The following is a 66896-nucleotide window of genomic DNA, read 5'->3' on the forward strand; positions in this document are numbered from 1 at the left end:
GGGGCGCCCCTCCCCGCCGGCTCGTAGCGCCGGGGCCGGCCGCGGCGCCCCGGGTGGGGCCGGGGGCGAGTTTTGTCTCTGCGGGCGAACCGGAGGGAGGCCGCGGGCCGTGCGGGTGCATTCTCGTTCCCCGGCGTGAGAGTCGTTCACTCGTTCGGGATTGTGCTTCTCCAAATCGACCCCAGCATGGCCACCGCTGGGCACCTGCGGTAGAGGCCGTGTGCGCTGGGCCGCGAGGAGCAGGCGGCCGCGGCGGGGGGCGGCCGCCCCCGGGCCGGGGGGCGCGGGCCTCGGGGCTTCCGAGAGTCTCCTTACGGGTGGGGGTAGTCGAACGGGGGCCAGGCCCTTGGCTGTAAGCCGGTTAGCAGCAAAGAAGCTGGAGAGAGAGGATGACCCAGTTTTCAAGCCTCTCCCAGGTGAGAGAGGCCTAACGTTTAATGCGACAATAGTATCGGTACTGAAGAGGAGGCCGGTGACGTTTAGAGGACAAATTTGCCTCGGTGCGGATTCCGATCGACCCACCCCCCTGCTAGTCTCCTTTGTGTTCTGTGCTCCCAGGTTTTCTGTGACTTCCTCACCAGGATTAAGATGTTGAGAAGAGGTAAGGATGTTAGGATTGTCTGCAGATCCATTGCTTAGTTGTGTGAAAAGGCATCTTAAGATAAATTAAATGTGAACAGACACCTGACCCTAAGGAATCCTCACCTCAACAGGCTGCTATCACTGGACCCGAGGGTCTTAAGTTGAACACAAATACTGCTGAAAGGCCAAAGGGACAAAGTGCTCCGTGAGTGCGTAAATGTGTATTTAAATAGATGCATTGACACAACCCAACTGTCTTAATTTGGATTTTTCTTAAGTGTAAAAGAAGCCATGTTAGTTATTTTCTTCTCAGTGATTTTGCGTAGGCATTAACCATAGAAGTAGGCTGTTGGTTTTTGCATGCCTATGTTCATACTGAAGAAAATCTGTCAGTCCCAGCCATAAGGGAGCATTATAATAATTTTGCAGTGCTGCTGCTGATGACTGTTAAGTAGGCCTAGTTCCCATTTTTGCTCAGTGCAAGTGCTGTTTAATAGTAAGCTGACTTAAATTTTCCTGTGCTAAATACTCTTTTCAAAGGCTCAGACACCTTGAGAAGGCACTGTCTGACCTTAAAGCTGAAGGTTTTGTTTCTTTGCCATTTACTAGATAACATAATTGCTGCTTTGTTGGGTAAATACCTACTTCCCATTTTTTTCCTGTCATTCTCTATGCTCTTCACAAACCAGAGAGTAGCAATTCATGTTGCAGCTATTTGCTGAGAACTTGGGAGTCCCCAGCTCTTTTGCATCCTGTCACTACATGGTTTTTGCAGTTCTGTTGGGGGCTGAGGAATACCAGACTTTCTCACCCCAGAAAGTCTTTTGTTATCTTAATTGAAACTAACCTCTCTTGGTCCAACAGTTGTAAAAGTAGTCTTGTATACATCTAGCTGTAACTGGATTGTTTAAATCATAGGTGTAAGGGGCATGTCTTACAGAAGGAGGGCTCCTACTGTTTCTGCAAAATCCTCTGGATTTTGTATTAATTGTAAACAGTGTTTTCAGAGAATTTAAATTTTCAAACCTTGCCTGCAAAGGCATTTTTTTATCACCAAATTATACATATGACAATTACAGTTCATGCCTTGTGTAGAATCCATGACAAGCACGCAAATGCTGTCAGCTTATTATTGCAGTTGACTTGGACAAAGCTTTTGCTGTTATCACAGATTGGTTGAGGGTGGAAGGAACCTCTGAAGGTCATCTGGTCCAACCCCCCTGCTCAAGGAGGGCCACCTAGCAGATTCCCTTCATCTTCCACGGAGGCTTTACTGCAGTTGAAATAAAATTAAGGTGTTTGCAATACAGAGTATCAGATTCCAGGAACATTCATGAAAACTGCAAAATTGAAAGCAAGATTTTTCTAAGAAAATTAGATTTCTTATTTGTATCCTGTGAATTCTGGTTCAAGCAAAGTGTGAATGAAAAATCTAATTTCTTGGGAGCTACAATCATATTTCTTAAAATGAATTTGCATAAACAGAAAAAAATATAACTTGCATCTCAGTAGTATTTTCAGGTCTCAGTTAATTTGACCCTGGTAACTCATGAGAATGCAGCAAGCTGACAGGAGATTACTATTTCAGACACTTTTTTGCCAGAGATGGGAACATTTCTTTTCTAATATTCTAGATCATTCATGTTTTGTATATGTCAGAGTTTTGATTTTTAGCTTGATTAAATTGTTTTAAGTACGTTGATTCAGCTTAATGCCCTTTCTGAATGTAATATTTAATTTAAAAATGGAAGTTAGTAGAATTTTATAAAAATGAGCAGTAATGAGTTTACAAAAGAGTACGTAGTATTAACTAGGAATCTGATAGTTTGCCACATATTGACAATTTCTTGTCTGTCATTATATGCTTTGCATTTCAATCTGAGTAAACTTTGGTAATCAGGCTAAAAACTCATCGTGTTTGTCAGAAAAGATGTTTCCAGACTGACTTATTTCTCTCGCATGCTTTGAATGGAGTTGGAATTAATTAACCTGTTTAATAGATGATAGTAGCACAAACAGGTGCTGCCATGGTTGTAACTGATGCAATACAGTGTAGGATTAGAGCTGCATAGTGAATGTATCAGTAGGCTGAAATTACCATTTAGACTTTGCTCCTGTACATGGGAATAAGGTTACATGTGACAAGCATGGCAAACTAAATTATTTTGTCTTTATGATTCCTGCTGCAAAAGAAGAATAATATTACCATTTCATAGTCTTTTCTCCCTCTATGTTAGAAAGGGCTTATTCTATGTAAAGAGATGGTGGTAAGGACATTGGTGCCGAAACATGCCAGGTCATTATCACCTTTCCCACAGAGATGTTGACAATTCAGTTACAGGGTACTAGAAGAGTGGCAATTGAACGTTTATTTATCATCCTCAAAGAGTACATGTTTGGTTCGAGTATCTGTTTCTAAATATTAATTATTTGATGTTTCTGCTAAAAATTAATTTCTACCCTTTTATGCAAAACTTTAAGGCTCTAAGTGTTCTGGCATTTGGCATTGTTTCAGGTTGTACCTTTGATTGCTTGAGGGCCATAATCAATGTAGGTCATTTTTTGTACACAGCACATGGGTCTTGGGGGGGGGGGGCAGAGAGAATTCTTGAGATGAGAAAGGGTGGAGAGTGGGCCATAGATGTCTTGAGCGCTAGTGCCTAACCTCTGTGAGGTACAGGTTAGTAACTGCTACTTTTCATAAGAGATTGCATGAGTGAATGGAGATGCTGCTATGGATGGTGGCAAGAACATTAAATATTCGAGCTTCATCTTTAATGAGGGATGAGGAAGAGCAAGAACTGAATTTTCAGGAGAAAACGTAAGGAAATAAGTTACTTTCTGCTTTATTTCAGCATCACAGTACCTCGTGAGTAAAGTCTGCTGTTCAGTACCTGGTTGACAGTTTGTAGGTATCACCCCGCTGCTAACTCAAGTGCGTAACATCAAACCTGCTGTGCTCAGAAGAAGAATGGCACACTCTTAGCACCTGGGTCCATACACACAGAGGCCATTAAAGGACATTACAAGAGTCTTAGGGCCATCTTGCCAAGATAGGACACTTCTTATTTTCTTTTTAATACTTTTAATCTGTTAACTATGGAGTGCTATGTAAACTTAACATATGCTTCTCTTAGGACTGTTCCTTTTTCTGTCATCTACTTTCCCTTGTTTGCACACTGAACAGTATAGGAGACTATAAAAATTTATTAAAAAAAAGCCCTGCCCTATGGATTTTTCCTAACGGGTTATGTAGTTGTCTCTGGATGCTGTTAACAGTCAACCCCTAAAATGAACTCTTCACAATAGTTCCCTGCTTGACTCTGGGCTTAACTATGGAATGGCATCTCATGCTGCTCCATAAAAAGTAATGAAGTTAAACTCTTGGGAAGGTAGATAAACAGTTTTAAGGTCTAACTGGCACCTATCAGCACCTATCAGCACCATGAGGCTTTTCCCAAGAAGAAATACTGATGTTTAAAGTAACACACAAGAGAATTTTACAAAGTCAGAGAATGTGTAGCAGATGTATGCAACTTCCCTCCTGCACAATCAAAACTGAAACTTTATGTTAATATCAATAAAAGCAGGAGTATGTTAGTAGGTGTGTCATTGGTTTTTGCTATCTTCTGATTTTGCTGAAAGCAAAAATAAACATAAAGACAGACAAATAAAAGAACTACACCAACAGCTGGGTATACAGTGGCTCTGAGGGTTATCAGCAGGTTAATTCTCTGTGGGCACAATGGCAATCTTTGAGTATAGTTGACAGTTCAAACTGGGCACAGCAAGTCAGTCTTCATCTTCCTGGCTCTAGGGGTTGTTTGGGTCTGTTACTTGCCAAAATAAAACAAATCTCTGCCTGGATAATGGAAAAAGCATGAATGCTGCTCTCCTGATATGAACCCCTGGATAAATCTGTTCCACTTAATACTCCACTTTAAAAGTGAAAATTGTTTTTTCATAAAGACACATTTGCAATCACTGAACAACTAAAAGAGAGCTATAGTGAAGTAACCCAGTTTACAAGGCTGGGAAGGGGTGTAAAAAGACAAAGCTTTTGGTAGTGATTTAACACGTTAGTGGCATGTATTACCTGAAAATTATATTTAATGGGGTTTTGAACCTTTAGTGCATCTGCACAGAGCTGCAAATTCTTAGCTCTGAAATATTTTGGGTTTTGTATAGTTACATATTGTTAAGAATCCTTTTACTATCATTTAATTTATTTATATACTTAGATTTCGATTCCCTCCCCGGCTGCATTTGCAAAGACATGCAGAATGGTAGTGCTGTTCCTCAGTTAAGGAAGCATGGAGAATTTTGTCAGCCCTGTTCATGCCTTCAGTGTAGTCTTGCTGTCCTGTCTACAGTACTCCTGCATCAGCAGAGGTCACATTTACTTGAGCAGGGACAATTTAATCGAACTGTGATTTGATTACTCCTGTTGTAGGTGAGGGGCAAAGCTGCAACTCTGTCACTGGATTCTCTAAACTCTTCTACTTTGTTTTGGAATCACTTAAACCAGGTGGAAACTAGGTCTCCTTCTCAGTGATTGGTTTTGTACAATCATAGCTTGCCACAGAGTCATCAGGCCTAATGAAACAATAGCAGCGGGGGGGGGCAGAGAGCAGAGAGGATGGGAATCTCAGTGGAAAAAAAAAAAAATCTGTTAGTTTACATTTATTTCTTTGTTCCTGGGTCTGCACTTCTCACCTGTGCATGTTCAGCACATAGGGTGGGGGCTCAGCTCACTTTCCCACTCATAAGGGACCAGCTGACCTGTGTGGGGAAAAAGAGTTTTTTCTGAGTTTCACTTTAAGTTTGATGGTATTACACTTCCCTTCTGCAGAACGGAGTAGCAAGATTTGAAGCTCCATTGATTCTTCAGTACTCATGGAGATAGAAGTTTTTCAAATAATGTGCTTCAATAAAAAAGAGAGACTTACTCCACTAGTGCAGAGACATGAAAAGTATGCCTAATGAACACAGGTCTGGACAACAGCGGTGATGACATAGATCTATCATGTAGATCTGCAAACTGTATGTGCTTAGTCCCCGTTAACTACACTGAAGCTAGAGCCCTCAAAAAACGTAACATTACATATATGGAAAAATACTATTGCTAATATGAAGGCTGTAAGTATATGTCAAAATCTAAATCTAATTAAAATGTTCAATATTAAGAGTATGCATTGCCTTTTTTTAACTCTGAAATATATCAAATGTTTTGTCTCTGAGTATCTTTTCACAAAACACCTCAGATTTATGAGAAAAGGCTTATACATACACAGTCATTTCTCCTTCTTCCCCAAAGTAAATTACAGGTGGGTTCAAAATACCAACCTGCGGTCCTATGATTCTGCTTTGTGCATGTCACAGAATATCCAGTTAATTGAAGTAACTAGTAATATATCTTTAGAATAAAACTTTGTGCACACCAACTTGCAAACCTGTTATGAAATGCACTTTTATTTATGTTTAGTTGTGAGCAGAGAGGTACATTTTGACCACATTCTGTTGGAAGCTTACATGTTACAAAGCTTCTGTGGTTTAGTGCAATAGTTTGTCCTAACCTTCTCGTGAACACAGTCACTATAATCAGTGTTACATTTACCACACTTGCAGCTCACAGCCACAGGGTAGGAATAGTAAGGGATGGTGTGATGAGGACAGCCCGGAATCAGTGCTGTTTGATACAACATCTCTTTGTATGTGCAGACATTCTGGGACAGAGCACTTTTGAGTAGCAGCTTCTTGCCATTGCTGTCCTACAAAGAAAAAAGAAATGCATTGTTTCACTGAAGCATACATGAGTGTCAGAAGACCTCCTTTGATGTTTTCTCAAATGTGCAGAAGGCAAAACTCTTTACACTTAGACTAGCTCTGATATTTTCAGTGTACTTCTGTTCAGATCTGTAATTTTGAATCTGCATCTGACTGGGGCTCTCTACAGCCGTAGAGATGTTCACCTTGCTTATATGGTTTTAACTGATCTGCTTGGCTCACAGCCCTAACAGTGCTTTGTAATGCATATTGGCTGCCTGCTGACCAAGGTGGAACTTAAAATGCTGTGTTCAACAGCGAAGCTCAAGCATAATGTTTGGCATGCCTACTTGTGAGATATTCTCCACAGCTAGCTGTCTTAACAGTAGTGGGAGTAGATGTTACCCAAGTTGTTTACATTAAGTAAGAGTGACTAAATATAATCTGCTTCTCACCTGTTCCATCCTGACCCCACAAACTTACTACAGAGGCTCTGCAGTGACAGCAGCAGCCAATTCTGTGCTATGCCACTGATGTTATTATAAACTCTGAAGTTCTGAAGGCTTGGCATTTCTCATCCATACCTTTGCAAAAAGCTAACTTGAAAACATGATGATAGTGTGATTTTTCTGTATGTGACAAACACTATTACAATTGGATCATTTACACACAATTTTCCAGTGAGAACAGGCACTTGTTTTGCAGTGATGGCCATTATAGAAACAACTGCCTAAAAGAGAGTAACGTCTTGTACCCGAGTCATGCAAAATCCAGCGCAGATGGTGGTGTTGATGGCCAGGCAGTAGGCACATTCCCTTTTCTCCACGTGGATTGTATACTCAGAAGGAGCACAAAGTGATGCTGTTTGACCGAAAGCCAGGCCAAAGAGGAGAGACATCACAAAGAAGAGACTCATGCTAGATGGGGGAAAAACAAAGAAAGCAAACCCTAAGTAAAATTAGATATACCTTCCAGCCCTTTTCTCAGAATTTGACAAGAACAGTTATGATAGTCACAGACTAGACGTAATCTTAACTTTTTTAGCTACAGCCTGACAACTTCTTTCCAATCTTAGACCTTTAATTGAAATAGTACTAACCACTAAACAGAAAAGAAGGGTAAACAGGCCATTAACAACATAAAACAAATTCATTTTTTCCCCACTAAAGCATATTACATGGAACTTTTCACTAATGAGTGATGAAATGCCGACACAGAAGAATAACAGGAGCTAAAGGATTTGAAAATGTGACATATGTGAGAGAACATGAGCTCTAGAATTAACCAGAGATGCTAGAATAATCTCACTGGTTTAAAAATAATTTTCTCAAGAAAGCATCTTATAAAATGTTTAAGAGAGAAAAAGAAACAGCTGTGCATATCAGGCATAACACTGTATTTTTTACTTTCCAGTTGGCTTAGAGGCATGATGAAATGGGAATACTGCCAAGAATTAAATAATAGATGCAAGCAAATTACAATAAAGAACATCAGCAAAGAGTTCAAATCAATGAATTCCCACTTTATCTGTCTGTTGTGCTGACCTCATTTCTCAGACCTGCTAGGGGATCCTGAGAACAAAGGTTTGATTAGTTTCGAGACAATTCCAGGGTCTACTCTGTAGCCTCTAAACTACAAACTTCAAATGACAGTGTCTACAAACATATGGACATCACCCTCTAGTCTCTTCCAGCTGTCAGTTTCCCATAGCAAAAGTCATTCATTACACAGTCTGGTTTACCCTGTAGCTGCAACAATGCAAGTCTGGAAAGACCAACCTCTTGTCAGCTGAATTCTTCCCTATTACAGGAACCTGATTCTGCCTTGAGCTGGGAGAAGCAGTGACCCAGCACAAGCTCTGTGTGTGCTTTATACTCTCCAGCCTAATCTTACTGCTTATATAATTGCATCTGAATTGCTGCTTTCTTATCGCAAAGTCATCTATTGAAAATTCATACTGAACCACAAAGCAAATGTGATAGGAACAAATGTGTCCATAATATCCTAACCTGGAAACTGGAGCTGGAAATCTAATTATTTTAACAGTCATTCTCTCCTCAGGCTTTTAAACTAACCACTGCGTTAAAAAAGTTATTATTGATGAATTTAATCACTACATAGGACAGGAACATCATGATAGGAAGGCTAGCATGGTGTCGTGGTTTAACCCCACCCCTGCCGGTGAGGGAGGGGGAAATGTTGGAGAGACAGCCTTGATGCTGTGTGAGCACTGTGCAGCAGCAGCCAAAACACTGGTGTGTTATCAACACCTTTCTGGCTACCAATACAGAGCACAGCACTAGGAGGGCCTGCTGTGGGGAGAACTAACTCCATCTCAGCCAGACCCAATACACATGGAAATGGAATCATCCTGAATCACATATGATGAATTCCACACCTATGTTTTGCAAAAGTTTAATGAAGTCTGGTTCACTCTGTTTGCTTATTACCAGGCAGGCACAACTGAGAGATGCAGTGCTATACACATAAAGTGACATATCTCAAATCAAAGCAATTGCTCTACAGTATGGTTAGGTACAGCCTGACTTATCTACTCAAACAAAACACACTGAGAAATTATCTGGCCTTGAACCTACTGAGCAAATATTGAAGTAACAAGCAACGCACTCTGAAAGACTAATTGAAAAACTTTTAAGAAATTACTCCTTGTAGCACAATGAGAAGCAAAATATTGCACCACCACCAGTGAAACGGAGATGTCCACAGATGGGGGGAAAAAACACTTGCATTTAGGGCTTTGTGGAACACCTGGGAGGAACAAAAGTAAGAAAGGGTCAACAAAGCCACTGTCCTCTACTACTTCATCAGCGTCTGGCCAGCCTTCTCACTATGCTTATTCACCGCTGCTCTTTTCACACCTACCCTTTCAGTTAATCACCTAAATGCCATTTGGACTTTAATCTGATGTATGTCTTGTGCACGTCAACCACATTCTTGATTTACATAGCCATAAGAAATATAATAAAGTTGAGTTTGAGCTGGTAAACATGGTCACTTTGGGCTGTTGGAGGAGAGATCCAGTCAGTCCGGACTGGTGTTTAGCCAGTTCCTGAGTAACATTGTCTCCTTTTCCTGTGGTTTTGGACTGCTGCACACAGCTTTATGTCCTGGACTAATTCTCCAAGGTTTTTTTTGGATAATATGATAGAGTTCTTGTTCTATTAGGACTAGCGAAATGCTTTCTGTTTTCATGGAGTTTTTAATTCTGGGTTAATTTCTACCATATAACTTCTCAGGAATTAAATATAGCTCTTTCTGGCTTAAGGACATGAGCAGAGTATTAATTGTTCTCTCAGTAACATCTGTCCACCTACACTTAGCAACAGAAGTATAACACTTATTTTGCTACTACTCCAGTATGTTATTTAACTCTATATTTTTCTGACATATTTTAAATGCAGTTAAACATACAGGCTATATGAGTATACACATACACACACCTATATGTAGATACTGTGTATATATATACACACACATTATATATACGCATACACATTACATATAAATGGATGGATTTGGTGGTTTAAAACTTTAATCACAGAAAAGAATGTTCATTCTTGGAAAATCTTTAGAGTATTTCAAAGGAGACAATGATCTGAAAGGAAAAGGAAACGACTCATACAACTAAATCCTGGAGAGGACAAAAAGTGCTCAAAATAATAATAAAAAATAGCATTCCTAAAGCAAGAATATCACATGACCCTTGCATGCACAGCTGAAGTAGGTACAGCTGATTCTTTTCTCTAAAGATTTCACAGTGATTTACAAGCACAGCTTTAGGCAGTTGGAGCTATATGTGTATACACTGGTCCTGACAGGAAGACCCCCACATCCAGGTTTAAAGTGTCCTCAACATACACTGTAAGAACATAGGCAGAGGACAGATCAGAGTATGAAGGCATGTATCTTTTGCTGCTTCAAAGTGCTAATTTCTCTGATTTGAGAAAAATGGGCATAACAGGGCAGGGAGGGGGGCAGGGAGGAATTCAGATTAGGGTAAAAAAGGATTAAGAATTTGCTTTAACAAGATTTAGGGAAATGTCTGCAAACATCAATAGTGAAGAAAAAAGAATTATAACAATGCTTGAAACTGTCATAGTGAGGATGAGAAAGAGAATGCAACACTAAAAACTATAGCAATGAAAAAAAGGAAAACAAACAACAATCGCTGTTAGAAATAAGAAAATGTAGAAAACTCGCATGGGAAGCTGGAGACTAGGAAATAAACTTCTGTCAGGACAGAGGCCAGCAGTAATGTCAAGGGACATTAGTAGATGAAGACAAGCTGTTGATGTAGAGTAAGTGCAATGTCTTCACTAAGTACATGTGCATTTGAAAATGTAGTGGCTGAACAACCAACATAAACATTTGCAACAAAAATTATTAAATAAATTGTATAAGGAATAAATATTTTTAAATCAACATCATTAGCTAGCTAATGCTAATTTCAACAAGTCTTGGAATACTGAGGAAATTTCAAAACATTAAGAAAAGGGCTAATACTATGCCAATATTTAAAGAGAGAATGTTGACCCAGGTAACTCTCAACCAGCTAGCCTGACATCTATCGCTGATAAATCAGGTAATATAACAGAAAGTTGATACAGGATTTGAGCAATAAAGAATTAACGGATGAGAACACAATTAATGCCTGTCAAGATGGTGTTACATAAAATAGGTCATGCCACACAAACCTGATTTCATTCTTTGAGGTGATTACAAATTTCGTTGTTAAGGCAACTACGTAGATGTAATGTCCTTAGTTCCATCTGTCCAGAGCCCTACTGTTGTGAAGATTTAGAGCTATTAAGCAGAGTCCAATGTGGTGTATGCTGAATGTCAGGAATTACTAATCACTGGAGCAAGTAGTATAATTTCAGCAGTGCATTTATTCACTGCAACTTTTTTACCCAGCCTCTGCATTACAGAAATATTTGACCAAGTATGAAGAAAGAAAATTCATTTATCTGGAAGCACAGTTAATTAGTCTGAGCGGCCCTTGAGACTAAGGTGCTCATACTCAGGTTAGCTCCACACCGATATGGACACAGGACCTCTTGGCTACTACCTCTTCTTTGCTGGCATCATGTTAGCCTGCCCATCTGTCAGAGATGCACTAAACATCACCAGAGTGATATACACATTCACATCTCTTCAGTAACTTACACAAACTATTAAGCTGGTAGAAAAACTTTTCCTTGATTGTCCTTCTGTATATGATCCCAGAGTTCATTCACTATTGACTTCTCTGAACACTTGATGGGAGCAAGATCCCACTACCTACTGGGAGCAGCAAGACAAAAGGCTCTGGTAGGACAACAAAGTAAGTCCAGTGTGGCAATCTATGAGCGCCAAAGGCTTCTTTCATACAGTTTCCTAAAATCCGTAGTTAAAAGTCTGATGCTTATGATCAATTTCTTTGGTTGCCCCCTTGCTGACCTGCAGACTATTCAGTGACAGAAATTTTTAATGTTCTTTTACAGCCATCAGCTTTGTAGCCGTGTTCTGGAACAGCCAGTTACACTGTTAATTATTTATCTTTAACCTTTCTGTTGACTAAACCAATCCATTCACTGACATCAGTTGTTTTACACTTTCATTAAGTGAAAGGCAGTATGCTGATGTTGTACAAGAAGTGTTTTAAGTTATCTCTGTAAACAGAATTTAGTAATGATAAAATTATTGGGTTCATTACCCAGGAATCTCTATAATGGGCTGGAGAAATTCAGTGCATACCAGAAGCTTACGTATAGAAGTAATTTAATAGGATTCTCTGTCACTGACCAACACCTAAGATAAATGTAGGAACAATGAGAAGTTATCACACGTTATTCCTACTCACTCTTCCCCTGTTAGTAGTACAACACAATGAAAACTGTGATCTTACGAGCAGGTCAATTTACAGAGCAGAGTAACTCCTGTTTCCACTGCACATAGCACTGTGGATATTAAAATAAAAACATGTCCATGCTTGCAAACAATAGAGAATTAGAAGCTGTGCTGATGAAAAACAGACAAAGCCAGTCAGATTTCTAAGATCAGTATTCTGGTAGAGGAATTACTTCCAACCCCATCCTGTTGCAGACCTCCACTGATAAAGGAAATAAGATCCTAATATGCTGCCATAGAAACAAGTGTTTTGCCAGGTTTTGCATTTAAACAGACTGTGGCTGCTGAATTTTCAAAGCTTATCTGTCTGTTGCAAGTCTCTCTGTAATAGCTTGAAACATAGCTCTCATCTCTTAAATTTATAGATTCACAGACGCCTGCTCCTCTCTTCCTTTCCTAGGATTAGCTGCAGCATTTCCTATCAACCACAGATTAAAACAGCAATTCTCTTTGTTGCATATCGTATGCTAATGATCTCCACTTATGGTCTGAAAATACTTCATAATCCTATTTGCTGTTTGGCTCATATGATAGACCACTTTGTATTTGGTTTCATTTCTTTGGAAAGTGCTAGATATGTCTGTTATTCTAAGATATACAATTGCTACACTGAGGACAAAATCTAAAAAACAAACAAACAAACAAACAACAACAAGCCAGAAGCCTTCTGCAATATTATCAAGGATGAATGACTATACTCACCCAATATCATAACAATGCTAAGGGGTAAAAGTCACAGACACTTTTCAGTTTCTAAGGGTTGTAGTGTTCTCCTGATTTGACTGGCAATCTGATAAGTAGTCAGTAGGTAATCAGACAAGATCTTCACTGATGAAGATCTGGTATGGAGACTTGACACTATGTGTGTACAATTGACTTTTTTTCAGATCAGAATTTAAGCTAAATTATATATGCTCAGTAAGAACACTGGGGTATGTTTCTGTTTCTCCTTTTAGGCTTTGGGCATGCAGTCCTGTCAGACGCTGCTCTTACCCAATATGCATTCCTCTCTTAGGCAACCCCATATGCCCACCTGAAAAAGAAGAGTCTACCACAGCTATGGCAGACTGTGAAGCCTGCCAAAGTGAATGCCTCCCAATGAGGAAGCCACTCTCAGATTCCGACTAAAAATTAAAGTGGCTGTAAGGAAGGAAAAGGGAAGACTGTTTTTCCTCATGAACCCTTCCCCCATCAAGATACTCCTGGTAGAAGCAAGGCAAACTAAATACTTTGATATCTTGGGACAGGAAAGGTGGAAGGAATAACACTGTTATTCATAGTGGTTTTTTTCTTGTTAGAGACATTTAACTCCTGTAGCAGTTATTTTTTCTTAAATCCTTTTAGTTTAGAAATTTAAAGGAATATTATTGTTCTAGAAATAGTTGTGCTTTATAATAACTATCAATCACGCATACCTGAGGATTTTTTTAATGTATCTTTTAAATCAAGATTTTAATATCTTCCTTACATATGCTTGGGGAATACTGTTTAAAGCAATCCTCCCAGTACAGTGTCCGATTCTGAAAAAGCTACTTTTTAAAGCCACTGTGAAGAAAGATCAGCAACTGCCGACATGTAACATTCCCCTTCCTCTTGTATTACCCAGTTAGTTTCAGTGGGGTGAGGTCAGCACTAGTGTGGGTATACTGACTAATCTCTAACCCCAGTGCAACTTCACTGGTTTCCATAGAGACATTCCCGTGTTTCGCCCAGCCCTGCCGGGAGGTATTGGAGAGTCTGAACAAACACGCACATACTCAGACATCGGATCTGTTACTCAGTACCACCTGCGAGTCTATATGCTCCTGCATTTGTCAGCTTGGGTGAGTCCTGAAAGTGTGATTTTCTTAAGATTTGTTCTTATTTTCCGCATTCTATTTTGCACGCTCTGCTCTTGCAGCTTTTACCAAAACAGATTTTTTACAAACCATGTGGAAGTAACTATCAGTAGTGTCAAGTAACAATTACAATGTACCTGGAAGTGCTTGCATACTAACCCCCTACTGTAGTTTTAAATTCTGGCAGTGGTTACATTCTTCTTTTTTAAGTGAGATACAAAATGTGGGTTTTCTCAAGTTCTCAAAATAACCTTGTGGTCTGACTTGTAATACCTGTAATATTGTATCAAGTTTTCTCACAATTCTAGAGTATTCCTTTTCATGACATAAAAACCACTGTTGCCACAATATACTGTGCATTTAACAACAAAGAAAACAGACCAAAGAGCTATTTTTTTGGACCACTTGCTGGGGGAAGGCCTTTCTTTATACAGTGCTACCACAAGGTGTGACACTCTTGCTGAATCTCTCAGTATTATCCAGTATAGAAGTTAAATGTAAGTACTGTGTAGTAAGAGGGGTTGGAACATTCATTTAAAAAATTCAGCTTTTGAGTAAAGTCCCAACACTCCCTACTAATGAAATAACAAGCTAAGAGTTTTGAAATTTCCTGTGCTTAATAAAGCCATGATGGCCAAATGATAGTGACTTGACATTTGAATATTTTATGAGAGATCCAAGACAAGCATTAGAATAGGTAAATGCTCATTATTTGTCTTCTCAGACTTAGAACTGAATTTTCAATTCAAGTTTGTAGACCTTCCCCTCTTATGCCTTTGTTTTAGGCTGTTGTAACAAACAGGTGCAGCAAAAAATTACTTATCATACACAAAAATTAATTCTCAATTAAAAGCAAGTAGCTGGACCAGAAATTTGAGATCAGGCATTAAACATATGGCCAAGATAAGTATTTAAATGGAATCAGCGCTTTTTTTTTTTTTTTTTTAAAAACATACATTCTATAATCTACAGACCCAGGGCTATAGACTCAGTTATCCAGTAAGTAAATTCTAATATTCTTTCTAAAATATATCAAAACAGATAGGGTTTCTATTTAAATATCTCTTTAGTCAGAAGTCTACCTTAGGTATTCAAGCCTTCTCATCAAAACCCAGGATATATAGAGAAATTAAATAGAATGTTTACTTTAAAAGAAAACACAAAGACAAAAATGTTTTAATTCTAAATTCTAGTTTCAGTTGCTAACCCCACCAGACTTGCAGATCTTGAGGTTGTCAGGGAAGAGGCTAAAAGCTCAAGATGAGTAAGGTCTGATTTGACAACCACTGGAAATAGTGAAAAGAAACCTCATAATTCAATATCCTATTATTTGTTCCCAAGGCAATTCAGAAAAAAGAGGAAAAAGCAGATTAAACAAATAAACCTGCTGCTGAACAAGAAAAGTGAGACAATATAATGAATGGAATTCAACCTATGCATTTTCTAATCCTCTTCTCTTGTTGTTACCTTATGGCAAAGTACTTTGCTCAGGCCAAAGATTATGTATTTCTTGTAAAAGAGACCATACAAACAAAGACAGAGAGTGGATCTGGAAAAACAATAGCAACAAGTTTTATAGCATCCCGTATTTCAGCTAAAGTCAATCAAACCAAGGTGCAAAATGCAGCTACCAGCTGGAATATAGAAGGATCATAATGGATAGAGGCATGTCACATCTGGCACGTTGCATGTAACACCATTCACTACACTAAGAAGTCTTCAGATATCACAAGGCTCAAGTTGGTTGTCACTCTGCCACCTCAATTTTTATCATTTAAAAGAGTTGTGAGTCAAACAACATCAGAAACGCTGAAACCAAGCAATCAAGTTTTCACAACCATATCAGTAAACATCCTTGAAGCTCTGACTCCAAATCATACAACCCAGGCTTCAGGCAGGTGTCACTACACATGACAGCAGCATTTCCTTGAATTGCTGGGGCCAGACCTGTTTGTCTTAGTTGAAGCCAAAGAACAGATGGAGAGCTGTATCAAGAAATTGATGACGATATAAATGTTCGAAGGACTAGGACATACCGTTCTGTGAATGGGGTGGGTGAAGAAGTGAGAGCAGGAAAGTGACAGGATCTGCCATAGAAAAAAAGGAAAAATATTTGAAGTACTAGAGAAAAATACAAGTGCACACATGGTAAATAAGGATGACAGGAAAAAAGAAAGCAGATGTGGTAGGCCAGAGTATTGCTTACCCTCCTTGAAGAAGTATTTGACAGAAAAGGAACTGGAGACCTGTTAGCAATATTATGAAGCAAAGTAGTAATATATACCAACATTTCCAAATGCTTGCTTTAAGTTAGGGTAACCTGATATTGACAGACTTCCTGTTGGAAGCTGCAGGTCCTCAGCTGCACCATTGAAAGAACTAATAAATCAGTATCTGTCTGCACAGTCATTATCAATTATATTCTTGCTTGGAAGAGATATTATACCTCCGACACTGAAGGCCACATCTTCCTTAGGATTGATTAGTAAAGACCCAGAGTGAAAAGAAATGTGACAAATATATCATGTATATGTATTTCACTGGAAATAACAATGAAAAAAGGAAATATTCTGTTTGATAACTTGTTAGCTACATTTATTGGCACAGGTTAATATAAATTTTAAAACCTTGTGAAAAAGGCATTTAGAAGTAAGCTTACCTTGCTGATACTTTTAAATAACGCATGTTTATATAAATATATATGTGTGTGATGTGTGTATATATGTAACTTTACTTGTAGTAAATGGGACTAGCCAGTAACAAATACAATGGCTAATGTCAGAATATAGCCTTTAAAACTTAATAAAATTCCACAGATAAAAATGTCAATATTCACTACTATGAATAGCTGCTAACTGGTAGCTTTCAATTTTTACTTTTTTGAATTGTGTGCTACCTGAAGGATTCACAAGCCAAAGCACATGCATTTATTAATTTTTATTTGCTCTTCTGATGCAAACTGGATTAATGCCTAACATAAAGTTGTTTATGTTTTTAGTTTTATATACAGTCCATTCACAGAAACAGGCACAGTATGAGGCAAATATGATTTTACATCCTTCCTAGTTGATTACCTCTCCTGTAAGCTTTCTATAGTGGTACTAACAGTATTTTTGTAATTTTGCAGATGATTTATACAATACACCTCATGGCACACTCATGATACCAAGAGGACTATACGATGTACCATGGATTCACAACCCTGCCACAACAGTACTGGAAAATAATGAGGTCCCAACTGATTACTTACCATTTGATTCTAGATGTGGGCAGTACAGACTTGAATTTTTACCTGTTCAAGTGGAAAGACTTTTCTCCACCTTCAAGACATTTTAATTACTATAAGACTCACTGTGACATGCAGAAACTCTTACAATAGTTAATTAGCATTTCTAATTCTTACCGCTTAAGTTTCTTGTAATTTCTTCTATAATGTCAGATACTGTACCTATACCACTATACTGGAAATCATGTTTGGTAGACACCAAGAAAAAACATTTATTTTTTCATGTAAAGTCTCAATGAACAATCATTTAAATCCTATTTTTTATAGTAAGGCATTCAAATATCACATGTTCTGGAATTAGCAAAGCTATGAACGTGGGTAGGCTAGGCTTGATGTGGATTTTGAATCTTAACTTCAAGATTGCAAAATTATAGTTCATGGATCTGTATGTAAGCCATAGCTGAGAAGACTAGATAGTAGAAGTCTCATTATGCTCAGAAACAACTGGAATTTTCATTCCTGATTGCTCAGTAACTGGCTTGGGAGTCGAGTCTACGTATCTGCTGAAGATATCAACAGCAGCAACAGTCAAAATTAGAAATATGGCAACTTGAACTGAAGTAACAAACCTTGGCAAGTATTTAGATCTTGTATAAAACACCACCCCCTATTAAAATAAATGACAAACTGCAGATATATGTTACGCTTCTGGTGACTGCATTTTCTTCTCCCTGCAAAGTAGCTGAGGAGGTATTAGTAAGTAACATCCCGAACTGAAATGAAGAATAACTGACTTAGCACGATTATTTCACACTACTTACAGTAAAATAATCTGTCTTGGAAGAACAGACATCTGGAATTTGTGTGTTATAAGAAGCTTCTCTGTTCTACATTTGGTCTAATTTACGCTATTTAAGTGGATACATTACAAAACCTCAATATTCTGCAAACATATGAAATAGCTTTCCAGCAAGAAAAGTCATTCAAACTTCTCAGAAAATTTGCTTGCATAACAGATTCCATTTCCAGATATGGATGAAAAAACCATATATTCTTTCAGTTCTTTGGAGAATATTTGTCAGTTACATACAATAACAAAATCATTATTATCACTGCTCAACCAATAAGGCATAAGGAACCTAAACTACTAGCCTATACATAAAATTACTACACAAAAAGATGAAATACATATGTTTTGCTGCCCACTTCAGATGAATTCAGGATTTTGATTTTTCATAGTATTTTAAGATGTACCTGTAGTTATCTCTAGGCTCCGAAGCACGTTGTTGTTTTTGGGAAACCAAGATTAATCAAGGATTAACACAGAAATATATGTTGTTCTAAACTACTCTTACACTTATGTGGTGGAAGCTGTTAGCCCTTAGGAGGGCTGCCTGGTGATTTAAATCTGTGTTCTAACACATAAAGCAACAGCATTTGGTCCCACACTTCCTGTTTCAAATAAACAATTTAATGACATCTTAACATTGTTTTTACAATCTTAAAACGTGTGCATATGTTATTCCTTACCAAGCTGAAATCTTTTTAAACTGATGTAATTCTATTGAAAATTCAATTTTAAAAATTTCAAAACTGTTTTAACATATCAAATAGTAGCTACTGAAAAAAAACAGTCTAAAAAGACAGTTCTAATAACACTTAAAATGAACAAAAAAGCAAGATGACTTCAGGTAAAAGTCCATGCATTTCAACAGCTTTGGTATTTCTTTCAATAAATACTATCCTTTTGTGAATAATGTATTAAGAAAAAGAGAGTAAATTTAAAAGAACAAAACCGAATTTCTTTAGAAATAGTGGGTTTAATGCCAGACTTTTTTTTGTTTGTTTTTGAAACTGCTTTCTATGTAGTTACACTTATTTCAAAATTTTAAAATGGGCTAATTTGTCTCCTGACTTCTTATAGCATAGGGAATGAAATGTAGCAAATGCTATACAGGTAGATGTAGTTATGTATCTATAAAGTTTATGTATATAAAGGAAACGAATGTAGTATTAAACATACTGAGTATGACAGAAAAATGCAACAATGTACTAACTCTGAAAAAATACTACTAGTGTGGTTGTACTAACCAAATAATGCTAGGGCACTAGTAATTTTTTCATTTTAAGTGAAGAGCTTTTCAGCTTCTTTAATTTTTCTTTTCCTGTCCATTTTAGAAACTGCAGTCCATCCAGCCTCACGCATTTTTCTCATGGTTGTTAGTTTTAGTACAGAGCCTGGAGTTTTCAGGTTTGATGAAGCTGGTTTCTAAAAAGAAAAATAAAGCCATCCATCAATTTCTACAACCAATTTGATTAACTGTTTGTTCTGATGTGAAGAAAAGCTAAGGTACCTTTTTTGGTGTCATGGCATATAATTGTGAAGCTTGAGGATAATCTTTGTACAATTTTTTAAACATTTCTTCCTCTGAGACTATGCTCTTAAATTAAAAATAAAAAAGTTACTTAATCACACCATATTAAAAAAATATAGTTTCTTTCCCCTAGGAATATTAGAGTATGGGGAAAAAAAAAAGTTAAGATGTTACTACGAAGCCTCAACAGTTCAATAAAAACAATGTGAAAAATCATTATAAAAATATGTATTTTTGTATAGCGGTCCTCTGTTTGTCATATGGTTACTAATTATGTACATATAAATAGAATTCCAATAAGAACCAATGAAATAAAAATATATACGTAAATATTGTCTTGGATACAGAACCCCACATGGTTTATATACATTCTTAGATATAGCAGTGTGCATACAGAACTGTTAAGTACACAATTTGTCCTCTGATTTTTACCAGGAGGTCACTGTGTTCAGAGCTATCTGACTGAGCATCTAGCTGTAGAAGCACTTTTTGCTTTTTCCTCATGTACTGTTCTGAATGCAGATTTGTGCTTTCACTTTGCAGTTTATGTATTGGAGGAGTCTTTATAATATATGTCTGGGAAAGAAAAAGATAGCATTTAAAATTGTATTTTCAGTGGTAATTACAGAATCTAAAACCAAATTCATAACCCACTTTACAGACTGAGTATCCAGGAAGACACTACAGAGATGCTGTGAAACAATTTGCTTCACATTTTGGATGGAAAGATAAGACCCAAACAAAGAAAAAAAAAAAACCCCAAACTTTTTTTTGTTGCCAAACAGGGAGAATGAACAGGAAGCTGTGGAAGAACTGAGTTTTATGGCACACTATATCTAACTTCTTCATGCTTATCTGCAGAAATTCAGGTTATTCTGAACTGTAGTCACTACATGCAGACTATAATCAACATTTAATAAAACACAAACAAACTGCAGGAAAAAGCTTTCAGAAAGACATCAACAGTGATATCAAGAACAAGATTGTTTTTACTTAAATAGTTCTTTCACGAGAAGTTAAACTTTTCAGAAACATTGTAGTGGAACAGTGCAATCCTTTTTTAGAAAGGATAACATAAAAATGGTAGTTGTTTCTATTGTTAAGATATAAACATCACATGTGAGCTTCTGACAGGCTAGAAGCATAAGGTTTTACAGTTATGATGAAGCAGCCAGGAATACTTTGATAATTTTTACAGCTACACAAGATATTTTTTGTTCCACAGAAAAATGTGCCTTTACAAACAGACAACGCTTTTAAGACTAAGTAAAAGAATTCTAGAGACATCAGTAAATTCAGTCCCTCTAGGACAGGAATTGTTACTGATCAGTAACAGCCAAATTACATAACTGAGCAAGAAAAATGACACAGTGGGAGCTCTTACACAAGCTGCTTTCTAATATTGCTGTGGAATACTTTTTTTTTTTGTGGCTATCTACCTTTTAAATCCCTGCTTATCGCAACAAAAAATAAATAAGCATCTACAGAGAAGTAAGAAATACAGTCATAAAAATAAACCAAGAACAATTCACTATTATGAGTTACAAACCTTTAATGATGGACTACCCAAGGGACTTTTTGCAGATACCAAAGGAGACATTTTTTTCTTTTCCATCATGTTGACTTTTGTAGGAATATCATTAGGAGACTTTTTATTTTTTACATTAATAGATTCACAGTCTAGATCTAAATGAGGCTTAGGAGTCTCAGCAAAATGAGTTTGTATTTTCTAGAATTAAAAAAAGGTTTAAATTAAAAGCATTTCAATGTCTTTTTTCAATTTTACATAATTTATCATGGAACTTCAATTAGATTGCATATGTATAAATATTAACAAATTCTAAAAATAATTAATGATAAGGTTAAAGCTACCTTGTGCTTCTTTTCATTTTCAGGAGCCATATTTTGGGGGGGTTCTTTTGCAAGATTCTCCTAAAAAGAGTTATGTGACAGGAAGTAAATATTTTATTTGAATTCAGTTGAAAATCTTCTTGGTGTAATTACAGAACACAGTCCACAATCATACTCTGTTACAAAGTTCACACAAATATATGACTCGGATTTAGTCAAACTGCAACATTCAAAAGACATTACTTTTGTATTCGCAGTTTCATTTCTTATACAACTTCTCCCATCTGTGCTAAGGAACCTACATGCTATCCCTTTTTAATGAGAAAACAGGATACAATTTTTATCACAGCTGTATTTAAAAGAGAAAGAACTCCATTTTCTAGTTGTTATTTCATGCAAGAAACTAGAAGCATTCTTGTTTACTGAAGTAAATGTTCCTTTGCTGTCTTTTTAATTCTGTTTTGCATTTCTGTTGTCAGCTGAAAAATACTATATAGCGACCACAAAAATCAGGTTAGAATGGTAAGGTTAGAATGGACCTCTGGAGATCATCTAGTCCAATACCCCTCTTCACAGCAGAGTGAACTACAGTATGTTGATCAGGACTGTGTCCAACAGGGTTTTGAATGTCTCCAAGCATGGAGACTCCACAACCTCTTTGGGCAACCTGTTCCTGTGTTTTATCTCCCTTAGAGTAATGAGAGTTTTTTCTTGTGTTTAAATGCTATTTCTTGTACTTTGTTTTGTTCCCATTGTCTCGTCCTTTCACAGGATACCACTGAGAAAGTCTTGCTCCATATTTTTACTCCCTGCCATCAGGTATTTATATACAGTGATAATACACCCCTGAGCTTTCCCTTCTTGAGGCTAAACTACCTCAGCTCTCTCAGTCCCTCTTTTCTGTCAGATGCTACAATCCCTTAATGATCTTGGCCTTCTGCTGCATTTCCTCCAGTATGCCCTTGTCTGTCTTGTACTGGGCAGCCCAGCATTATTTCAATAATACTCAAAATGTGGTCTCACCAGGGCTGAGTATAGGAAAAGGATCAGCTCCCTCAACCTGCTGGCAACACTCTTCCTAATGCAGCCTCAGACACTGAGTGCACTTCTGGCTCATGTTCAACTGGCTGTTCACCAGAACTCCAGGGCTTTTCCTGCAAAGCTGCTTTCAATCCTGTCAGCAAATAACCTGTACTGGTTCTAAAAGTTATTGCTTCCCCAGTGCAGGACTTCACATTTCGCTCTGTTAAACCTGATGGGATTCCTGTTCACCCATGTCTCCAGCCTGTTCAGATCCCTCTGAAAGACAGCATAACCACCTGCTGTATCAACCATTTCTCCTAATTCTGTATCATCTGCTGAGGCTGCACTCTGTCCCATCATCTATGTCATTAATGAAGATGTTAAACAGTATTGGACCCAGAATCAATGCCAGGCGTACATCACTAGTGACTGGCCTCTGGTGGGACTTTGTGCCACACTAACTACAAACCATAAGCCCAGCAGTTCAAACTAGCCCAGCTAGTTTTCAATTTACTTTACTGTCCACTCACCTAGCCCATATTTTATCAGTTTGCCTAGAAGGCTGTTACAAGAGACAGTGCTGAAGCCTTAATAAGGCTGAGATAACAACATCCAGTGTTCTCCCCTCATCTGCCAAGTCAGTCGTACAAGCCAATCAGGTTGGTTAAGCACAACTGCCCCTTCATGTAAGTCTATGCTGACTACTTGAAATCACCTTCTTGTCCTTCATATGTTTGGAAATGGTTTCCGGGATTATTTGTTCCATCACCTTTCCAGGGACTGAGGTGAGGTTGACTAGCTTACGTTTCATCACATCCTCCTTCTTGCCCTTCTTGAAGTTAAGTGTGACATTTGCTTTCTTCAAGTCCTCAGGAAGCTCTGCCAGTCACCACGACCTTTCGAAGATAATCAAGACTGGCCTTGCAATGATACTGGCCACCTCCCTCAGCCCTTGTGTGTGTATCCCATCAGATCCCATGGACTACATACGTCCAGGTTAAAGATCCCTAAACTGATCCTCCTCCACCAAGGGTAAGTCTTCCTTTCTCCAGACTTTCCATTGAAAAACAGCCTTTTCCTTGTCCTTTGTCATCAGAACTCCCGCCACATTCAGCAGCAGGTCCTGTAGAAGCCTTTCTTGATGCCCTTCACTTCTCTTGTCAGTTTTACCTCCAGATTGGCTTTGGTTTTCCTGATATCATCCCTGCAAGCTTGGACAGTTCTTCATAGTGTTCCAATTTCTCCCTGCTTCCCTCGTACTTACCAATTAAGGAGTAATGCAAAACATTCACTACCACCAGAAATGAGACATAATGACTTCAGAGAGCATCAAGCTCTTGAAATCAGATAGCAAGTGAGAGCAAGACCTAGAATCAAAAGTGCACTTCACAGCTGTCATTATTATAGTGCATAAGGCCAAGCCAAGCATGTCACCCGTACTGCTACATTTAATAAAAAAAAAAAATACCTTCTCTTCAATTTCTGCTTTAAGTTGTTCCTTAAGGGATGATAGTTCGCTTTTCAAACATGACAGCTCACTTTCCTAAAAATAATTAGATAAAGGATAGCGTTAACTATGCTTAACCTGGAAAAAAGAAAACAGTCCAAAATGAGACACTAATTAATAAGGTTACTCATTGTAAACAAAATAAAATTCCATTTGTTCAGTTGAGCTAACTTATCCATAAAGTTAGCATGCTGAGCGGTATCTACAATTCATTTTCAGAATGATTCAATCACTAGAATACAGATGGTCAAAGAAGCAGTTACCAAATTAAAAAAACAAAACCAAAACATGTAGAATTGAGTCACTCCTCCTTCTATTAAAAAATCTAATTGAAAAAAAGCTCTGTGAAGAAATATTCTGTGAAGGGAAATGTCAGAAAAATAATGCATTTTAAGGAGATGCTGTAGAACTACACTTTTGTGAAAGTCTCGAGGGGATTTTGGCTCTCAAAACGTTTCTCAAAGCTAAGCTTCCCAGAGAGGTGCTGGGCGCTGGGGGGGTGGGAGAAAAAAAAAAAGGCAATGCAACTCTAAACTTAAGTTTTGTTTTATTTTAGCTTGTTTTAAAAAGAGCTGAAGTACTACTAAGAAACAGGTACTTGACCAGAACTGTTCAAGGTAAGAACTTAAAACTCTTCTGAGAACAGGGCAGTGGGGGGTGGAATCCAACTATTTAATACAAAAGTTTCTTATTCAGACAGTGAGGTTAGAACATGATGCACCATCAGAAAGAGTAGACAGAAAAGGACAGCTACTCCAATTTATTTTTAGAAACATCTGGGTTTTTTTAATGCACATAATAAAATCTGTAAGAAAGTAACAGTAAAGAGAAACTAGTGGGTTGATCTTTACTGTTCAGTCCCACTACAACAGACACTTAACCCCCCCCAAGTGTTAAATAGGAAGAAGTCTAATATATTTGTAATTATATTACACTTTAAGGACAGCAGCCCCTCCATTTAATTATTTAGTGCTGAAGAGTATGACTTACCAATGATCTTTTTGATGATAACTGCTCTTGCTCTTTTATTTTATAAAGTTTTAACTCTGTATCTTTTTCTTCAACCATTTTATCATATTCACACTGTGTAAAAAAAAACAAAACAAAAAATTCAAAACATTTGACTAAATATTATAATTATATATCTACCTAGTCTTAAAAAATTATTCTTTTTTTTTCAAATAAGGTTCTTCTGAAGATTCAGAAAGCACTATGAACAAACATTGATGCTTCAGCAGAAACTGTAAAACAGAAAATGCACAAGCAGTATTATTTTGTGGGCTGACAGAGAACGCTTTATCTCTAGGCAGCGGTATGTGTTCTAGCACATAAAAGCTTGCTATATTTTTATTAATGGTATCTGCTAAATATACTGCAAAACAGAGTAATAAGGAATGTAAATTAAAATATGTTAAGTTAAACTTATGAAGGTCACTAAGTAATCTCCTCATAAAAAGAGGAGATTACTGAACTGATACTGAAGAACAGTGCTTTAGGATGGTATCAAAGGAAGCCTGAATATAAAATCCTAGAAATTTAGAAAAATGGAATTTATCTGCCAGTAGGCATGTTTTCAAAATCTGAAGATGGATTTATTTTTAGATGATAAGAAGTCAAGCATGTGTTCAACTTAATTTTCCTAGACTCGGGTCTTTATTATGAAGTTTCACTTTCTAATTAATAACATTCTGGTTTTGAAAGGTTTTTACTTAACATAGTATCACACATTGCAAATCACAGAAATCAGTAAAATCTTGTACCTTGTGTTTTTCCATAAGTGCCACCATTTCAGTTATCTTGTGTTGACATCGGATATCAGTTTCTCTCTGTGTTATTGTTGCTTCATCAGCAAGCAACCTCATCTTTTCTAACTGTTAGTAACAAGTTTCATTTAATTCATGAACAATTAACAACAATATATTTAAGAAAAAAACTTAGTTTCATTTCTTCTCACCCCTGTGGGTGCATATATAGTGTGTATATAGTCTCATTTAGTGTAGTCCTCATTTGCTTTTAAGATGCTTTTCAAATCCTACATCCTTTATACATATTGTTAAAATGGGCAAATAAACCTAGATTAAAAGTACATCTATTCTTCCATGGCAGACAAGTGTCATTTCGAACCACAAGACCATTTCAAGCGCCCTACCCTAATGTTTTTTGATGCTACCATCAAAAAAAGGGTGGGCAGGAAAATATTAATACAGGAAAAGTTATAGTCTAATTTTCTTATGCTGTATTTATACCAAGAATAGAATTTCTGTGAACAATATCTTGACAAAAAGAATTTTTAACTCAGTTCTTATTTTTAAAGATATATACAAATACTTGAACTTAAGGATCTAATGTACTAAAGCTTTGCTCACATGCATACACAAGAAGTTCCATTTATGTTGATGAGACTGCTACATAAGAGCAAGGGCTCTGGCCGATATAGCTTCATAAAGCCATCATAGAAAAAAAAAATTAAACATTGCAGTAAAAATTAACAACTCTCACCTCCTCACGAAGTTTATTTTCATTTACTTTTTTTGTTTCAATGTCTTTTTGATAGATGTCAACTGTTTCCGTATGTTGCTTGTTCATAGTTTCCATATCTAACTGTAATTTATTCACCTTTTGAGAATGCACAATTATTGCTGTTAGTTGTTCAGGAATAAACATGCCAATGATTTTTTTTTTTTTTACCTCTTATTTTCAAGCAGAATCACTCCTTTACTTTTCAGGTGTATGACTGAACTGTTCCCTATTTAATGTTCAGCTTTTTTTCATAAAGAGTTGAACTTTGGCCTGAAGTGAGTTAGAAAATACTCATAGAAACAATGGCAACACTACAATGGGAAAGACAGCCCACACCAGTTTTGTGCACCCCAGTCAATAAAATGGTCCTAAAGCTAAAGGCTAGTCAAACACAAAAATCATCTCAATGTAAGGGAACCAATCCATTAGTGATCTGACACTATTCTGCCTTTTGTACAAAAGGCTCTTTAGTACTGTTGGTGTGGAATGCAAGGTAAGAAAATGAAGAGTAACTGATAGTCTCCTAAGACTTACCAGTATGACTGTACTAATTTTACAATTAATTTTTTTTTTCAATTAAGAAGTGAAGAAACAGTTAATTTTCAGATTTTTATTTAGTTCTAAAAAAGATTAATTCCTTTTAGCTGTTAATATTCATGAGAATTTGGTATGAAACAAATAGGAAGAGTCTATTCCTAAGCAGTCCCCTAAGTGCTGTGAATTCTTCGAAAAAAGATACAGATGGAAATTTTATTCCCACCATTGTAAATCTATTTAAGATTTTAACTGTTTTATGGTATGTTTTCCTCCCAAGTGTGCATTTTGGTTATAATTCTTTTTAAGTTTCTCATAAGAATACCCTCAAAACAGTCTACATCTTTCTTGAAGTGTGCTACCCAGAACTGGACACAATATTCTAATCAGGGACTTACCATTGCAGAACACAGTAAAGGAACTGCCTAAAGTGAATAATATATGCATTTATTTTAAATGCTTTTCTATTTCAATAGGATGGCGTTACTGAATAATGTCCCATACACTATCAATCAAAAAGGAAAGGGACTGATTAGGAACATAATTCCTTGAGATGTGATGTGTATCTCTTACAAATGTCTGATAGCCCAGTCAGTGTCCAATGATTAAAAATGGAAGCATTTTTCAAAAATTATGGGCTGGTTCCTGTAAAATCTGTTTCCCAGATCCATAAAACAGTTAAAAATGTGTTTAACATGTATTATGATTAGTTACACTGGGACTTAAAACATTCAGTCTTTGTACTTTACCCTCATCTTGTAAATGAAGTTATTTAAACCCACCTTCCCTTCATAAATACTTGTTTTCTTGCTTTCTGCAGTAATTTTCTTTTTCAGCAACTTATTCTGTTAAAATAAAGTAGAACAAACACTATACTTTAATAAGTTAACAGAATTATGTGATGATTTAACTGCATCAAGTAGGTCAGAATCTTCAAAATTCCAGCTTTCAGCACGCAAATAACTCTCTTTCTGTTGTGCAGTTCAGGTTCCAGATTCTCCAAACAAGAGTGCTCGACTACTTACTTTAATAATACCATTACTTCATGACCTTATGAAAGATTCCTCATGGGCAACAGCAGAGAAAAACAAAAGAGGGTGCAGAATGGGAAGAAAAACTAAGATGCTGCTGACAGAAAATGTACAGATGTCATGACAAAAAAATACAAGTTACTTATTATTACAGTACTGTTATTAACAATTTGTCCTAATGCACAATTCTTTTCTACTGTTGGAAACTGAGACGGGTCATTGTTTCAAGTATATCAATGATACCATGTACTAAATGAAAGCAGTAAAAGTTTATTAAAGACGTTATTTCTATAATTGCATTTTTCAAAAGTAAAGGATAATCTTACAAATCGTGATTCCAAAGGTGACTCCTTAACTTGCTCAGAGTTAGGATAAGAAAGGAAATGTTATAAGTTACATAGGTATATCTAAAGATATCACACCAGAAGAAAAACTGTTGAAAAGTAACAGTTACCACAAAATACCATGTTTTATGTATTTGTGAATTTTAAAAACTGTACATACCTCCTGTTGCAACTCTTCAATACATTTGGTTTTATTTTCCACCTGTTTCTTTATATTATTCAACTAAAAGAGATATTTCAAACATTAATTAATAAACTCCTAAAAAATTACACACTGTTAGAGATTACTGTCAATGTTCTTAAACACGCACATGCACGAGTCTGATTAATTCTAATTGGACTGAAACACATGCTAACGTGTTACAATGATCGGAGTTTTAACCGTAAAGTACTACAAGAATTTTGCTAGCCCGATGTCACCAACATTAATAGCAATGAACCAATTCCTCAGTGGTTGTAGAGTTTAGAAAGAAGGAAAAAAGAAAAAAAAAAAGAAGTAGCTTTGCAATTTAAAAAAAACCAACCTTGTATGAAGTTCTCCCCAGTCCATGACAAAAAATGAATTTTCATACCTTATTTTCTAAAATCTTCAACTGCTTTTCCTTTCTTGAAATTTCATTTTCAATACTCTTAGCCTGGAATTATAATTGTAACTATTTCACTTCTACAATAAAATTTTGAAATCCATTATGATATTTCAAAAAAAAAAAAAACCAACAGGTATGCTCTGAAACTACAGTAAGAAAGCAAAAATATTTGAACATATTTAAACTAAAACTCATATTACATATTGAAAGCTAATCCATACTCCATCCATCACTAAGTGGGTATACAGAAATAAAAAAAAAGAGGGTTCTCTGCCTGAAATCTAACAAATCTGGACTTTTAAGCCTCCATGTAAAGAGTAAACATCCCAGTGAATATCCTTGTCTTTTATTTTAAAAGGGCTCAGCCATGTGTACATGTGTTGACTCAATTGGTAGCAGCACTGAAAGAAGAAAGCCTCTGTAAGAGATTATATCCCTAGGTAGAGCTTTGCAGAAAAAGAAAAAAAAAAAAAAGTTTTACATTTAGATTTTGTCCTACATGTTATATTATATATTTTCATGATAAAGCACATGATATGGCATACATTTTCTTCTCTTTCATCCAGTTTACTTTTAATCTCTTCACTGTTCTTTACCATCTTCTCCTTCAAAGACTCCAGTTCATTTCTAAATGCCAAGTTAACAAGCATTAGTAAATATTTACTTAATAACTTTACCTTCTCTTCACTACTGCTAAATAAACCCATACTTTATTTTCTAAAAAGAGCTGCTAATATTGATGAGAACTTCATACACTGTTCAATGGAAATGTTCTTAAAACGATGCAAAGTGACTGGTAAGTAAGTTAATGTCTCACCTGTATATACTTTTTTGTAAGTATGGAAAGATGTTCCCCTTACCTGAGTAAAGTATATTCTAATCTGTAATATCGTAATGCGTCTATGAAACATGGAAGGCTGCCTGTCTATTGGGTTGTTGGTACATAGACTACTTCAGAGAGTAACGTTTAACCAGTTTCACCTTTTCACATTTAATCCATAACCTTTAACTTCTATTTTCATCTCCTTCACATCTAAGATGTTAATGCAGAACAAGATCGCTCTCTGTATGTAATATGAAGCTAGGGCAAAAATTGTTCCTATAGCAATTGGTATCACTAATTTGTAGAAACTTCTACATGGCCAACATCAATACTAAATAGTTTCTGTTTAGCTATATAACCTAAAAAAACCATTAAACTAAAAATCACAGAAAGCAGCATATGAACACAACATTCAGACTAACTGTGAAGGAATGGAGTCTACTTCCTTTAATAATATTGTATATTAGTATTTATTTTTACTTGCCTTAGCTGGCCATTTGCTTCTTCCAGGTTTTCAACTAGCTGCTTTGCATTTTCTTCTTTTTTTCTACTATCCTAAATAAAGACCCACGTAAGTAAAATGAATAAAATTCGAAGTCACATCTTAAAAAATTCGAAGACATCTTAAGCAATATCTTGACCTGCCTTATTCTCATAAAAAATAGTTCAGATACTCTACAGAACCATGTCATATTGCAGTTTACCATATGATTTGTATTTTAAATTGAATGTTGTCCTTTAAAAACAGCAGGAAGTTTACAACTTGCCTCGTGACTTTCTTGCAGTTTCTTGAGTTCTGTAGCCATACCACTTTTCTCTTGCGCTATTTGTTCCTTTTCTAATAAAAGCTTATTGATATACACTGTTAGCTGTTCATTCTTTAGCCTAATTTAAAACAAATGGTCAAGAGAAATCAGAACATGGATTTTGAAATTTCCTTTTAAGTTGAATTTATCTGTTACAAAATGTTATTTCATGCTGAAAAAAGTCCAGGCCTGTATCTACAAATTTAAGCTTTGTGGCAAAGTTACAGTGATGCAAAAAGGCAACAGAAGAAGGAAAGAAAATGAGAGTCAACTTTTATATAAATATAATGGTTGTTGAAGACGATGTAGTTCAATATCCAGCTCAAAGCAGGGTTAATAATGAATTCAGAAACCTTCTCTTCAGGTTAACACAACTAAGTCAGAGATATGGAACAATTACATATGTACAAATACAGTAAATGTAATTTATAAATATAAGTATGTAGCAGATGTCATACTGTGTGCATAGGTTCAAAATTTTCATTAGAAAACAATCATAGATAATTTCATTGTATATTTAAGTAATTTCTACGTAAGACAAAAAAATTAAACTAATACTGTATTTTCAAAAACGATCATACGCCTCTCGCTCAAGATCTGTATTCAGTGTCATAAGCTGTTTTAAATAATTTTGTTCCTTTTCAGCTGTACTAGTCAGTTGTACTTTCAAATCATGGATTTCTTTCTGCAGAAGAAAAAGAAAGTATTCTGAGTATATGTATGTAAACTACAAGTCACGAAGGCTATCAGAAATGAGCTGACAACACAAAGCTTTAAGATGAAACAAAACAACACACATGTCATAAATTACCCAGACTGTATCTTTACATCTCTCTGGTGTGATGTGGAAGTAGTGTGAGATATTGAACTCTGATATAAGCGCTAAATGTGTCCTCTGTGGTAAGTCTAACTTACCACTAGTCTGCAAAATTACTGACAAAATTAGCTTTCCTTGGACATTATTTTAAATAAAGACATCTGTTTCAGACATCATAAGCTTTTGCATTCACCTATATATACAAAAAAACCCAAAAAACAAACAAACAAACAAACTAAATCACAGAATTCCAGTAATATGTGAATTCCAGTACTACGTGATAGAATAAGCACATATTTTGAATGCACCCCAAACCACAAAGCAAAACTCTTCCCTCAGAAATTTGCTGTGATTACAAGATTAGGCAAGCCTTGTAATGTAATGTAGTTTATAATATATAAATGCTTTGAATACTCCAAATAACTGGCAATAAACTGATACCACAGGCACTGGCAGGCAGTTGATGGGCATGGGGGGCAGCAGGGAGGGTGGGAGGAAGGGAGAGGGATTAGATTTTAAGCACAGCACATAATGAACTTCTGGAATTTATTATCACAGAAGGCTATGGAGGAAAATAGCATAAGGAGTTTCAAAAAACAGATGAGACAAGTGAACATGAAGAAGTCCATATATCGATAGCAAAGGCAACTGACAGGGATGTGTCCTCAAACATCCTTAATACAGCTACTGTAGGAATGTAAGGGGCATGGACCATAGATAATGATCAGGCTCCTCTACTACATAGTATCTTCTGCTGTCATCATCAGGAGCAGAGCAGTGTATTGGGTGAAGCACTGGTCTGACTATGTGATATTTCTTATGTTCTTGTATACAAGTGATAATGTGTAACTTAACTATTTATAAAACCATGTTACTATCACCCTTTATTCAGACCTCTCTGATTTGGAGAACATTTTTTATTTCTTTTTCTCTCTCTTGCAAATTTTCTACAGTAGCCTCAAGATCTTTCTTCTCCACTAGAAGTCCTTCAACTTTTCCCTGTTTAAGAACATTAATGAAACTCAGTTCAGAAAATTCAATGCACTGTATCTAAGGAACAAACAGATGTGGTAAAATGCAAACCTGGTTTCACACTATCTTACTTTAGCTGATGCAGTTCCTTGTTAAGACTTGTAAATACAAGATCATAACTACAATAATCCTGTATTAAAAGCATACTTCATATAACTTAGACTTCTGTAACAGAAAATGGGCCTTTGTCACAGTTCAATAGGGTTCACAGAGACCAGAGCTAATTACCTCAGGAGACTTCCCTATAAGAAATGAACACTGCAGGCTCTTAAATCTTTTCCCTGAAAAGGGACATGTATCGACACAGTATGAAATGCTTTCTAGGTACTAAACACTGCAGCATGGAGGACACTAACACCCCCAAACCAGCAAAATAATCACAATAGATTTGTGAAGTAATAAACCTATGAAATTGCTTATTAGTTTCCTCATTTTGTCACACGTAACCTTTTCACAGATTCCACTGCCTTTTCTGGATGGTGTCGGAAGCTTGGTTATCCTTTAAACACCAAAATGAGGTCAGTCTTTACAAGGCTTAATTTTTAGAAGATTATTACGAAGAAAGCTGGACACTCAAGGAATTAACTTTACTGTCGAAAATTAGTTGATCCCTCAGCCTTAAACGTCACATGTGTCGTGCTCACAAGGTTTGAGCTAATGTTCATCACAAAAAAACCCCACCCAACCGTATTTTTCAGAAAGGTTCAGAATGAGGAAAGAGTGATTACTAGGCATAACTAAAAATCTTTATGTCTAGAGGAAGTGGCATTTGAATAGGTGTGAATGAAGAAGGAAATGATCAGAAATCTTGACAAGGAAAACAAAAACAAAGTAAAGCAAAACAAGAAAAACGGTGGAAAGAATCAAGACCTTCAAAGAAAACACCAAAATCATCTAAAAGATAGGTAAGAAAGTTTAGTAGCAATATTATGGCAGATTAGACAGTGTTTATATATGGCATTTAAGATACTTACAAAGCAAGAGAGACTTCATATGAAAAGTAAATTCCATGAGACTAATAAAATGAACATTTACCAGTGTCTCTGACAGCTCTTCAAGTTGCATTTCTTTGTCACATTTTAGTTTAGTCATCTCTTCTACAGCACATGTAATGTAAAATTAATTGAACAGAAATAATTTTACATATTTAGCAGGCAGTATAAAGCATTTATCCCTTTGCAGTACCCAACTTTCAAAACTTATTGGATTAAGCTCAGAAATTGTAAAGTTAAATTATGACTTAATCTAAATGTAGAGTTGAAAAAAGGATTCAGAAAGACATTAGCAAATATGTATCCGAAGAGAAACTAATAATTTGTCCTAAATAAAATTCAGAGCCTATTATGTTTTCCACAATCACAGCTTCAAATAAACCATGGACTGTAAGAATGGAGTAATCTCCAACTATTGATACATCTGCATTTTTCCAGAAAAAAATCTGGACTGCTGAAGATATTCACACGGATATGCTGAAAAAGGAAACCACTTATTAGTAACTTCAAAGTATTTTCTACGTGCACATTCACATTACTGGTATTTTTTGCAAGAACTGGACACTAAACTCATTTTTGCTCTGGAATTCTCACAGGTCACATCTCACCTTGTTCTAGACAAGCATCAGCAGTTAACTTCTGAACACTTATCTTTAGATGCCCTCAATACATACAAGCACATCAGATTCTATTTCTCATCTATCGTATCAGGACTAGAGACATATGCTGGGAAAACAGTGCTAAAGATACATCTCTTACTCTGGGGGCTAAGCAGTGCATATCTAGAAATCACACAATATCAAAGCAATATTTAAGGCTAACCACTGTCAGTGTGACTCTACATCTGACATGGGGAGAGTGGTCTGCAGGAAAGCTTAATTCAAGTGTGTTATCTCTGCTACAAGCTACAGAAGTCACTCCTGGAATCTACTGTTCAGCAGTCTAACACTACCTCTCAAACAGGTCTGCAGTGCTATCAGTCTTAATTGGAAGAGTGCAGAGAAACCAAAATGACTTCAAGGAGAAGCCATGCACGTATGGTCTTACTATTGGAGGTCTGCACAGCACTGCTGTTTGACAGTTGCCAGCTACAATGACTACCAAAGAAAAGGGTAAAGATGATTAAAAATAAATCTAGGCATTCCTGACAGGTTCAGGGTACTGTAAAACCATTTTTCCAAGCAATACGGACAGTCCATTTTCAGAAAACAGCAGAAAACATTTTTATTACTACCTAGCTCATTTTCTTTCTTTCTACAAACCTTACCCAATTCAGCAGACTTATTTCTCAGCTCCAAGGTAAGTAGTTTTGATTCATCTTCATATTTCTCCAATCTAAGAAAATGGTAATTAAAAAAAAAAAAATTGTATTAGTACAAAGCTCTGCATTTGAAACTTGAAAGACAATAAGACAAAGTCTTACCACAAGGATTTCAAGAACATTTGCCTTTCAACAGGCAGATGACGTATCTGCCTGCAACATGTATCAAATTTCACTTTTACGACTTTGGAACAGCAGACGTAAAAGTAAGCAAATATATACATACATAAATCTGTATTTCTTAAAAATAGAATTATGAAAGTCAGGGGGAGGGGACAAAAATTTACTTTCTTATAGACAGTATCAACCAGCACTACTGAAAAAAATTATATTAAATTCTCTGCACTTAGACCACTGTGTCAAAAAAAACAAATTTCAGCTTCATATCCCTTTGTTCTTGGATTTGTCATAAACTACAACTACTTAGAAGACACCTTAATGCCATGTACCCCAAAATCACTGTTTCTTGAAAAACTCAGTTGTAATAATGTATTACAACATGTCTTTACTGCTCTGTTTTATTTTTAGGAAGGTTGATTTTAGTTGCTGTCAGGTTCTTTGACAAATACATAATTTTTAAAACTACAGAAAACCTGAAATACATTAATAATAGGCATCGGTATTAAACAGTACTACTATCACACACGGAATATCTTGCTCACTAAATGTTCTATTTATAAAGAACCATCAAGTACTAAATGAGATTACTGCTCTGTTAGTTAAGAGCTGCATCCACACAAAACCAAACAGCATAAACATCTACAAGTGCTAATAATTCAAATAACCAGAAAGGTGAAGGACTTAAAAAAAAAAAAAAAAGGTTATTAGTGATTACAAAAAAATGTGATTACACCAGATCACATATGAAGTTTAGGTTTTATTCCCAGCAGCTCGGCAATCTGTTTTTTTACTTATAAGATCATTCATTGTCTTTAAACTGTTTAATTTACCTATTTTGCTCTCTTTGCAACAAGCTTTTCAAATTGGAAATAGAAGTCTCAAACTCCTCTATCAGGGATGCATGCAAAGCCTTCATTTTTTCACATTCTTCCACCTGTGCTTCTTTTTCTTCAGTGACCTGAATTAATGCTTTCACTGCAGTCTGCAATTCTGTTTCTAAGCTCTTTTGAGTAACCTTTAAAAAAATTATATAATTTCTAAACATGTTTTGCAACAAACAGCTACAACTGTTTCATATCTGAAGTATCAGTAATTATTTATGCAATTACTCATCTAATCTATTTCTACTGGAAAATTATAAGCAAGCTGTACCTCTGTTTTTTGCCATGAAACTTTGGCCTCTTCCAGTTCTGCCCTCAAATGTTCTTGATTGATCTGGGATTCCTTTAACATTTCTCCTTCATGTCCTAAGCAAAAAGATATATGCTTACATTTAAGAAAAACAGGATATTTACTAAAAAATGTTAGCGTTTCTATTTTACAGATAAATACATTCCTACAGCTTAACCAAGTTACATAATGTATTCATGTCATTGTTAGGGAAAAAGCCTCCAAGATGATTATTCAACCTATTAAGTAACAGTAACCAAAATGTAAAATTACATATATCTATCGAATTTAACAAAATGCAGGCACTTACATGTATCTGGCATGAAAACGATACTAAAACCTTCATCCCCACTTCCCAGGGAAGTGGAGGCTGAAAGCTACCTCAGTTCTAAAGAACAAAGGTATTTGCATCATATACTTTAAATATTGTGTAATATAAATGGCTTAAAAATACTGAAAATCAAGTTTCTGAAAATTAAGTTTCCTCAGTGGCACTTGACTGTAAGTTTGCAAAATTCAAGGAATGTATTTTCCCCTTGCAGCCTTCAAAAGCACTCACTGCTTGACTCACCCTTGAAAAAGAACCCTTCAAAAACAGTTATACTTCCAATCCCAGTCAATCATTTGTCTATTTGCAAATAAGATTCCATTTAAAATCTGTAACATTTTGGGGGGTTATTTGGCAAAGATGTGAAAATATGTTTTGTTGAACACAGAACAAAGCTACTATTTATGGACTACTGAACAAATACTATGCTTTGAAGACCCTTCACTAACTTGATTTGAAACAGATCAATCCAGTAGCCAGGAAAAACACTTTTACCTATTATCATGCCATGTTTACTATAGAAGTCTAACTGAAACAGAAAAATCTTCAGAACAGAGGCAGGGTTATACAGTCTCCTGGTAAAACTTACTTCTGTTACAGAAAAGGAATGACAGGGTATATGACACCCTTACAGTAGTATAGCATGTTCACACTAGAGTCTATTGAAGAGTAAAAGAAAAATCCCTTGCAATGAAGCTGTCATATTGATACAAAACCAGGGTGTAGCCTAAGCCTAAAGAGAAAACCTTTGTTATGAAATAAAGGCCTAGGCTTTATACATATGCAGATTACACTACCAGTCCTGATCCCACATCAGCAGCTTCTATTCCAAACCGAAATATGGCCTGGAAGATCCCAGTCTGCTGCTGACTAATAACAGGCTAAAATTATCATCATCCTGTTTCCTATATTTCTATAACCAGTTATATTTTAACATAGCAGAGAGAACTCTTACTTTTTGCTTCTACTAAGTCAGCAATCTTATTTCTCGATTCCTGCAGTTGAGTCTTGATGTCTCTTATTATATCATCTTTTTCATCACTCTGTACAGTAAGAACTGAAATCTAACAAAATTAAAATATCATAATGAAGTCTAGAAAAAAGGACAGATTCCCATTTTCATTTGTGCACCATGTATAATTAGCATACGAACTGCTGTCATTCAAGTTAAATTAGGTGGTCGGTCTTAGCCAAGTATTGATCAAGTCATATTACTGTGGATGAAAAAGCTTTTCAGCTCAAAATCAAAACATGAATTCCAACAGACTAAAGATACTGGAACATCACTAAAGTTTGCAGAATCTGACCTAAATGCAGCTCCAGCTGTTATTTTTGTCCTTTTTACTGATGCCCAGAAACACTCCTTGCCCCTTTGCAATGCCACATCCATCCTCAGGAAAACCAACAACCCTTGACCTTCCCAGATACAGACAGATGCTCAGCTTCTGAGAGTCCTGCTTACAAACTAAAAACTCTTATCACAATTAATTTCTTCAACTTAATCAGTCTTCCGTCACGGCTACCTCATCACCACTACAAAAAACCTACTCTAATCTCAGATTCCTAAACTCTCTTACCAGCCTGTGGACACATTATAATACTTCTTCCCACCTTCCTTCTTACCAGATATGAACTATACCTTTCTTCACTATGAGGAGTGATGACTGCTTTGCTAATTTTATGCTTCTGTACAAGCCACTTTATAAAGGCAAGCATATGCATAGAGAACAGAAAGAGTATTGAGTGTTTAGATGGGGCTTTTAAATCCTGTCATTAAGATGTCCCTTGTTACCATAGAGCAGCCTTATTCACATTTCATTCCAAATAAATAATACAGAAGGAACACACCATCAAAAGTTAATTTACAATATTAATTTCCATCCTTCCAAAATACAAATATTTTACAAACCACCAAGCACTTTTAAAATAATTACTTGCATCTGATACATCAGTAAGCCATGAAAGCAAAATAGAGTTAAAATATTAACGAAACTGCAAGACTTGTTTCAAAAATAAAGCTGTACTTACTAGATTGTAAAACTGAACACACCTGTTTTTCCTTCATACTGACTTCCAGTTTCCACTCTTTTTCAGCCTTGTCCACTTTTTCTGCTTCTTCTTTTACTTTTGAGATACAGTAATATCCATAGTTAATATACTAGCTAAAATATACTCCAAGTTAAATACAATTTCCAGTTTAAGAGTGCTTACAATTGTACAGCTGTACAACTTGTTTTCTAAAGAGTAATTATTGAGGTCATGTTTGAAATTATTTTCTAATCAGGCAAAATAATTTTTGTGCCAGCTTTCCACAGAATTAGTCCATTATTCCATATATTACTTAATAGTTTGTTATAAGAAATGTAAAAATGAAACAGGCGCACAGTAATGTAAATAAAGCAAATATTTAATTAAAATTTCCGTAGCTCCACACTAGTGCATTATCATTTAAATAAACCAACTACATAAAACAAGTAGTGATCTCTAGACTGTACTTCATAGACAAAACTTAGACTTTGAGTGACTATTTGAAAAATAAAGTTCCAAATCTGATCCAGTGGAAAAACAATAAAAGGGCCCAGGCATTTAACAGCAGGTAGCATGAATAAAAGAGTGTCCAGACTATCACAGTGTTAACTGTTCACTACTCTAGCACTTCTTATTTTTCTGGCCTGAAACTGCATGCAATAAGTCTATGAAGTACAAAATTGTTAAGCCTGCAGTATAAACAGAATAAAGAGAATTCTCACATTTGAAACACATTTCCAATCTGGCGTTCTCTGCTTGCACACGGAGCTCTTCAAATGCCATTATCATTCTCTAAAAATAAAATTCCATATATACGTTCATATAAAACTAAGTATTTTCAGTAGTGAAGAATTATGTTTATGATTTGTAAACAAACAGTATTACAAACTCATTCATATTGGTAGGATAAATTTTGTTGAAAATAAAATTCAGAGCACAAACATATTTTGAGTTAACAGAATATTATAATTATTCAAAGTTCGAAGTTTAAGAATTTCTGTACTCAAGATCTAAACAATTTCTAGGACAAAATATTTTCACTGGTCCATGTTTGTAGATCCCTAACACAATGGAGGAGGAGTTGTGCTTTTCTTAGTTGCTACAACAACCTATAATTAACATTTAACCGTTATACCATGTACTCCCTGACTCTGCTCAATATCAAGTTCATCACTCCCAAATGATGCCTCGCATTTCTCTTTTATATATATGTAAATATACTAGGGTCTCATCTTCCACACTGGAATAACTAATAACAAAAATATGATTAATTAATTTATTTGGCAAGAGTGCACTTCTTTTACAAATTAAAAAGGCAAACCCCCACTTTAAGTCAAGGAATATCCACAGCTTATACTTCTTGTTCCACACAAAATCACCAGCTTCCATAATGAATTTTCTCATTCTGTGTCACACTCAAAACTGAAATAAATTATTTTTGTTCATCTTTATTTTATATTGCACTTTACATTAAATAAAATCATCTAATAGAATAACCCTACTATACCTGACCCCAAAACCTGACTGAAGCCCTATGCAACCTGCTCTAATTGACCCTGCCTTTAGCAGGGGAAGTTCACAGAAGCTCTCCAGAGGATGCTTCCAACCTCAGCCATTGTGTTAAATCACCAGATACGTGAAACAGAGTACAAAACGGCAACAGAAGTTACGGCAGTCACCTAACACTAAGCAGATCATATGAATCTACATCCCAAACACTGCTGCATTTTGTCTAATTAATGTGCTCTATACAATACAAAAATAATTATTGAAAAGGGACTGAAAACCCAACTTCCTGCATCACACATGATGGTTCTGATCACTTTATCACAGAACGTTCTTTGTACAAATAGCATCTCAACATGTACAACTAACTCTGATAACTCAACATATCCACATAAGTCGGATCACATTCGAGCCTCTTAAGCTACGTCACTTACTTCAACGTTGTTATTAAGTTCCACGTATAGTTGTCTTGTTTCTTCTCTTTCATGTTCATCTATCAAAGTAAGAATGTACCATAGTTTTCCTTTTGAAAAAGAATGCCAGCTGTCCAAGCCATTACGCTTAAATAGCATAATGAATTAAAAAAAGGAATTATAGGCTCTTTTCTTATTTAAAAAAATCATTATGAAACAGGGTGCCAGCAGTTATATAATCTGGAGAAAATGTATATTCCATTGAAACATCAGGAAAGCTCAGCTTTTTAAATTTCCTTCCCAATCTCACTTTTTCTGTGAATAGTGTAATTCCAGATCAATTTATATAACTCTATTAATTTTGACAGTATTAGTGTTGTTGAATATTAATTCATCAAAAATGTTAGTGTTTGAAAAACTGTAATATAAGCTTTAGCACTAAATTTCTTCCCATCAGCAGAGACACCCATGACCACAGAACTGTCATTACAGAATTACAACAATACTCCATTTCTTTTTTCTTTCATTTTTGTAATTGATACTATTTTTCCCTAAGAAAAGAATTATAGAATAGAACAGTGAGAAACACAGCTATCAAAGTACAGTACATCTATACACAGGTGTTTGTAGAAGCAAAGCTAAAAAGAAACAGACACTTCTCAAGTATCTGGGATCAAGTTAGTAAAATTTTAAAGATTATAGTAACAATTCTGACTTTCATATAGCATAAAATCCAAGTCAAGAACATACTTTAAAACCTCAAGAATTTAAACTTCATTAAGTTATCCAGCTGTCCTGGCTTGGTCAATTTAGTGAGAAGAATGCTAGTTATTCATAGTGTCTTGGGCTTTGGACCTTTTTTCCCCAAGAACCTGTAACTGCTCCAAACAGGATAATGCCATCTCTGGAAATTTGTTAAAGAGAGCTGGGAAAGTTAACTAGAGTAGATTCTACTGGCTAAACACAGGCATGAAGTGCCACCACATATGTCTTAATCTATGCAAGGTAGCTGGATGGGATTGAAAAACGTCAATGGACTGACAAGACTTCAGGAGACCTGCACTACTCTGCAGTGGCTGCCAGCGGCTAATCAGGTTTGCTTACACTGCCTTAAACCTGTATCAGTGTTTAGACACCCAAACAGCTCTCAGGCTTGTAACCTTTTAGCAAACAGTCATACTGACTTCAGAAAACGTCTGGACTTAGCATTACAAAAGATACGTGTATTAGACCTATGACTTCACTTCTGATTTTGCTCTGATGCAGAACCACACACAGTTTATCTCAACAGGAGAACGTATTTGGAACAGAATGATAGCTTTTCTCCTTTGTGAATTTAGAGAAAGCTAGAAGTATGTTTACTTTTGTGAATCAAAATTTAAATACTATTTACATTTGGTGGACTTCTCTGTGAAGTGAGTACAGGTTTCCTTGAGCAGATTACACAGATGCCTTGAAGCACTGTTTCTAAAAGAGGGGAAAAAAATAGCATAATATGTTGTCATAGAAATGCATGGTACTCTGCATACCTCAGTAGTAACAATGTAAATGCCCCAATGACCTTTACAATTTAACAGATATATGCAATATCCCATACTAATACAGTTCTCAGCACAAAACCTAATTATTGTCACAAAAATATATTTGACTGTATTACTTACTCTTTTAAGAGATCTTTATTTTCACATATCTCATCTTCCAGTTTTAAACTTAGTTTTTCATTTTCAAACTAATTTCATAGGGAACAAATACAAAACCACCTTGTTATTGAAATATAGACTAGCAATACAGTTTCACTTCTCAAATCTCACATGAAAAAGTAATTTTCTGCATCAGAAGACAGAAATCCATTTATCTGATATTACATGCTGAGCCATCTTTTGTTACAGTTTACATGAAAGACATAATAAACAATAATTTACCAGCAACTGAAACACTTGCAGGTATGTTATTCACACATACATTCACCCACTGCAAGTGCACACCCGTTCTCAGAATAATCATTTTCTCAAGGCAAAAGTCACTCAAAGATGAGTCAGGTTACCAAAGCCAGGGCAAACAAACGAGCAACAGCAAAAAAAAAAAAGGACTAATAAATCGTTTAAAATTTCAGTCACAAAGCTGTCCATCACTACCAGCCAGATGAGAAACTGGGATAAAGCAGAGTGCACTACTTCCTGTATGTGTTGAATACAGAAATATGCATGAGCATACTTTATGCACACCAGGAGGATGAAAACTTATTTAGTCTTGAACTAGTTTCTGCATACCCACAGTACCGTGTGCATGTAAATAATACAGAGATGTAATGCGTGTTGTTAAAAAGAGGAAAACCATTTTTAAAAACCAAAATGTTACTTTTGCGTTTAGTAACAGTAGAGCCATAGGTCATTGGTATCTAGACAAATGGCTTCTTTGAAGTCATCACATTAACAGTTCAAAATGTCTTCAACCTCTGCAACATTCTTTAGTATTTAATTGTATGAATAATATTTTCATACTAAATCAGGAGGAACTTTCTCTTTACTTTACATATTCAATGTATATTGTACAATACTGGCCTGCAATTCTTGAATGGCTTTACGCTGTGCTTCAATAATCTTTCTATTTTCTTGCAGTTTTCTTTCTTTCTGCTTTAGTTCTGATTCTACGGTTAGTTTCCACTGCTTGATCTTCTCAGCCTCTTTGTAGAGTTTTGAATACAGTTCATTCATTGTTTCTATATTCTATTAAAACAGGTTCCACAATTTAATCTCAAATGCTATTTAATTAATAATGTTTTAGATTCCTATTTATCTCTTTGGAATATCTCATGAGTAAATTTTTTTTCACAGATGGTGACACAAGCTTATATACGATCAGGAACCAAAGTTTAAATCTTTGTGCATCCACTGTGTGTGTATCAACAGACATTACACAAACCCAAGTGAAAAATACCCCACTGCCTTCAGATATAGTGACATTGCTAAATAGTCTTAATGATACGGATAACTGCACTCCACCAAAAGTCAATAAAAGTTTTGCTAGAATTATCAGTAGAGCCAAGATTCCTTCCAAGGTTCTTCACACCATTTCCCTCCTCTTACTCTGACAGATACTGCTAAGTAAAAGCAGCTTGAGATATCTTCTCCAAGACTACCTGTGGTATGTTTTTGCAGTTAACTCATACACAAAGCAGGAAGAAAAACCAACCTTGTGCTCTTAAAACATCTTTAAAGCACTGTACAAGCAGCACATGATCAGTGGTTTAGGCAGGTAAGAATAGTACAGTAGGCCACATGGCAGTTCTGCAGTTTGTTTTAGGTATGACATCACCTAACACTATCCTTGTTTTGGCAGCATCATGGTACTACTCCACTCCTGACTGTACTTTAATACCTGCTAGGGCTAAAAGAAGTTTAGTCCTCAGGGATATGAAAATCATTAGGAGGGCTGCAAGAAACATGTTCCATTTTGTTGCAGCAAACAGCATTTCGTATCTGGGAAGCACAGGAAGCTACCGCAAAAAAAAAAAAAAAAAAATCAGCTTTACTGAGTTATACTAAAGGAGAAAAACGTTGGTAAAGATGCTATGAGTGGAATAAAATGCTTGAGGAAACCACTCCACTAAATTAATTGTTTTATAGATAAAATAAAGCCAGACAAGGCAATTGGGATAATCTGCTTCAATTTTCCAAGGAATACTCTGACTTCAATCCTTCTGCCTTTCAACAGACCATTCAGAAGCAGTTTCACAAAGATATTTAAGTGCCTAAATCTTACTGTGATTAAAACTCCCAGACTCCCCAGGCACTTAAAAAAAACAAAAAAACAAAAAAACACCTTGGAAATCACCTTAAAATTAAAGGTTTATCTCCAGGCATGTTCACTGAATCACAAATACCTCCTCTAAGTGATTCAGCTTTCAACAGGAGACAGAAAATTATTACTTCCCTTTGACTACTTCCTTTAGCCCTGAAGTATCTACTGAATGGTGCTTTGGGCACTGTTTTGGGAACAAATTAAGAGGCCCTAAGAAATTAGATATGCAGAGTTTATACTTAGCTGACCTCTTCATCTACCTCAGAACAAAGTTTTACTTGCTGTGAAATCGCATCTGAAATATGAAGAGATTTTGATCAATGTATTTCTAAAAAAATAACAGTGGAACTGTATTTAACAGTGTTACAGCTATGAAATTGTTAAACTACTCATGAAAAATGTTGACAGTATTAAAAAATTTTAAAGAATGTGCAAGGTAAATGCTTATTTTACTCTTACCTGACTCAGTGATTTCACCACGGTTCGGTGTACTCATCATTACAAATGGCAAATTCAAATCATCATCTGGGCATTTGTTAAAACCCTGCATAAATTTAAAAATTAGTTTCTTACGGGTAGATTTGTAATGAAGGATTATAAAACCCAGAAAAAAAAGTACAGCTAATATGAAAATAGAATTTTCCATTAATAAATCATCTATGTACAATTTTCAAAGCCTAAGGTATTGGTAAAGGCTTTGGAACTCTCTTGCTTGCTTCTTACCTCACAGTGGCTTGTGGAACCATTGGTCTTTTGTAGCTTGCTTTGTAGACTACACTGTGGCTAAAGTGGAAGCTTTTGATGACAGGAACTTATTAGCTATTCCGTGCTTATACACAGTTGCATGGTAAAGGACTCATTAAGCAAAATGATTTTTTTTTCAAGTCCAGTACTTGATATTTATTTTTTGCTTTATTCCCAAGAGTACTTCTAAAACACATCTGATTATGTTTTAGCATGAAAATCTCATTTTACAAGGTGTTATAAGTCACAGAAATTTGCCTCGTAAATAGCATAACTCATCTCCTGTCAGAATATCACATTTGAATCTAAACATATTTCACAAGGAGCCTCAACATGAAAAAATATGTTATTGAATTCACATAACTCAAGAGCGTAGCGACAGAAGGTTTGCACTGCACACTTGGTCTGGTGGGACCAATAAATCAAAGCCAGTAAAGGTATTAAGTGGTGTACTTTCCACTTACTGCTCGAATTACCCACATCAAACACATATTTATCATCGGTGGTGTACAGTTAAAATACATAGCAGGTGCTCGAGAAGATGATTCTCTTCGGGTTTGATAGAAAAAAGCAAGTCTTTGAAATTAAAAATCAAGATGTCGTGTCGTCCCCCCCCAGCACCGATCTTCACAGTTTGCAGAAAAACTGCGGTCAGCGCACACACTTTCACGCGCACGTATGCCCGCGCCTTCCAGGACGGAGGTTCAGGACTTTGCCTGGGGACCACCCGGGAGGACCGCTCCCCCCCGTGTCCCCGTGGAAGGGCCCCTGCCCTCTTCCACCGCCCGCTCGTCAGCCGTCGCCTCCAGAGCAACACAAGGCAAGGCAGGCGGCAACACCGTTTACCTGACACAGCCCCGTTGTCCGAGTGCTCGTCTGGGGTTTGACTGCAGACACCTGACCACCGCTCAGGCGCGGCGGCACGAAGAGTTTAAACGGTTTTTCTTTTTCCATGGCCTCGGAGAAAAGGGCAGGACTCAGAGCCAACACCTCACGACGGGCACGCTAATGCCCCGAGCTCGCCGGCTGCTGAGGGAAGACAAAAAGGCGGGAAGCAAAAGCGCGCGGCGCAGGCGGGAGGGGAGGCGGCGGGCGCGGCGCGCGCAGGGGCGGAGCAGCATGCCTCAGGAGAGCGCGGCTGCGCTACGGCTCCGCATCGCCGCGAGGGTCGGCCGTCGCCTAGTGCAGATCCCAGATCTCGCAGAGGAGGGAGGTCAGCCTGGGGTCCTTTGTTCTCCATGTCACCAGCACCTCCGCGTGGGTGTGGTTGAGGGTGCGCAGTTCCGTGAGGCGCCCGATAAGGCGAGCGAAATGCTGGGGGTCCTCCGGGTGATGGATCTTCGAGTACTTGTAGAGGATGCCCAGGAGCGGCTCCTGCAGCTCTTCCACGTGCCGCTTGTTCCTCAGGAGCGGGCGGTCTGTGGGAGAGCGCGGTTAGCGGGCAGGGGCGCTGCGGGGAGCACGCGGGGCGGTTGGGCGGGGCCGGCGGGCGCGGGGCGCTGCCGCACCCGAGGGCTCGACGGGCGGAGGCGGGCAGCGCCCGGGGCAAGTGGAAGGTCGTTGGAACGCGCCTAACAGCTAGTCGCCTCCCACTTTACCTGAAAAAAACACTGTTGTTGCCACAAGCAGGGCATACTCCGTCTCAGTCACTTTCAGTTCCCCCATGCTTCTGTAGAAGTAAAACAGTGCGGTAATGAACTCCTCAGTTATACCTTAAAAATGAAATGAAATAATCAGAATGTTATTTCAATGCAGAAACAAGCACTGCTATTACAAATCATCTTTGTCCAAATCTTAAAAGGCTCCTGGCTGTTCTATTGCGTGAAGTAGCAAACATCGTGAAAACAATGTTAATTTCTGAAGTAGCAACAACAGTTGTATTGCAGTTGAACAGTGGAGCTTTTGATATATGTAGCTCAAGGCTTTATCCTAGGATATAAGCAAACATGAACACCACCTCTTCCCTCCATGAGGATGTAATGTTTGTGCACGTAACAAAGCAGGTCCAGGGGGGGCAGAGGAAAAGGAAAAGAGAATGAGCAGCGGCCACACCAACGGTGTTGTGCAGTGTGATTAAGAACAGGGTGCCAGCAAAGCAAAAGACTCCCAAGTATTTTGATTTGGAGACCTCCGTTACCTGTGGTAGTAGTGGAAGTTGGACTCTCTTCATTGTGAGACATTTCCATGGAATAAATGTCATTTTTATCAAGGTTTTGAATGTGACAACATGTCCCACGATCAGAAAGTCTTACATGACCTGGAACAAGACAGATGACAGTTCCCAGCCAAGCTTAATGTGACTTCAAATATTTGTCTGCATCTGCTTTGCAGATATATACCTGAAAATGTGTGAATTTTTCCCAGATCCATGCAGGTAGAAAAAAATTGTTCCTTATGTCATCCAGCACCAAGTTCATTGGTTGCATTATTGTTGGTCAGAGTCTCTTGTGTTAAACTTGACACAATATATAATATGTCATTAATATAGCTAATATTATACATCCACCCCACAATTTGTGAAAACACTCGAAAATATTGCTCTTTGTTTGGAACTAGTGGGAGGAAAACAGAGATCCAATTAATTTCTTTTTCTTTTTTTTCTTTTTTTTTTTTTTGTATGCTGTTTGAAAAAAAGGCCTATAGAAGGTATGCAGGCATTACCAGTACTGTTCTAAGTACCACTATGCTTGAATAGGAAATTGTTTGAGATTAAGCTAATTAAAACGAATGGAAGTTGTTTCAAAATGGCAGAACCTCCTACTGGTGTTAATATAAAGCTTGTTAGTCAAACTTACTTTCACTTGTTGATGGCTGGCATTCAGTAATCCTTTGGTTATATATTTGGGCTGAACGCAAAAACATTGCCTCAACTGTTGACCCTTTTAGCAGCGCGATCTGATCTTCACTAGCTAAACTTTCAAATCCTGCAGAGAAAGATACATGTTAAGAATCACGGAAGGCTGTGGCTGCCTTTAAGCCCCTAACATGCATTGATAAAATGATTTTTTAAATAAATGCCTTTACTGGAAAGGAGGAACCATAGTTAAAAGATGCATGTACCAAAGACTATTGGGATCTTTCTTGCTAGTTTGCAGTTGAGACAAAAACCAAACAAAGTGCAGTTGTCAGTGTCCAGTGTTAGAATGATTCTGTCATGGTTTACCCCCAGCCAGCAACTAAGTACCACGCAGCCCCTCACTCACTCCCCCCCCATCCAGTGGGATGGGGGAGAAAATCGGGAAAAAAGAAGTAAAACTCCTGGGTTGAGATAAGAACGGTTTAATAAAACAGAAAAGAAGAAACTAATAATGATAATGATAACACTAATAAAATGACAACAGTAGTAATAAAAGGATTGGAATGTACAAATGATGCGCAGGGCAATTGCTCACCACCCGCCAACCAACACCCCGCCAGTCCCCAAGCCGCGATTCCCCGCCCCCACTTCCCAGTTCCTCTATTAGATGGGACGTCACATGGTATGGAATACACCGTTGGCCAGTTTGGGTCAGGTGCCCTGGTTGTGTCCTGTGCCAACTTCTTGTGCCCTGGCTGGGCATGAGAAGCTGAAAAATCCTTGACTATAGTCTAAACACTACTGAGCAACAAAAAATGAAAACATCAGTGTTATCAACATTCTTCGCATACTGAACTCAAAACATAGCACTGTACCAGCTACTAGGAAGACAGTTAACTCTATCCCAGCTGAAACCAGGACAGATTCACAGGAAGATACAAGTAAGAATTTTGGGACTAAGCAAGAGTTTATTGAAAATTTCTTCCTAATATCTGATTTATATCACATGACCTAACACCTTATAAATTAGCTACATTGCTTAGTGACTGTGGATATTCTCCTTATTCACTGATACCTGATCTTTTTTGCAGTTGTGTTCATCTTTTGACAAACTCATCATCTGCACTTATAATTCAAAAGCAAAGGAACTTTCTTATTCTTTTCTGAATTCTGATCAAAGAAGGATATGTAACATTAAGAAAATAAACAGCTTATCCATTCTTTCAGATCTGTTCCACAGTAGTGCTAAATTACATCAAATATCTGCTTTAGACATGTTGATTGACTTTTGTCAATATGTCTTGCAACTTAAAGAATAGTGAAAAAATTATCATCCTTCCTATCAAATGTTACTTTGTCAACTTTACACTGAAATGCAGTGAACTTAATTGCATGTTCCCTTGTTCTTGATTAAAGGAAAATACGAATAGGAGCACCTGGCTAAGTCCCTTCTGTGCTGCCTTTTCATTTGAAGGAACATCTGTTTTTTTCTTTGATGATTATGATAAATTGCAAACAGAACTGGATTTCAGAGAATGTGTTGAAATAGTAATTCACTCTAGATGGTATTTTGAAGTCCATGTACTTTCAGAAAATGTCTCTACTCCATGTCAGAAACGGAAAAGAAATCTAATCATAGCAAGCTTTTGAAGTGAATGCTTCTAACTTGTCCTCATGTTGGAGTTGGAGTTAAAAATAGTCAGCTGAATGAGAGTTTTCTTAAAGCCCGTATTTTTCTCAGATTCATGCCATCAGTATGTTTTCTGCCTCTTAAAAAAAAAAGCATCACACTATTCTGCAATATTTCCCAAAGGAAGAAACTTACCTGGAAGTCTTTTTGTGAAATCCACCAACACTTGTACATGGACAACTGCTGTCTCAGAGAGACGGAGAAAACTTTCCTCAGGACTTGCAGTTTCTTGCAGCTGCATGAAAGAGCATTTAGACATCTGATATAACCAAGATACAATGCTTAGGATAATAATAACTTAGCAATGCAGGCTGATTGTTCTGTATACGTACAAACTTCTTTGCTTCCTCAAGGGGAATTGTGTATTTCTGGTGTGCTGCTACAATGTGGTCAAGAAGCTGATGTTCCCCTGGAGTAAGTTCCATCTTCTCTGGGATCTGTTAAAAAAATAAACCAATAAAGTGACAATGACTTGGGGCAAAAATTAATGACAAAAAGAGATATTTTAAACAGAAAAATATCCCACTTTTCCAGATCTTGTTGTAGATGATACATGCTTACTATTCAGTCCCTCATCTTCCAGTTTTACATTGCAAAGAAAACTGCTCGTCTGTTTGAAATTCTTCCTGAGTCGCTTTGACTTGCACTGTACTTCAGTCAGCAAACCTGCGAGGCATGGAAGCATATATCAATATGTATATTTTCAAATAATTACAATTTAAAATAATCACTTTTATTATTGTTATAGATAACACGAGTCTTGCATCACAGGAGCCATCACCTATAAGAAACTATGCTTCCTAGAGAATATGGCAATGTGTTATTCATTAGGCAAGTTAGTGTTCAGTATTCACCAATGGCCTAAGTGTTTGCAGTCTTTTTATGTTATCTTGCTTGTGGCTCTGTGACATACAAGCATGAGAATTTTTCATGAAAAACTCTTGTGCTTTTTTTTTTTTTTTTCCCCAAACACAAAAGCACATCTGATATGCTTATTGCTGTCCTGTCAAGGTTCAGGATATTTAGCTGTCTCTCGTTCGTACTTTCTTTTTTTTCCTCATAATGTCTTTGAACAGCAGTCCTCTTAACTTCAGGAGATACTTCCCAAGCATTGGTGGTTTCTGCAGATGAAGATACTAGAGGTGCTACAGACTCCAAAGTTAAATTTTCCTACAGCTAAATGAAGTTTAGATCAATACCATTTAGCTCTAATGAGGAGAAGGGATTGACTTTGGAAAAGGTTTTATCTGCGTTGATTAGTAAAGTAGCCAGCATGGAAGGAGAACTTACATTCTGCTAGCATTCCCACAGCTTTACACTTCTTCAAGCGACATTCCTGACACTTCCTTCGCATGTACATGTCCATTTCACAATGACCACCATTCTTGCATCGATACACTGCATTTTTGGTTATGCTACGTCGAAAGAAGCCTACAGACAAGGATCAGGTTATGACTGAAGAAATCTAAGGAGCTTTTTCTCATAATGATTTAAAGAATTAAAGTTTCTTTTGGTTTTTTTTGTTTGTTTGTTTGTTTGTTTGTTTTACAGTGGAAACATTACCTTGATTTTAAGTTTGCTTTTTAACAACATAGTTATGTCTTGTTCTTTCTGACTAATATTATTGCTGTTTTCCTTACCTGATCAAGACAGCTCCCATACAGCAAGTTAAAATATAAGTAGCAAGCAATTATTACTTGGTTTTATTTTAATAATAAGTAAAATTAATAACACTGAAGTAAATCTATAATAAATGGTCATGAGACAATCAGCACCTATTTAAACAGACACTATTCTAGTGAATAATCAATGCAATAATGAGAAGCATGAAATGCTTGTATTAAATACACGCTATGAAAGCATTTCTTCAAAATATGTTATAAAAATGTGAATCTGGAACAAGCGTGTTAGATAAAGCATTCCTTGAATAAATCAAAATCCTCTGTAGAAACGTCAACTTAAAAAATAATGAAATCTGTTTGCGTAAATCACAGTTGTGGAGCATTATTTTGAGCACTGTGGGGCCACGGTCCTGGGTAAGACACAGATCAGCCCGTTCTCTCACCTTTACAGCCTTCGCAGGTAAGTGCATTGTAGTGGTAGCCTGAGGCCTTGTCACCGCACACAACACACAGCTCCTCCTGTCCCTTCAGCCTCAAAGAGGAGTGACTTAATCTTGGCCGTTTTAATACTTGGTATCCACCATCATCCATGTGGGGAGCTGTGAAAGGGGGTTTGCTTAATTCACAGCTGCTGATGATACACTGCCCGTCGCTGTACTGAGAGTCCAGGCCATATGTGCTGTACTGGGACTGGGAAGGCTGTGACTGTAATACTGGAGGAGGAATTTGAATGGTTGAGTATTGGCAGTAAGGCGCAGTCTGAAAATCGGTGTCTTGCAGCTGGTAGTTGATGTGCTCCGGTAAAACATCTAGATACAGAAGAAATTGAAAATGAAGTAAAAACCTGAGGAGTATCTCGACATCAGCTACTTGAAAGTTTTAAAATGTTTTATAGATTAAATATTTAATCATAAATATTAGAGGAACACATTTTCAGAAGGGCAGTCTGACACATTCTTTTTAAATGTACTACCTGTAGTGTTCTTAAGTAAAATCTTAGATGTAGTAAAAATGGCGTGGACAGTTTGGGCAATGTCATGTGGGTGCTGCTGGATCCTTATTAGTACGTAATTGAACATCACTTGCCAACTGACGATATAGCTACCCTTAGATTTTACACTTAAAGGTTGTTTTTATTAGTTGTCCACTAATAATACAGAAGAATATTTTCCCATAAGTAAGTGAATTTGTTAATGAGTGAAGTGTTTGTTATTGATACATATTTCAGGCATAATTTTGAAAATGTTGCACAAGAGTCTGACAAAGATGGTCCAGAAATTATAGGGTGGTAAAAATTACTGTGACAGGAGTCTTAAAGTTGAAATTCAGTAGAGTAAAAAGCAGAGGCTTGTTTTATTTAGTATTTTTCCACATATAATCCTTTATAGTTATGAAGTTTTATTTTATCAAAATGTAGGTACAGAATTATGAAGAGACCTTCTTCCTGCCTTCCTGTCTGTAGAATTTTAATTTTATCCAACCCCCCTTAAATGTACACAGCTGTACTGAAGAAAGCTTGTGCAACATCAAAACATGCATCATGTTTCATTCTTCCTTTGGGATTGTTCAAATCTCTGTAAAAACAAATTGGAAAGGGTTTTTTTAAGCAGTTTGGAGGTCTTTTTCTTAATGGGCTTTGGGTCCTGCTTTTACTCATCCAGAATCAAATTAGTTGTTGCAATTATAGTTATATAAGATATAGAATAACAACTTTGTATTTATAATGTATCTGGAATACTGTAATAAAACCTGTATCTTCTTCATGCAAGTCAAAGGGAGACAGCACCAGTAATGTTTATATGAAATGATCGGTGAGCATAATCCCATTGTGTACAAAAATCTGGATGAGAACATGCTAGTATGTTTCAATGCACTTTCAGTATGGGCTTGATATTCAAATGTGTAGCTTCTAAGAGCTTGTAAAGGTAAACTAAAATGAAGAAAATAATGGGAATTCTTACAGATGCTCATTTTACTATGCTGCTTTTTCATAATGTAAAAATTTTGCTTTACTCACCATAATACTGTATGGGCTCAGGAAGACAATACCCATCAGGTACAGTGACAAATGTATTTGCCATATTCTGTTCCCAACTGCACTGTTTCATTCAATTTGCTCTGTGATAGACTGTTAAGAAGGCAACCTAGAGAAGTAGAAAAGTAAGAGAAACATCATGTGAGAAAGAATTGCTGGGTAGGTTTAGCTACAGAGCTAAAACCAGAAAACTCCAGAGCATGGAACAGTTTGCAGATCATAAGAAAATCAGAGGTTTGTGCAAAGTTACATAAGACTTTCAATGAGGTTGCAAAACGTTTGATTGTCCTAATAGTACTGATTCAGGATAGAGTCCATTCCTAAGTGTCCAAGTTATATTTAGAACTGTTTTGCTCCAAATTTTACACAGAACCATGTGGGGAAATCAGACTAATCATTGGTAAATTGTCTAGTTAAGGAAGAGATTAAAAGCTTCACTGGATAGAAAAAAACTCCTTTCAGAAAGAGGGCATTTGCACTAATGTGGATGTGGTGGGTGTTATGTTTCAGCACAAAGATGGGCTTCATGAATTTGCTTCCTTCCATTTTTATGCAGATTTCAAGCAAGTAAATACAGGAAAATAGCCAGGAAAGGCCAGCATAGAATATCTCTTCTTCCCCATGTAAATACTCTTTTATGCAATAAAGTCAGCTTTGCCTCACTTAAGCGCTGCCTAACTTACATTAGGTTCCAGATTTAAGACCCTGTATTCCTTTAAGAGTACAAAGCATCCTGTGAAGACCAAAAAAATCAGTATCTCATATACGATGTATTGCCCTCTAGATGTATTGCCCTCTATTTTCCCTGTCCCTTGATTACTGAAGGAGCCTGGGCTCCTGGTTGGATGCTTTGATATTCACCATAACAAAGTGTACTGAGAGCTCACAGTGACACAGTTGGTGCAGAATAGCTATTGTGCTTTAAGTTCAAAACTTACCTTATTTTTCAGTAATTTGACTTTACAGAGAGGTTGTGAAAAAGTGTGTTCTAAAAATACTTGCAAGAGTTTTAGGGAACAAAAGAATGTCTATATGGACACTAGCATGAGCTGGGTTTGAGTTTATGTGTGTGTATAGACAATCTCTGGTATTGCTTAGCAATCGTGTGGTAATGGAGTAGTTGTTAGAGAAATTAGTAGGAAATCTTTTCCTTGCCCCATTGTCCCTCTGCATGTGTGGAATGTATGAGAGCGTCACTGGTTAAAAGTATGTTGTATCTGATGCCCATTGAGTAAGGACTTTACAAGACAGTTTGCCAGCGAACTATTCATAGGCTTTCCCTGAGCAGACGGGAAGGACAGAAAAGATGAAAAAGGCAAGTATTTGGAAAGTATAGCAAATCAAACTCCTACGTGTGCAGTGGGATTCTCTGTATATGCCTCTTGCAGAATTTACAGCAAATTGGATTTAAAGATCTTCCTTAAAGACTCACACATTGGGTTTTGTGCAATACCTATACCTAGCTACAGCTGAGAAAATGGATCTATCATTTCAGGGAACCTGAACTGAAGTCATGTTGTGAAAGACACACGTCCCTTCCCCCCAAACTGGACATATCTTTGGAACTGAACACTTTCTCTTCATGTTGTCAGCAGAAGGTGAAAAGATGCAGTGAGGCTGGAATGCTGATTTTTTTTTTGTTATCTCTGCTAGTAAATATTTGTTTGAGAGCGAAATGACTCACTGAATCATGAGGTCTTTATCAGTTAGATCAATTTGGCCTGGGCAAAGTCCACATTTTTCCCCCAAAAATGTGTATTTGCTGAAGAAATGTGTTTCTGGATTCCAATAGTTTCTTCAAAGAAAAATAATAGAAGAATAGAAGCTAAAATAAAATTACACTGACCCAGTCTGATAAAAATACTATATTGGGAGTATGAAGTACATATTACCAAATGCAAGGTCGTCAGTTGATTAAACATTCTAAATCTTGGAAGCAGACTTTCATTAGGCAAAGTTTCCTCAACTTAGGTATTGTATGAGAATGGATTTGAGGATTTAGCCCTTCTTACTGATTTTTATGGCTAATAAAACTTACCAGTTGCAACCACAGAATTCCCAGCCTAGAATGAGACTTTGTAAATTGAAACTCTTAAATTAAGAGAATGTTATAACAGTATTAATAGTAAATCCTGTCGTTATTTGAGGAATGCTATACTGTCTTGAAATGAGACTTAATGGTCATGCCTGTGCATGAATGTTAACTGTTTCATTTTCTGATACTCGAGAATTTAGCATTAACAAGCTTGTTCTTCTGACATAAAATAGCATTGGGCTTTTTGAAACAAATAATGTAAAGAACAGAATAAGAAATGTAAGGAAGGAACTTAATTTTCTAGGGCAGGAAAGTTTTGATTATTTATAAGATTGACTGTCGTAGTCATGTGTAACAACCTTTGTCTCACCCTATATATATGAGTCAGTCAGCAGTAGGGAAGCCTCTTCCAAACTTCTGGAGATGCTGAAAGTTTGTGATGCATTATATACTGGTCTCTCAAAAGTTCAGTAGCCCAAACTCATCTCCCACACCTCATGGGAGTGAACCATGACCTAAAGGACACTTCTTCAGCCCACACATACATTCATTAACCCTTTACTTTGCAGGCAAGTCAATTCTGCACACACATAAAGCTTAGCTACACACTGTGAAGCTGTGGAATTCTTGATGGAATGTAGCATACATGCCCATTTGTAGTTTTCAAAACATAACTTGGACAAAGTTTAAATAAGATTGGAGTAAGAGCTTTGGGTGTTTGGGGCACTTATAGTCATGCCATTCCCAAACCAAAATATTTTGTGCCCATTTTTCTCTTTTCTGTGTACTCAAAATATAGCCATATGTTTTGTGTATGTGTGCTTTAAAAAGGAAGCAAAAAAAACCCACCTATATTCCCAGAGATGATGCATAAAGGTCTTTAGCCTAAAAAGTGGAAATAACTGAAAACAAAAGAAGGTGAATTTTTTAATAACTTGTTTCATAGAATCACAAGGAGTAACACAATTAGGATGAAAGTCTTCAGTCCTTAGTCAGGCATACTGACCTGAAAGAAAATGTCATCTGCATAAAGGCACATGCTGTTCCCTGCTTTTCCTTCTTCTCAGTTACTTCTGAGGTGCTATTTCTGCTGGGTATTTTCATGTGTGAAATCCTCATCATTGGGGGTGGTGGTGTTTGTTTGGTTTTAATTTTAAAAGCCTCTACAAGCAGGAGATTTTAATAATTTTTTTTTCCCCCCAGAAGATGATGTGACCTAGACTCTAGGTTGCTTAAGCACGCTTGAAAATTTTGCGCTTTTACAGGCTTGGTTTTGACAGTAATCGGTCTTCTGAACTAATAATGTTAATAGAAACCAGAATGTATGTTGATTCAAGGGCTTGGTTATCCATCTAATAAAGAAATTCAGCAACATTCAGTTTTTAGTCCTAACTGAAAGACTTCAGTTTATCAAAGATGGAAGCCATTAAAGAAAAAAAGAAGCCATTGAGAAAAGTAAAGTAGAATCACAAACCAGTCGCTTAATAGAATGTACACATTCAGACTAGAATACATACTGTACATCTATTTATTGTTATTTATGGTAAAATATGTTGGTTTTATCATTTCTATTGCTATAAAATACCATATCATAAAGTAACATATCCTCAACTTATATTATCAATTTTATTAAGATGCAAAACATACTTCTTGTAGAAGAGGCTCCAGGGAACTCTTTAGGAGGTATGTATTGGCAGTACTTTAACTGCTATCATAAATATTTTGACGGTTGAGTCATAGGGAAATTTCTTGTTTATGGGGAATTTTAGGAACTCAAGGTGAAGGTCTTTAGCATTTATTTAACACACCTTGTGGCATGTTAATGATCATGTAGTGGAACTAGATACCACATTTCAATCTCAGTGTTAATTGCTGTACTGTTTTTGCTTCTGGAAAGCATAGCTTAATTTTTTAATTTGTGAAATTTAAACCAAAAACCAAAAAAAATTTAACTGAGCACAATCAGTGGCAACTGTGTGTGATGGCAGGTGATATAGTCAGTTTCACTCATGCAATTCTGGAATGATTTTGCAGGGGAAGTTGTAGGATCACTTGATTAATCCTGTATGCAGCTTATATGCATTATTAAGGTTTTCTCTGTTTCTCCCAGTTTTAATGTGCCAGGAAGCTCCCCAAAGCTGCTGTTCAAAGAAACCCCACTTCTCATTAAATGTGTGCCTTCCTTTTCATATAATAACCATAACAGGAATTGGCTTATTTCACTAATGGACTGTGTTGCAATTATCTTGAAATCTTCTTTTGGAATTGTTACCCCAGGAATAATTACTTCAAAGGTATAATTTTTATACATTGTAAAATGAGAGGTTAGAGGTGGTTTGAAACTTACAGTTTTACAGGTACTTTGGGGAAGGGAGGGAAATAATTGAATTTAAAAGTCATTTTACTTCACTCTGTATATCAAATGAAGTACTGTTGGAACAAATTCCTGGCAGTAGGATACCAAATTTAAGTAAAAGTGCATGTTTTCTATTTTCATTTAGTCAGCCATTTAAAAAGAAAGAAAAAAAAAAGCGGGGAAGAAAAAAGCCCAATGCCTGAAATATTTTCATATGGCAAATTGATTTATGGCTAGAGCAACAATTTATAATCCCAGAGCATTCAGAGAAGTAAATGAAATACTTACAGTAGTTCCAGAGAGTTTCTTGCTTCCAGAGTTGAGTCCGCTGGGCTGTAGCGCTGATCCTAGCTCTGAGTCCAGCTGGAGCAAACTGGGCCTTTTCCCTATTTATCAGTTTCTGTGCATACACTAGGCTCCAGACACTCTGCAGAGCAATGCTACGGCTCTGAGACACAAACTTCCCACACAGCCTTTTCTGGGGTCGAAGCAAGGGCAGCTGCAAGTCCACATAAATCAAATAATAACTGGGTCATCAGGGACAGAGGCCATGGGGACCCTCACGTCACTGTTTCCCAGAGTTCTCCCTGTCTGATTACTGAATATTCTGCTTTCTTGGTAGAATTTAAAATTCTCACATTTTCATTGCTTAACATTGATGTGTCTGAGTGTTAATGGATAATGTTCATTTCCTGGGCAGAGAAAATGCTGCAATAGTATTATTTGGAGATACCTACACGACATAATAATTGAATTTGGAAACACCTGATTAGGCCAGTATCTCCAAACACAAAACACTTTTACCTTGTTCTTCCTATTCTAATTCTGACATACCTATGTTGATGCAGCACACACAGGGCTCATGCATGCCCCCATAACAGCCACTAATTTTGCAAAATTTCATTCTTAAAAAAACCAAGTTACTTCCATTATTAATAATTTCTAATACATTAATCATTACAATTGGAGGTTTTCATCATTTCCTAGATACAAGATGTGATCTTTTGGATAGGGCATTTTGGTAGGTATCTTGTCATTACAGTTGCTCCCTAACATGATGCACAGCAGGTTGCAAACATACTAACTCCAGGAGGAGGTCACTTTTCTTCTGCGTAAGAGAAATTCTCAGTTTACTTCAGGAGAAACTGGTTCTGTTGTATATGTCATGGAATTAGATGGCAAAGGGAAAAACTCATTTCCTGTTGGTTATCTTACTGCAAAGTCACTTAAAATAGTCTTAGGGACAATAGGTTTTCATGGATCTGTGGCACAATACACAGCAAACAGACATTACCCTGCAAAGGAGAGTTATATTTGTATTTCATAGGCTCCAGAGAAGAGCATGCTACTTACTTCCAGGTAGCCTGGCACCGTTTAGGAATGTGTTAAGTCTTTGGAGGTGGAATGGTTGAGTCTGGCTTTGAAGAACAAAAAAGATTGACTCACAGATGTTATCTGAGCATCTTAGGGGGTTTTTTTGAGCTTTCAAATGCTCTGCATTGATAGTGTGTGGTGACAGAGGGCTGGAATGCATAGATGATGCAGTAGAGACAAAGATAATGATCTTGCAAGTTTACTAAGTTGTCAAAACTTCAGTGATAAAAATGAAGAATTTACAGTTGTTAGAACTAAGATTTTTTTCATAGCAGTATCTCTTCCACATATACCATTGGCTTTTTCATCCAGCTGTTCAGCCTTTCTCATGAAAGCTGGAAAAACAAGCAGAGGTTTGTGAAATACTGCCTTTAGCTTTTAAATACTACTGACTTTTTTTAGTACTTTTTCTGATAGAAGAGACCTTACTTGTAAGCTGTTCAAATGTACCTATGGGACATGAGTATTTAAAGCCTATTGACTTCAGGAAACTTAAGTCTGAAGCCCAGGTTTTTAGAAGGTATCTAATACTCATTCTGTTCAGTGTAAACCTAGTGGATTCAGAGTAAATTCAATTTCTAAAATAAGTATGTAAGAACCTAAAACTTAGTCATAGTAGAAATTAATTGCAGTGCCACATTAAGTATTAGCCCATGGTCATTTACTCCAATCCACATGCTATCTTCATAGCTGTGGTAATAAAAGTCTTTTGCATAGTCATGCAATGATTCAGACCAGGTGACTGGTCCATGTTAGATACATATATTTACTTTCTTTTAACAGATCACTTCTATTCAAAGCTTAGGGTGACAGTAAAAATCAGAGACCTGAGAGTCCACTTGAGTCACATAAAGAACTGCTGCAAAGAAGAGGAAAATAAATTGTTTTCCATGCTTGTAAAGAATCAAGAAATAAGCTTATTTAGGAGTAACGAAGATTTAAATTAGATACTAGTGAAAGCAATTACAGTGGTAAAAATGGCACTGGAATAAGTTGCCTGTACAATCTTCATCACTGGATGTTTTGAAGATCAGTTTGGGCAACCAGATATTTATTGTTCTGAGTTATTTTGATCTGTAAAGGAGAAGAAAGGACTCTTGAGATCTCTTCCAACTCTATTTTCTGTTTTTCCTTACATATGTCAGTTTTGTAGAACACTGATAGACTCTGATCAGTAACATGCCTAGTGCCATTTTCATGTGCAAAGGACTGTTTTAATGGGCAGAGGAAATAACTTCAAGCATGCTTTACTAGAGGTGGTTAAACAAAATGTTACTCATAGATACTGCCTGAAAATACTAGCTGAACAAGTTCACGTCACGAGCCAAAATCTAGCAGTGCCACTGAAGTGGAGAATAAGAGACACACATGTTTTCCATAGAAAATAATTAGATCTGATGGCATCAGTCTGACCTGAACACCTTGCATTGCACAGCTTTTGCAGCCTCATTTCCATCATTAGTGTAAACTGTGAGCTTCTGTGCAATCTTATCTACATAGAATGTCTGCCTTTATGCAGTTAGGTCTAAGAATTTGATGAGTGCTGAAACTGCAGATCAAGAAAGAGCTTCCCTAGATCGCTGTCTGTTGAGAGGATTAATTTTCAAGCTACGCAGAATCCTTTGTTCATCTGAACTAGAGATTGTAGATCTCTGTAATTTGTTTGGTATCCGAATAGTTAAAGGAAATCATATCTACTCCAGCTGGATCTTCTCTACATAACTGACCCATTTGGCTTGATCTGGTATTGGATTGTTTACGTAACTTCAGTAATTAACCACTATCAGCCTCATTAATGAAACATAAACCACCTCTTCTGCTCATTTATAAAGCATTTGTCAAACAAAACTTAAAGGGCAGAATCTCAGCAAAGTAACAGTCCTTCAAAAGCTACTGAGACTCTGACTACAAGTTATTACGGTCACTTTGTTGTTTTTCAGTAAAAATGAAACAGAAGTGATGGCATGGTCTATTGCTTTTGGCTAACTTTTCACAAAAACATCTGAGATCTGTCACATGAGGGCAATGATGCCTGGCCAGCTATTTTGGCCATTTCAGTACAAAATACTGATGTTCCAGCTCATTACTGTAAATCATTAAATGATGAAAGCAAGAGTCAAATACTAAACAACTGGGAGCCTTTGGAAAACTAATTGCTAATTACAGTAATTGTTGTTATATGTGAGTTAAAGGTTATATTGAAATACAGATTATTTCATTATAGAATTAAGTCTCTCCTGTTAGTAAACTGTTCTGAAGAATATTAAAGAAAGTCGAGTATTAACAATACAGCTTATGTATTAAAATGATGTAACTTAATCTTCACCTATTTTTGTTTTAGAGAAATAAAATGTTTTAGAGGCATAAAATACACTGGCAGACAAATACATGCCGAAAAATTTGTGTTCTGAGAGCTACTTGCATTTACAGTTTGTTAAGGAACTCACGAAAAAACTGCAAGCTTTCTGTTCACCCTCTCTTCTGGATTATTTCTTAATCTTCTGGCACTGTTAGGATTTTCTGCATGGCATGGATGAACCTAAGCCCTGGGTGAGAAACAGCGCAAAGCCTTGTGACTAGCACTGTTGCATGTTGGCCTATCTTGCACTCCTGACTCTCAACAGAGAGAAAGATTTAATTTGAATAGGATGCGTATCTGTTGTATGTGGTGGTTTTGATTGTTGGATCACATGTTCCAAGATAGTATCAGGTCCAGAAGCTACAGTAGTAGGAAATTGTCCCTTGTTGTATTCAGCACATTCACCAACAATTTGGATGCAAAACTTGAGGACAGGCAAATGAAGCTTGTGTGGGAATGGTACTAAACTGTATATAGGCATCAGTGACGAGGAGGGTTGCAAAGAACAGAAGAGGCATGGGATTGTCTGTCAGAGATGACTTTGTTTGGTTTATGTTGTTATTTGCCTAAAATGTAATTAACCTAGAATCTTGAGAAACGTGCTTGTTTTGTTGTCATTATTTGCCTATTTTGCCTGCAGCAGAGAGAGAACCGTGGTTGGTTCACTTGAAACGTTAAGAATGTGAGTGTAGTAGGTCAGGGACTATCTTTTTCTGCATACATGCATGGCTTCTGTTGCATGGGGCCCCAGCCAGCCTGAAGTGCTTAAGATCCAATGTAATACTTCTACTGATGAAACAAAACATAAAAAAAAGATGCTGTTTGTACTACAAGTTCACCCAGTACTTCCCCCCTTCTGTAGGTTTTAAACATGTACTCATTTTTGTAGCTTCAAGCAACAAGGTTTGTGTGTCGTTTCCTTTGAGCACTGGTTTGCAAAACTTTTATCTTCCCTACATGTAGCTTTTTAAAGCAGTACAGTTATTTGCAAAAAACAGAGAAATAATCTTTACAGAGAAAAACTGTATGTTTCAGCAGAGGAATGAGAGTGAGACTAGCCAGGGAAATTTCATCAGGCAGCACCTTTCAACCTGAATTTATATAGTGTTCAAATAGGAAATTATTCAACTATTCCCCCCAAAGGGGTGACAGGGGGATCTATACAGTGAACAGCTCCCATTTAGCATTGTAGAGCATGAGTTCATTCAGGTGGTTTAGTGTTAGGTAATATAAATACTCTTCTGTTTTGCATCAAATATATCAGACAAATCATCATAGTCAAATTAGAAGAGAAATAATTCAGGAGAAGATGAAAGTTCTCATTAAGTTCTTAAATGTTTTCATGGGATGAAATAATGGGAGACCATATCAGATCAGAGAGGAAAACCAATTTTGATCTTTTTAAGACTGATTTTTTTTCTTAATCATGAAGTTGTTAGGGTCACTATGCATTTGCTTACAGGCTTTTCACAAATCTTGAAGAGCTAAACACTTGACTTATGTTAAATTTTAATGCAAGAGCCAAACTGCTTTAAACTTACTTGAAAATCTCAAAACATCCTACAAAATGTTCTTGTTTCTTCTGTGCATTCTCTTAAGCTTGGTATGCAGGGCAGTCCCACTACCTTAAGGCAGAACAGTACTAATAAGCCCATCCATTCAACACCAACAAAATGTATGGGTGTCCTTACATCTCCACAGGCTCAATACCCTGTGCCAGATCTATGTGTTTCCCCTTGGCGGGAAGACCAGGACTTGTCAATAAAATGCTCCAGTGCATCAGTATTCAGCAAGGCACAATGTGGAAGAAAGTAAAGATACCAACTAAAGCTTGATTACAATCTCCTGCAATGATCTCAGAATTGATAGTTCATAGAGAATACTGGTAAATGTAACCTTAAGCATTGAGATTCTTAAATGACTGTACTTCTTTGTAGGTACAGCAAAGAGAAGCCAAGTCCTGGACCTGATTTCCATAAAGCAGAATATCTTGACACTCTGTATTAAGCATTACAAAATAATTGTTGTGGAATCCCTTGGTCAGCATTTTATCAGCGGTGGAGTCTTGCTGGTGAGAGACTGAAATAGCTCGTTATATCCATTTATCAATGATAATGTTTTCTCTTTTTTCCAGCCTGGATTCCATCTTAAGGACATTTGTTTTAATAGTAAAAAGAGTATTAGACTCATAAATGTGAGTGCTGTGGTGCAATGGGTGACTCTCCAAGATTTATCAAAGCAGGATAATTAAGATGAACAATACGACTGCGTTTCTCGCTGATAACTTTTGTCACAGAATGACTCTGTTTCATGCAACAGTAATCCACCTTGAAGTAATAGGCTACAAAGTGCAAGAAGAGGATTCACTTGGCCTCCTGGTTTGCGAGTCTCTGCGCTACAGATTTTGTTGAGGGCAATACCAGTGAAACTGTGACAGTAGCTGATGATTGTGTTAATACCAAAACTTAATTTTAAAAGTGAGCAGTCAAAAAGCGTTGGGGTGTGTGGTGTGATAGAGGTCTGTTTTGCTTTTTAAACAAGCTGTAGCTGCTGAAGTATGTGGCTGTTAGACACCAAGTTTTTCCAGGAAGGACTCATAGTGGAAATAAGAAATGTCACATTTAACTTTTGAAAAGCTAGTGTCTGCTGCATTACTATGTGAGGCTTGTGCTTTGAGAGACTTAGCCAAAATTTTTCAGGCTGTGCTGACCACGCTTACAATTAACATGATTTTGCCCAAAACCCAAGAATTATTCTAGAAATTTGTCCTTTATTCTTTTACCCACTTCCAGCATTTAGATGCCACTCGATCTGTCACAGATGTTACCATTTTCTACCGGTCAATTCCTCTGTGCATTATTATCCATCATTTACTCCACTGCTAGTTTCTGGCTGAGTTACAGGCATTACCTGGTGCACATTGTTTTAACATCCTTAGTACTGATGCCTGAAACAGATACTATGTTGTGCTCAGGATTCTGTGCTGTATCTGTTACCAATCTCTTCAACTTTTTCTGTGCTTTTGGTCTGTCTAGATTTCTTTTCTTTTTTATTTTCCCACTATGAGCAAGAACCTCCTCAGCTATATTCTGAGATGCTATGTATTTATTCCATCACAGAAATACTATTTATGATTTTTCAAAGATGGCCTAGAAATGGTTTTGGTTCTGTAGCAGCTTTGCTGTTTTGGAAAGCCTCAATATGCTTCTATCTAGCGTATACTTTTCCTGCTAGAACAAATCCATGTTCTGTTTGACAAAACACAGCCATGTGGTTAAGAGTTATTAAAAGCATTAAAGCATTAACCTCTTGTAACCTCATTTTTCACTTTGTACACATACATAAGTGTTTAATCGAATTGAAGTTAAACACTAAAAAGTTTGAGAGGCCAAATTTATACATTCTCTTTAGTTTATGCAGAATTGATGTGATAAGCCAAAGGAATTACAAGACACCACTACTCAGAAAATGCTCATCCGCTGATTTGTTTAAGCTCTCTTGCTACATACTAGAAGTTTTGGTGACAAGCATTCCCAGCATTTAAATCAAGGAGCTTTGTCCTACTGGGATCCGATCTGCGTCCTGGCGCCACACTAGCTTATTCTACTGTCCTTTGGAAGTTGAACAAATGATTCTGTGTCAAAAGATCTGCTGGAGAGGGGGTGAGCCACATCCTTGAGTGAGAACACAAGACTAAGCGCTGTGTGCCAGTAGTATCATAGACTCCTATCTTCTTCTCATTCTGCAATTTTATTTCAAGCAGCCAGAATCCCACAGAGGGACTGCGCTGATCCTGAAATGAAATTCTGATACAGCACTGCTGGCCCTCATCTCCCTTGCTTGTCTCTACTTGGCATGAAAAGGCCAGGATGTCATCTCTGAAGCCAGAGAAAAGTGAGTATTAAATCATAAGTATAAACGCAAGGAACAGAACAGGCCAGAGATTCAGACGTACCAGTGCAGCTTCTGCTGAGGTGTAATGATCCTTCACACTGCACAAACAGGTAGTTCCTTTAGCTGACTTCCTAGTAGATCTGAATTGCAATTTCCAGTGCTGCATTTCTAAATGACTCATTGAGTGCCTCTGTGCTGTAAAGCTGAATTAAGTGGAACCTCAGAGATTGCATGTTTGATTTCGCAGAACTTCCTTAGGTTGAATAAGGTGAAAAACAGGAAGATACTGAACTGGTACACATATACCATTCCATGTAGCTGTATCAGGCCTACTCCTGTGTGGCTGCTCAAAGGCTCTGCAAAAATTGATGTACTGGCAGAGGCTTTAAAGGCAGCCACACAGTCTGGAGTATGAGCAGAGAGAAGCAACAGTAGGTGCTGAACCGCACAGGTAGGGTCATTTGAGGATATAATAGTGGGGACAGACAGCAGAACAGGGGGAAAAGGCATTGGCTACAACTTAGGGATGTCATGTCTGTCTTAGGACAGGGCAATCTTTTGCCAACTTGTTCCATAACCAGGATGGTAAAGACAGTAATATTTGTCAGTTTTCCAAATGTTCATGAATCACCCATTATGAAAAAGGAATTCTGATAATGAGTTGTCTTAACTTTTTAGTATTCTCCAATAAGAAGAAAAATAAGGAAGGACCAGAAGGTAAAATGTGCTCTAAATCATGTTCTAGACCTTTAGTTCCACAGACGTTACTATAAAGCAGCATTACATTTCCCAAATTTGCAAAATGTATCTCATACTTTACTCACTAATCCAATTCTGATGAAATACTCCAAATGCAGCTGCTTACTCTATTCTCTTCTGGATTGTATGAATGTTTTGAAATTGTTGCTTATATAGAATTATCTTATGCAGCACTTCTGCACTAGGGTTGATTATCTCTGGGATCACGAAGAAACTTATAAAGCATCCCAGATTTTTCCTATGTGTCTGTCTGAATGGGGATTTAAACTTGAAAGATGACCCAAGTCAAAGTGAGTCCTGTTAAAACATTATTGTTGAAAACATTATTAATAAAGTTGGTAATAGTAAATAAAAAAGCTTTGTGGCATGAAGTTAAGCAAAGCATCAAGGACATCACAGATCACTAACAGTAGCTTTAGTTAGCAAATAAATATCAAAGCAGCAAGTCAGCATTACAAAGCTTGTTATTTTAACTTGAGTAGAGGATGTTTACTGTTGAAGGGGACAAACAAGAATATTAGATAAGATGACAGCTCAACAGATCTCAGCCCAGAATTTATCGCACGCTGTTTAAGGGAGTATTTTAAAAGATAACCAGAAGCCCCTCGGGTCAAGGATCTATGCCCTTCTGCAAACAGACTGCGCCGCACAGAGCAGCGTTCGTTTGAACCGGAGGCTTTCCACCTGGGCTTCCCCCGAGAGAGCCTGGTCACGGAGCACGAACCTTTGCGCGCGTACGAGTTCTGGCTCAAACAGAACGCGCAGCGCCAGGCTGCCGCCAGTGACTGCACGCCCAAGGGCCGAGGACGTCAGCCTGATGCGGACTACCGCAGTTTCCCGGGAGGGGAGGGGATGGTCTCCCCTCCGTGCAAAGCCACCCAACGCCACGAAAAAGCACGAGGGCTCCCAGTGCCCCCCTCGACACGGCGCGGTTAGCCAGGGCCCTGCCGGCTCCGGGAAGCGGCGGGCCGCCTACCCCG

At 37.0% G+C, this 66896-nt stretch overlaps 4 protein-coding genes across 4 annotated transcripts in view; 1 reads left to right on the top strand and 3 right to left on the bottom strand.

Annotated features, from left to right (window-relative positions):
* Positions 1–6027: 6027 nt before the first annotated feature.
* Positions 6028–8215, bottom strand: TSHB (thyroid stimulating hormone, beta). Its single transcript, XM_010578489.1, has 3 exons — positions 8127–8215; positions 7103–7265; positions 6028–6353 (listed from the first exon to the last, which is right to left on the bottom strand). Exons 2-3 carry the CDS (start codon positions 7262–7264, stop codon positions 6111–6113), a joined length of 405 nt encoding a protein of 134 aa, XP_010576791.1. The 5' UTR covers position 7265; positions 8127–8215; the 3' UTR covers positions 6028–6110.
* An 11232-nt stretch (positions 8216–19447) lies between these two features.
* On the bottom strand, positions 19448–45949 carry SYCP1 (synaptonemal complex protein 1). The gene is made up of 31 exons (XM_010578499.1): positions 45842–45949; positions 44711–44795; positions 44500–44546; positions 43012–43176; positions 42112–42179; positions 41844–41917; positions 40472–40530; positions 39254–39323; positions 38554–38627; positions 37459–37567; positions 36158–36252; positions 35836–36020; positions 34832–34899; positions 33608–33669; positions 32435–32539; positions 31305–31408; positions 30685–30802; positions 30402–30472; positions 29640–29721; positions 29080–29142; positions 28668–28730; positions 27915–27977; positions 26578–26694; positions 25839–25949; positions 25069–25161; positions 24040–24114; positions 21570–21629; positions 21247–21426; positions 20130–20273; positions 19677–19763; positions 19448–19591 (listed from the first exon to the last, which is right to left on the bottom strand). Exons 1-31 carry the CDS (start codon positions 45947–45949, stop codon positions 19448–19450), a joined length of 2949 nt encoding a protein of 982 aa, XP_010576801.1.
* Positions 45950–46174: 225 nt separating this feature from the next.
* On the bottom strand, positions 46175–53212 carry LOC104838647 (bile acid receptor-like). The gene is made up of 10 exons (XM_010578513.1): positions 53122–53212; positions 51548–51913; positions 50773–50913; positions 50009–50148; positions 49815–49919; positions 49618–49717; positions 47791–47919; positions 47133–47252; positions 46594–46707; positions 46175–46413 (listed from the first exon to the last, which is right to left on the bottom strand). The coding sequence occupies exons 1-10, from the start codon at positions 53210–53212 to the stop codon at positions 46175–46177; spliced, it is 1545 nt and encodes a 514-aa protein (XP_010576815.1).
* Positions 53213–65132: 11920 nt separating this feature from the next.
* Positions 65133–66896, top strand: part of SIKE1 (suppressor of IKBKE 1) — a 6144-nt gene continuing 4380 nt past the window's right edge. The window contains exons 1-3 of the mRNA XM_010579662.1: positions 65133–65157; positions 65836–65874; positions 66569–66847. Coding sequence (XP_010577964.1) covers positions 65133–65157; positions 65836–65874; positions 66569–66847 — 343 coding nt within the window. The remainder of the gene's footprint in view (positions 65158–65835; positions 65875–66568; positions 66848–66896) is intronic.

The sequence above is a fragment of the Haliaeetus leucocephalus genome, unplaced genomic scaffold (genome assembly GCF_000737465.1).
Source record: "Haliaeetus leucocephalus isolate CR32 unplaced genomic scaffold, Haliaeetus_leucocephalus-4.0 Scaffold68, whole genome shotgun sequence".
In the NCBI taxonomy this organism is placed as follows: Eukaryota; Metazoa; Chordata; class Aves; order Accipitriformes; family Accipitridae; genus Haliaeetus; species Haliaeetus leucocephalus.

What these genes read in the sequence shown, in the direction of transcription:
- TSHB (XM_010578489.1), bottom strand. Translation starts at nt 7,264, where the DNA reads ATGAGTCTCTTCTTTGTGATGTCTCTCCTCTTTGGCCTGGCTTTCGGT. An exon ending in CTGGATTTTGCATGACTCGG is followed by an intron (nt 6,354 to 7,102) that starts GTACAAGACGTT and finishes TTTTCTTTGTAG; the next exon opens with GACAGCAATGGCAAGAAGCT.
- SYCP1 (XM_010578499.1), bottom strand. Translation starts at nt 45,949, where the DNA reads ATGGAAAAAGAAAAACCGTTTAAACTCTTCGTGCCGCCGCGCCTGAGC. An exon ending in GGACAACGGGGCTGTGTCAG is followed by an intron (nt 44,796 to 45,841) that starts GTAAACGGTGTT and finishes AAATTTATGCAG; the next exon opens with GGTTTTAACAAATGCCCAGA. An exon ending in AAAATAAACTTCGTGAGGAG is followed by an intron (nt 25,950 to 26,577) that starts GTGAGAGTTGTT and finishes TGTTACTAACAG; the next exon opens with TTAGAAAAGATGAGGTTGCT.
- LOC104838647 (XM_010578513.1), bottom strand. Translation starts at nt 53,212, where the DNA reads ATGAAACAGTGCAGTTGGGAACAGAATATGGCAAATACATTTGTCACT. An exon ending in TTGAGGAAGCAAAGAAGTTT is followed by an intron (nt 49,718 to 49,814) that starts GTACGTATACAG and finishes TCTTTCATGCAG; the next exon opens with CTGCAAGAAACTGCAAGTCC. An exon ending in CCAGCCATCAACAAGTGAAA is followed by an intron (nt 47,253 to 47,790) that starts GTAAGTTTGACT and finishes GTCTTGTTCCAG; the next exon opens with GTCATGTAAGACTTTCTGAT.